This window comes from Arachis hypogaea, chromosome 13, assembly GCF_003086295.3.
Source record: "Arachis hypogaea cultivar Tifrunner chromosome 13, arahy.Tifrunner.gnm2.J5K5, whole genome shotgun sequence".
Taxonomy (NCBI): Eukaryota; Viridiplantae; Streptophyta; class Magnoliopsida; order Fabales; family Fabaceae; genus Arachis; species Arachis hypogaea.
The window spans coordinates 26347512-26419600 of record NC_092048.1 but is presented as its reverse complement, the minus strand read 5'-3'; the positions used below and the strand labels follow the sequence as shown (position 1 = coordinate 26419600).

General features: G+C 34.0%; 2 protein-coding genes, 1 long non-coding RNA gene and 1 other non-coding gene across 5 annotated transcripts; 1 reads left to right on the top strand and 3 right to left on the bottom strand.

Annotated features, from left to right (window-relative positions):
• Positions 1 to 34708: 34708 nt before the first annotated feature.
• LOC112739037 (small nucleolar RNA R71) lies at positions 34709 to 34816 on the bottom strand. The gene has a single exon (XR_003169978.1). It is a non-coding gene; the product is annotated as a small nucleolar RNA R71 (small nucleolar RNA).
• A 7343-nt stretch (positions 34817 to 42159) lies between these two features.
• LOC112735833 (uncharacterized) lies at positions 42160 to 43873 on the bottom strand. The gene is made up of 2 exons (XR_003168561.3): positions 43551 to 43873; positions 42160 to 42367 (listed from the first exon to the last, which is right to left on the bottom strand). It is a non-coding gene; the product is annotated as an uncharacterized lncRNA (long non-coding RNA).
• A 15424-nt stretch (positions 43874 to 59297) lies between these two features.
• LOC112737793 (polyubiquitin) lies at positions 59298 to 61852 on the top strand. The gene is made up of 2 exons (XM_025787902.3): positions 59298 to 59622; positions 60321 to 61852. The coding sequence occupies exon 2, from the start codon at positions 60321 to 60323 to the stop codon at positions 61692 to 61694; it is 1374 nt and encodes a 457-aa protein (XP_025643687.1). The 5' UTR covers positions 59298 to 59622; the 3' UTR covers positions 61695 to 61852.
• LOC112737794 (uncharacterized) lies at positions 61816 to 65157 on the bottom strand. 2 transcript variants are annotated; one of them, XR_011869503.1, is made up of 4 exons: positions 64617 to 65067; positions 64212 to 64294; positions 62311 to 63022; positions 61816 to 62094 (listed from the first exon to the last, which is right to left on the bottom strand). XR_011869503.1 is itself a non-coding variant. In XM_025787903.3 (3 exons), the coding sequence occupies exons 1-3, from the start codon at positions 64767 to 64769 to the stop codon at positions 62431 to 62433; spliced, it is 828 nt and encodes a 275-aa protein (XP_025643688.1). In that variant the 5' UTR covers positions 64770 to 65157; the 3' UTR covers positions 62159 to 62430. The 2 variants fall into 2 exon arrangements, 1 of the variants encoding a protein (XP_025643688.1); XM_025787903.3 differs by lacking the exon at positions 61816 to 62094 and having other exon boundaries at positions 62159 to 63022; positions 64617 to 65157.
• Positions 65158 to 72089: the final 6932 nt, after the last annotated feature.

Here is a 72089-nt window from a genome sequence, read left to right as displayed (position 1 = left end):
GCAAAATTTGAGACAAAACATTTAGAGTCATGGCTAGGCTCAAGGTGCAAAGCACCCAATGAAAATAAACGGTGGAAGGAAGTTAAATAAGCTTGCTTCAAGGTGATGAATTGTGCATAAGTGAAACGGCTAACCAAACTCATTTGGATTGAAACAATTCACCCTTGTATTTTAAGGTTGAAAAGTTTGATGACTAAGCCATGATTTTTTGATTGCTTGCTTGAGGACAAGTAAGAGTTTAAGTTTGGTATTGTGATGCATGAGCATCTTAAGTACTTTTCTTTGATTTTCTTGGTTTCATGATTCTTGTATGGAAATGTTAGGAAAAGAGAACCAAAAGCACAGGGAGAAACCAAGAATTGAAGACAGGTGCAGAGAGAATTCGTGGATTCTGTCAACCTTGACCTCTTCACACTCCAATGAGCATAACTTGATCTATAGAGGTCCAAATGACACGTTTCTAGCAGCATTAGAAAGCCAACTTTTAGAACTTCCCAACGATATGAAATAGTTTATGATTACTCTCTGAACTCATGGCACTAAATGCCGTGAAAGTGGCGCTAAACGCTAGTCCACGTCCCAGCACCACTACCGTTCGGGTGTCTCGGCGCTAAACGCCAAGATACCGGCACTAAATGCTGGACTTGTAGTTAAGGTGATAAATTTGCATCAGAACTAGCGCCAAACACCACCCAAGTGGCGCTAAACGCCAGCAACCCAGCCCAAGCCAATTTCATGCTAATATAAAGGAAGCAACGCGCAACTCTCTTTCCCTTCTGTCTTTCATTCTTTTTAGTTTTAGGTTTAACACATTAGATTAAGATTTCAATATTTCTGCACTATGGGCAACTAAACTTCCATGATTAAGGTAAGGAGCTCTATTTATTTTTATGGATTAATATTATAATTTTTATTTAAGAATTGAGTTTCATTCTTCATCCTAAGGATTAGAGTGTATTGGAAAATAACTCTAATCTGAGTTGAATTCCTCTGAATCTTGGAAAGGTTAAAATCATTGGAATTAGGCTAGAAACTCTTTCTCATAATTCTTCAATTATCTAAAACTAATTTGATACGTGACATATAACTTGATTTTTTTGGGTTCTTAAGAATTGTGAGGCTTGTAAACCAGAGATTGTACTAAACCTTTTAGCATAATTAATTAATCAAGAAATTGACAGTTGATTAGACTAGAAGAAATTGAATTACCAAAGAATTGGAATTCAATTACTTAGGGTTTACCATGAATTATATCTTTGCATGATCAAAGTAGATAGCAATAATTGTTAATCCTGAAATTTAAATATCTTTGACACCTTAACTATCTTTATTATATTATTTTATTGATCACTTTTAGTTTGTTCTTGTTTAATTTTTCTACTTTCATGTTATTTACTATTGAAACCCTTATTTTTGATTGTCTGACTAGAATAATCAATTGACTATTAGTTGCTTAATTCGTTAATCCTCATGAGAATGATAACCCACTCCCGTGGTATTACTTGATATGATTTGGTGCACTTGCCTGTAGTTTATGATTTGTAAATTCCTCATCACCGGACTCTCTTTGGAAAGCAAAGACTCTTTTGCATTTTATATCTAGTATAGTTATTCTCTACTTTTGTATAAGTAACTGTGTATCCCTCTTAGAGGTTTTACTTTGAAGAAACAGGATTGTATTTTGAGTATACTTCTGGTTTGTAATACATTCTAGACGGTCTTTCTTCTATTTTCTGATATTGACGCCTTTATCGTTAACGTTTTCGAGTGTGATGCGATTCTTTTTTTTGTTATCCTCTTTTCACAGGCTCCTAATATATTATATCCCTTGGAAATATGCATAAGTACTTTTTTATTTTAGAGGTCGTAATACCTCACCACTTCTGATTTACGACTATAACGTAAGGCTTTGTGTGGTAGGGTGTTATAGCAACAACTCCGCTGATTCAGTCATCGATCATGACTATTTGGCACAAGATCGCATCTGAGCCGTACAAGAATTAACGATTCAGATCATTCTTCACCAACAACCTCTGCACCTCCACATTGAATGCTTCAACCGCCTCTGTCACTAGCCCTGTCGAAGCAAATGATAGCGTCGATTTGAGAGAGCAGGTGCATAATCTCACCTAGAGCCTTCACTAACAGGCTCAGCAGCTCCAACAGTTTGAGAAAGCTATAACAAGATCCTCGTACATGTGTCAGACACAAATTCCCTCAGGCAAGAGCTAGAGTGAATTCAACGCATGGAGCAATAGATGACAGTGTACCACGAGCGGATGCGCACTGATGGCAGCGGTGCTGCTGGTGGTAGTAGTGTTGATTGAGGGGCACTGAATCACAGTCTAGTCTGACGTCTGAGCAGGACTAGGTGGGATGATGATGACGGTGACTATTAGGATCCTGGTGACTAGGGTTTTGTTCTAGACTATTTGATTGTATTTTATTTATTTGACTTTTTATTCTGTACATATACTTGGATTTTAATAAAATCATTATTTGGTTTCTATTATTTAGAATTTTACTACTAATTATACTAAAAAAATAATTAAAAATATAAGATGAATGCTATCCTACCCTCTCTAAAGTAACATGTAAGTTACCCTCTCTGATGTGTCACATTTTAATTGAGTGTTTATTTTAACCTGAGTTACCTTCTCCACTCTTTTGTCGTCGTTGCGCCTCCCAAGCATCACCGTTTTATTGGTGTTTTGTTTTCTCTTCCGAAATCATTCTTCTAGAAAAGGTACTCCAACTCTCTCTAATTGCGTTTACTCCTCCCCACTCCTTGGTCGTCCTCATTACGCCTCCCAAGCATCACTGTCTCATTGGGTGTCTTATTTTCTCTTCCCAAATCATTCTTCCAGAAAAGGTACTCCAAATCTCTCTCTAATTGCGTTTACTCCTCCCCATTGTATTCCCTCATCGTCGTCGTTACGCCTCCAAGCATCACCGTCTCATTGGGTGTCTTGTTTTCTCTTCCTAAATCATTCTTCTAGAAAAGGTACTCCAACTCTCTCTAATTGCTTTTACTCCTCTCCACTCCTTTGTCGTCGTTGTGCCTCTAAGTATCACCGTTTTATTGGATGTTCCATTTTCTTTTTCTGTCAGGCCGTCACCGTTTTCCAAGATATTATTAACTCTCATGAGATTAAAGTAACTCAGGTTAAAATAAACACCTAATTAAAATATGAGAGGGTAACTTACATATTATTTTAGAGAGGGTAGGGTAGCATTCACCTTAATATAAATTTACCGTCAGATGTACTGAAAAAAAAAAACTCCAAAGATAAGTAAGCGCGAAACAATATAATGTGGTGCTAAAATTACCGACGGAAACTTTCTGCTGGTAGCCTAATAATTTTTTGTCAACGAATCCGCTGCAAAATCCGACGGTAACTAAAAAATCTAACAATAATTAATTATTGGAGAGGCTTATGCCGTCAAAATTTTTTTGACAAAAAATCTGATAGTAATCTCTTCACCGACAAATTATTTTCGTTATTTTGTTGATAAATCCGACATTATTAAGCAATTTTCTTGTAGTATCCGTAACGACAAGAGAAAAAGAAAATGTTGAAAGGAGAGAGTAAGAACCGCAAAGTTGGCCCAGTTGCCGCCACCGGTACATTCAATTTTGAACTTCAGAGATAAAAAAAAGTGAAAGACCGAGACAGAAAGGGACAAAACCTAGGATTTCGACCTTCTTTAACACAAATTAGACTTCTGTTCGGATCAAATTTATATAAAGCAATTTCGTAATTTTGAAAAAACTGTAATTTTTCCTAGTGTTTTTATGTAATCAACTCAAAAAAAAAAAATTGGGACATAGAAAATAAGGGAATAAAAATGTAAAATCGTGTATTTCTACGAGTAAAAACACAATTCAGTCTATCTTACATATATGACAAAATCTAATATATTGTATCTATAATTAAATTATTACATAATTTGTTATTCTTATCTCATGCATATTTCAAAAATACGATTCTCTACTAAATATATACTTTAATTTAAATTGTCATATCTCAATGTTTTCTTTATATATGTTGATGATCAAAATTCTCCTTTTATTTATGTCTATTATGGTACGGTCATTTTAATTTTTTATATATATTTTATCAAACATAATTTTGTTACTTTTTCTTATTGAAAATTACTTTTAACTTAATTTAGTAAGTATAAATGCTATAATTTTTTAAAAATTATATTTCAAAAGTTAATATATATTGATAAGTTACTTGTGAAAAATATTTTTGGATCATTATTATGTTCTATGAAGCACGGACATTTCGTTGAGTTGTCGTGTCTGCGTGTTGGACACATTTCGGACACGATACTCACTGACACTTGTCCGATACGCGTGTCTGCTGTATCCAACTGTGTCTTAATAAAAAATAAAAAATTCTTTTCCGGACACACTTGGACACACATAAATACCATTACATGTCAGCATGTCCAGTCTTATTCTTAACATATATTCTTGAAATAAATTTATATATACTATATATTATTATTTATTAAAACAAAAAATATTTTAAATACTTGATATAATTAAAATAAGACATTAAAAATAAGGTTTAATTACTCTGTTGGTCCCTATAGTTTTGCGAAATTTTTAATTAGGTCCCTGTACCTTTTTTCTTTTTAATCAAGTCCTTGCACCAAAATTTTTTTTAATTGGGTCTTTACACTTTTATTTCCTTTTATTTGGGTTTCTGCACCAATTTTTTTTCTTAGTTCGGTCCCTATAAAATTAAGTCAATTACTATTAAGAGGGATCTAATTGAAAAAAAATTTAGTGGGAGAGACCCAATTAAAAGGAAAAAAAGTATAGGGACCTAATTGAAATTTTCACAAAACTATAGGGACCAACAGAGTAATTAAACCTAAAAATAATTAAAAAAATTAATTTATATTTTAATATCAATAAAATATCAAAATACTAGTACGATTTATCTAAAAAAATACTTTATATGTTATATGTATGCGTGTCCCCATTTATAAAATTTTAAAATTTGCGTGTCGGCGTGTCCCATGTCCATGTCAGTGTTCCGTGCATCGTAGTAATGATGTTAGATTTTTTTAATATGTGTATTTATTAGTTAAAGTGATCAGATACTCTAGAGTTGATTTTTTTTGTTTAAAAGTTATTTATCGATTTCAACCAAATAGAAAATACATTGTGATTTTTATATTATGGTAAATTATCAAAATTACTTTCGATTTTTGAAAATTCGGTAAAAAATATCTCGCATTTTTATGATGTTAAACATATATTTTAAAAAAGTGGTTTAGAGATTAAATTTTAATATAATTTTTTAGAAATATGATTAGAAAATGAGATTTTTTTTTAATTTTGTAATTTTATGTTAAGTATTTTTTTAATTGTTAAAAATACTATTAAAAAATAAAAAAATTAGATATGGAATTTTGGTTTATTTTTGTATGTATTTTATAAATAATTATCCAAATATTTTTATAAAATTTTGGATCAAATATATAAATATTTTGTTAAATACAAAAATAAAAAATGTTTTTGTCGATGTTTTTCAAAATTAGATACGGTTTTGGTGGTTTATCCTCTAAATTAATATACGGAAAATAATTTAACAAAACATAATAAAGGCCGTCAATTGTTGTTGAGAAATCAAAATCACGTGTAGTCACCCAAAAAAAAAAAAAAAAATCAAAATCACGTGTGCAATAAAGAAAGTTAATTATTAGTGGAAGTATCCGATATTACGACGGTCTTTAATTACTTCCCAAAAGTATCAAAACCTCCAAAGGCTGGGGTTCTTGTTTAGTTGTTTAGCCATATTTTCGCGAATGATTTCATTCTACTATTGTACTCGTTTGAAATCTCATTCACTTTTCCACGCCTCCAAAAGTAGAGCTGCATTAAGAAATTCTATAACTTTTATATAAAATTGTGTATCTAATTTATTTTAATTTATGTAGTGAAAATATTATTATATATCAATTAAGAAAAGTGATGCTTATATTAGCTTTTTACACTGAATAGTTTTTCTACACACACACACACACATATATATATATATATATATATATATATATATATATATATATATATATATATATATATATATATATAAAAGACAAACGTTTCTTACTCTATCTTAATTATTTTTACTTTAACCTAGTATATGTAACTGTGTTTCGTACGGAATAATATATAAAAATATATAAAATAAATTAAATAATTGATATAATAAATTAACTATAATTGTTTGGTTTAATAAAATGAATTAAATAAATAAAAATTATTTTATAAATATGTCATATAAAAATTATAATATTTTTACAAATTATTAATTAAAAATAAAATTAAATTTGATAAAAAAATTAATAAAAAAATCAATTCATTTATTTCAGTCAACTCAAATAATTAATATAATTACTTAGTTATATAGACAAAACATTAATGTAAATTAAAAAAAATAAATTTATTTATTCAGTTAAATTAAATAATTAATGTAATTAATTAATTATAGTTAATATAGTCAAATAAAATATTAAATAATTTAATATTTATCTTAATCAAATTAAATAATTAATTAATTAATTAATACATTTGAAGGGTTCAAATAAAATAAATAAATAAAATACCTTCGGAATATGTCACGTTAGCTATAATATTAATTGAAAAAATTCCAATTTTAATGATGTATTTCAGTCATATCAAATAATTAATGTAATTGATTAATTATGAATAATGTAAATTAAAATAAACTCAATTTATTTATTTCAATCAAATCAAATAATTATTATAATTAATTAATTATAATTAATATAGTAAAACAAAACATAAAAAGTTTAGCTAACAATAACATGTCTTAAAAGACACATAATAAAATTATTATTAGTAAAAAAATTAAATTTTTTAATAATTACAAAGAAAATATATTAAAAATTTAAAAATTTTATATTTTTAATAAAAAAATTTCAATTAATAATTTTAACATATATTCCTAAACACAAAATAATTAAATTTAATATTAAATAATTTAATATTTATCTCAATACTCATTATCACCAAAGGGGTAAGGAGGGACAGCCACATGAGAAATTCATTCACAACCGCAAGAAGCAACAAACTTGCTGTATATATTTTGACTTTCAAGGTGTCCAGTTAGTTAGCATAGCAGATCTCCTAATTATTTTTTGTTTCAACTCAACTACTCTTGCCATGGGTCCATCTCCATGGCACATACCATATCCGTGAGGTTTTAATTTCCGATAAATTTTTAAGCTCTCTTAATTTTTTATTTTTATATAGGTTTTTTAATAATAAAATCATATTAATTTAATCAATTATGTTACGTGTATACTAAAAATAATCATTAAATTAATTATTAATATAAAATATATATTAAAAATAAGGACAATTCACCTCAATAAACCAAATGCACACCAATATTACTTGGATGTCCCACGCTAGAAAATGCAACATCAAAGTCCCAAAGCACATTTCTATATAAATCGAATTGAATAAATTCGATTTATTGAAACACGAAGTAAATCGAATCCATTGGATTCAAATTATTGAAACACGAAGTAAATCGAATCCATTGGATTCAAATTAGGTGAAAAAGTTCTTGATGAAAATCGAATCAAATAGATTCGAATTACGTACATGGTTAACATGATAGTAAATCGAATGGATTTGCTTCGATTTATATACCAGGTATATCGAATTTAATAGATTCGATTTAGCCAACTGGAAAAACGTCCAAGGTAATTCGAAACCAATGGATTCAATTTGATGGTTTTGTAAATCGATACCCATTATTTCGATTTACTAGTTGTTTCCGTCTCTCATAATTCGAATCTAATGGATTCGATTTGCATGGGCCTTCGCTATATATACAAATCGAATTCATTTCATTCGAAGTAGAAAACCCACATACCCCACACTCAACCCCACAACCCAGATCCGAAAATCTCTGAAAGCAACCCGGAAATAACCGGATCTGCACACATGGAGGACGATTCGAATCGTCTATATCGACTAGATGGAGTCGCACACATTGCTGGTGTCGTCCACCTCGAGGTTAGTGAAATCCTTTTTTTTTTTTTGAAAAAAATTAGTCATTGTAGTTGGTTAGAATCATTAGTTACGGATTATTAAAAAAAAGTAGATATTTGAATTTAGTTCATGTTAGAATTAGTGAGTTATTAACTATGAGTAGGGTTAAGTATATATTTATGAATAGGATTAACTATAGATTTTTTGAGTGTGTTAATAAAAAAACAGATTTTTTTTTTCGACTTGTGAGGCACTTAGGCAGTTGTTGTGTACTCGTGGAGGAGTATATGCCGTATTAATTTTTTTTTTTACCTTCAAGAATTGGATCATGAATTATGTAGTGATTTGTGTTTTTATCTACGAAAAATCAGTAGGGCGTTATTATAAACATGTTTTTAAAGATAGCACATGCAATGTCTATGGTGGTTAGAGTTTTTTATGCATTGAACACTTTTTTGTAGATATTGTGAGAAGGAATTTTCTATCGTTATGCAGTCCCATCGATGCATCAACAGCATGAGACGGTAACATAGTATGATGTTGGATGATAGGATCGTTCCGTATTTGCAGATAGCCGGTTTGTAACATCTTGCAAGACTGAACAAGAGTTGATTTCTATTGGACGAGCCACTGGTGAGCGCCTTCATAGAGAGATGGCGGCTTGAGACGAATACGTTCCACATGCTGTTTGGGGAGTTTACGATTACCCTCCAAGATGTAGAATACCAGCTCGGGCTCCCGATTGACGGCCAGTATGTTAGCGGATGCCTGACAGACTTTCCACGATATATAGAGGGTGGCCAGCCAGCGTGGGTGTGATTTGAGGAGCTGCTGGGGTATTGCCTCCTGTGAACTGCATCAACAAGTTCATAGTGAAGTGCACATGGTTTTAAGAGACGTTTAGTGAGCTTCCACAGGGGGCAAACAAGGAGACGGTTAGGAGGTATACCCGTGCGTATATCATGATGCTCCTATCTACGCAGCTGTTCGGGGACAAGTCAGATACCCAACTCCATATCCATTGGCTACCTTATGTCGCCAGGCTAGAGGACATGGGTCAGTACAGTTGGGGTTCTGCTGCACTGTCATGGCTATACAGGTGCATGTGTCGTGTGGCAAACAAAAGCGTCGTCAAGTTGGCTAGTCCAACACAGCTCCTCCAGTCGTGGATCTTCTGGAGGTTCCCTGGATTCCGCGGGACGGGTTTGATGTTTTTCATTGGCGTCGAGGTACTCTCCCTTTAGTTATGTAGACTCTTTTTCATTATTTAGCAGTTCACTTTATTATTAACTAAATGTTGTGATTATCAGATGGTCAGGTTATCAGCCGAGCTTGAGCGACAAGGGGTCTCGTGTCGCGAATTGGAGGCTGAGGATTGATTTACTCCAGCCCGGGGATGTGAGTATTTGTGGCTAATTGTTTTTTCATTTCCATGTATATGTCGTGTTGCATCTTTTACTATTTATGGTGACTAACAATAAGTACTTGTCTGCATAGTTCCCGTGGATGCCATATAATCTGGCGGAGGTTGTCAAGGTGGTGCACCTCGAGATATTAGAGCCACGACATCTGGTACTGTGCAAGGCTGCGACAACGTTGATCTATTTCGCTGTCATTGAGTGGCATCCAGTCGATCAGGTGCTTCCTCAGTTTGGTGGGGTTTAGGGTAGACCTCGTGCTGCCCTGAATATAGATTTTCTGATGTCGAAGGATGAGAGGGACAGAGATCGTTGATTTCCATTGATGCTACAGAGTTGGTACATTCATTGGGACAACAGGACGCAACATGTGCTATAGCTTAACATTGTTGCGGATTTAGGTCCTTCTCATGAGTACCTTGATTGGTGGTACCAGCATAGCAGGAGGTTCTTATCGCCCGAGCTCATCCTTGGTGATCCTAAGGTAGCTGCGATACCAGCTCAAGTGATAGAGAAAGGTATCGAATAAGTCCCTGACATGGATCAGTTGCCTGATGTCCCAAACAACCGTAGGGTTGCTCGGAGGCAGCATGTTGGGACACGATCTAGCCAACGTGAGTGGATTTGGCTGGAGAAGGCCATTGATGTGATGGAGGGGAGGGGTTGTGGTAGGCGAGGTGGGAGGGGTCGTGGACTGCGTGGAGGTGGAGGTCGTGGTGGAGGTCGAGCCTGACGTGGCGGTGGAGGAGGGGATGATGAGAGCAGTGGTGGGGATGACAGTCAAGGTGGAGGTGGTGACGAGGATGACGAAGGATCGGATGATGGTCAGGGAGGTGGAGGTGGGGTTGGGGGGTTCAGGTCGTCACGGAGGTGGAGGTGGAGCATAAAATGAAGCATACATCGGAATTAAAACTCTTAATTGAAATACAACATAACACAATAAAAAGCGGTGACACTGCACATTACTGGCAGATGCGGAACCAATCGTCACTCCTCTCTGGGGACAACTCCGACGGGTGTGACTGGGCTGTCTGCAAAGTCCACACCTCTTTGGCCTGTTTGGGTCAACCTCGTCCATGATAGTCCGTATCCTGGTGGTCTTGGGACGCCCCTCAGACGCACGTCTCTTTGCCGGATCAGGTTTGACGGTCGGACCATCATACGGCAACCAAAATCCCTCTGAAATTGGAGGTATGAATCTCATTTGATATACATCAAACACGGATCTAAAACGATACACATCATGGACATAGGTGGACCAGGTCAAGCGTGCATATGCACAGCATACCAAGGCATGCCGACATGAATAATGAAGTGCCTGGAAATTTTCAAAAGAATATGTTCGATTAGCAAACACAAAAAGAGTCGTAAAATCATCGCTAATCTGACGCAGAATATAATTTGTGACGGATTAGCTACCGCCTAGCAACTAATGCTTTCCTCGCTAATTACAAGTCGCAGATCAGTGTGGCAAACACAACAATCGCTAATTTATCGAAAAGTTTTTTAGCTACCGATTAGATAGTCGCAAATCAGTCACTAAAGTAAAAGCTAATTCCATAGAAGAAATGGACTAAACGGTAGTCGCTAATTAGCGACAAACTCTACTATAGCAGACTCATCGCTAAATGCAAGCTAACTTCGTAGACAAAATAAAAATATTAGTTGACGCTAATTAGCGAGAAATTTTTCCGAACCTAACTCGTCGCAAGTTGTCCACTAATATGGTCGCAAATCTGTCACATTTTATAGCAAATCTATAGCTAATCTTTGAAAATCCTTATTCAAATTTGTAGGAATTTTGTCACTAAACCAAAGCTATTCGAAATGATAAAGTAGAGTTATGAAATAGTCGCTAATTTGCTAGGAAATAATATATCGTCAATTAGTTGCAATACTATCGCAAAATGTCATCGCAAATTCCTTTTAAAATAGTAACAAATCGATAGGTATCTCACAAATGTTTCAGTCGCAACAGAGTCTATAATTTGCCACCATCATCAATAGCGAGTATGTCGCTATACTAAAATAAACCTCATTTTTTTATTATAGTCATTGAACTAAAAAAATTATATCACATACATAATAAATGAGTTTATCAAAATTATACATGTTTAAAAAAGTTCAAACCATGTTTCAAGAATTATGTATTGAAGCTTAACCTGATAATAACGAAGCCTTTGGACTTGATCAAATGCCTACTCTATCTTTTCAATAGCTCTCAATAACATGACTTAATTAGTAAACTAACAAAGAAAAAAACTCACTTATAATATAATGTAAAAGTAAGTATTCACTCACTTTTTTAGAGATGTTTCAATCTGGCTACACAAATGTGTTTCTGCTTCTATAAAATTCATTATACATTACACATCTCAGTTCTTCATTGCACATTGAAAATAAAAAAAGAAATAAAAAATACAAACAACACCTAAGACTTAGCATATCAATTACACAAAGAACATGTCCACTAATTTCACCTTCAGTTTCACTAATATTGTCATTTAAACTGGGATCAAACTACAAAATATCAAAGAAAAATAACATCGGTAAATAATAGCACATCAGTTAATCAAAATCAAAAATAGAATAATAATAAATTAAACGCAAAAAATAGTAGCTATCAAAACAAAAATGAAGATAAAAAAAATTAAAATCAAGAACAAAAAATAATAGAACTAATAAATTAAAATAAAAAACTAACAAATTCAAAAAAATAAAAAAAAACAGTAAAAGCAGCCAATAGTGAAGAACAACAAATTAAAAATTAACAAATAAAATGTTAGCAATAACGAAGAACAACAAATTAAGAACAAAAAATCAAGAACAAACAAACAATAGCAAGAAGCCAAGAACAATAAATAAATAGTAGTAAAGAACAACAAACTATAGCAAGAACAGAGAAAATCAAGAATAGAATAAAATCAATTGTCTTGAATTAATTAATTAATTAATTGATTAATCAATAAAGACCCAATAATCAAGCTAAAGTCAAAATCAAATGAAATCACTATACCCCTAATAATAATCAAGCTAAGTAATGTAAAAAAAAAAGTAGCTAATTTAATTTCCATTTGAAATTACAGTCCTTGCTACATCGCATGCAGGCAAGTAGAACTTCTGGAGTCTGCCTTGTCTCTAGAGTCATCTTAGCGAGATTAAGGAATAGCTCTGCAGGTTAAACCTATGATAACTTACTTATTTTCTTAGGTTTTTCTATTGGCAATGAAACATTAAAGATATGAGCACAACAAGGATAACTTACTTTATAACCACGATGCTTATCCAATTTAAGGAGAGCATAATAGCCTCGAAACTCTTTTTCGGTAGGAACAAGTATTCCTTTCTTTCTGTGAATCATCATACATCTGAAACAATTCAACCGAAGTTATGTTCATATGTTTAATATTGAAGTGAGCATCAAAGCCTGCAGAAAATCCTTCTCCTTTTGTGTATTCACATAATTCATGCATTGCAATGATGTGTAATTGGATCTTAAACCACAAAATTCAATAGCCTCATGAGTTTTAAACTTTTAACCATCACTAGATATTGTTCTTACAAACATCACCAAGCAGATGCAGATTCTTGATAAAAGGCATCAGAACCTTTAGAAAAATTTTACCAACAAATAAATATGAAACTACTGTATCTGTAAGTAGCCACAATATATATTTGTATTGAGTCTTAATCAATATAGCATATAAGGAACTTATAGAAAAATAGATAATTATTTCCACTTCAATAAGAAAAAAAATCAGATTTTATTATACTTTTGTTAAAAAAAAAGTACCATCTGTTCAAGCATAGAATAGCCTCTTCATAGAAAATGTGCTGCATTCTCAGGTCCATTCTAATTGCTCTCATCCTATTCCACAAGAATTTATATGCACTAAGAAACCTCTCAACATAGGGCTGATCTAGCAGAAAAAGTAGATAATCAATTGTCTTCTGCATTATGGGCATTGGTAGAATCAAGCTTGCTTCCCTCTCTGCTGTCCTAGTATATTGCCGTGAAACATGATAAGTGTTACTAATGAGAAGTGATAATAGTATTTATGAAAAAAAAAGGTATAGTTTACTATTAGTAATATGACAATCACCTTAACTGCAAGAAGTCTGCTGGCTATATTTCTATCCCCATCCATAAGAGTTCATACTGGTCAAGATCACCTTTCCTTTCACGCTCTCACTACTCAGACTCTAAAATATAGAAATCTCAAGTATTTTTATGCAAAGATCAAGTTCTTTATGCAATAAATTTGTTTAGACTTTAGACATATCTTTGAGTGTATATATATACAAGACAAGGAAGGGAATTGAATTTGTGTCAAGCATACCTGCAGTACACGCAGAATTCACAGAACCAGCCAAATAAATAAATAAAACCAATTTGAATTGAATCATCTGATTGTTGTGATTTCTTTGTATTTTACAGAACATTGACAAACAATCTGAAAATTATGCACAGACCTTCCATAACCACCAAATCCCCAGCTACACAAATGGATAATCTTAAGTTATAACTTATTTTACAAAGCTAAGATACCGAACTAAGAAAGTAAAGAATTACTCACAAGTAGACAAAGCCATTCTTATCCACCGCTACTAAACATTCAAAAAGAAATAATGAGTAGATGAAAGAAAAGATTAAATAATTGAGATCAAGAATGGTAAAAACAAGCACTTGTGTGATTTGTCCCACATGCCACTTTGACAATTGTTTTCCAAGACAGAGAAGCAATTGCCCGAGGATGTGGCTGGGGTACATACACCAAATTCACAGAGCTATCCTTGAAATTATACTGCAAGCAAATGCAAAATATGTGAAGCTTTCTGTTCTTTATTGAACCTTTCATGCAAATATTTACTAGGATTACACAATAAAACAGAGCAGAGCCACAACACGAACAATTAAAACACAATAAAAAATTACGCAGCAGCAACAACAAACTTTTCTGAAGATTAACAAGGATTATCAAAATTTCAGGCTTTGAGGACAATTTCAGTCTCAATTTTTTTCAGCACAGCACAGTACAGCAGCAGTGAGCAAAGCTAATCATTCAAAGCAAGAATACAGAACAATACAAAGAACAAAACAGGACTAAAATGAATCAACTAATCAGTAATCATTCAATCCAAAAATTAGATAATCATTTAATGATTCAAATTTCAATTAGTAGCACTAGGAGAATCCCTAAAAAAATCAATGTTCCGATCAGAACAAAGAACGAATATTCATTACGGTGTCCAAATCCTCATATCAAGTCTTCTACCACTAGTAAAACCCTTAACTCAAAAACACAATAAACAAAACTTTTGATTCTAAAAACTAATAAATCTCCAAAAAAAAATCTGGACCGATTTAAATACTCACTATTTTCAACAAAAACTAAGGCATATCAACCCTCAAATTCACATAAGTTCAACATTTTAGAAACAAGTTTACATTTTGGTACTTGTAATCACAAGAATGAGGAGACGGTGACAGAGGCACGGTGACGATGACAGAGGCACGATGAACACAGAGAGCGCGCTGGAACAGAGGAGACGATGTCAAGCTCCTGCAACGTCGCCGAGCTTCCACAGGAGACAGGGCTGCGGGATTGAGCTTCCACAGGCGATGATTCCTAATGCCACCACGGTCAGTTCCGCCCGGAGGCGACAGCACCGTCCACCCATTCGGCGATGAGACCTAGCGACACGAGGAAATGGGATCCAGGAGAAGAGGATCGGCGACGACGAGGCTAGACGCTAGCTGAGGAGACGAGTTTGTCGGCAACGACGGCGCTGGCACTGGGCGGTGGCTCCTGGCCTCCTGCTGCTGTTGGCTGGGAGAGAGAAAAAAAATGGGGCTAGGGTTCCGTGGTGTGCAGAGAGAGAGGGGGGCTGGGTTCTGTGGACTTGTGTGTGAGTAAGGGGAGGGTTTATAGTATATATATATAAATTAAAAAATCGGAAAAAAACCGTTCGGTTCAAATGGTTCACCGGTTAATTACCAGTTCAACCGGTTTTTTACCGATTTTTTGCCACGGTTTTGTGCTTCAACCGAACCGGCTAGATGACCGGTTCCCGGTTGAACCTATCGGTCTGGTTCGATTTTTCAGAACAATGGCTTATACACAATTTTTATTTGAAGTAATGGAAAGGACGCTTATTCGTGCGTTTTTAATTTTGAAATTATACGTTTTTTAAATTAATATAACTTGTTTTATTTTTTGAGTTACTAATTTTTTTTGTTTTTTAATTTTTATTTTGATTTTTTGAAAAAATAATTAAAAAAAATTATAAGATAGATAAATTTTTTTTAATAAACATGAAAAATCTTAATTCGTTATTTTTTTGTTGATTGAGTTAAGACTATAGTTATCAGAATCGAACCAGCAATTAATCCGATCAAATTACTGAATCATTGGGTTAGTGTGGTTCAATTGATAGGTTATTGGTCGAACTGTTTAACCTGGTAATAATTTAATAAATATTTAAAATTACAATAAAATCAAAATTTAAATATTAAAAGTAAAAATTAAATGATAATAACATTTTATATTATTTAAATTTGATTTAATTAAATTATATGTAAATTATGATATAATCGATACTTTTATATAATACATAAAATAATGAGCAAATATAATAAAAAATCTACTAGTGGCACATATAAAATAATATGGTATATATAAATTATAAGCATTACATCTATTGAAGATTCACTTGTCACAGTGAGATGGGGACTTTTACTCACTCTCAGGTTCAAGGATTGAACCTTAAAAAGTCACTTTTTGAATAGGATTCAAATAGATATTTTTACAGTGATCCACACCCTACTAGTCTACGTTTGGAGTGTGCGGATCAAGGAGGAAGTGCGGGTCAACTGCCTAAACTGAGTCCGGTTCATAACAAAATTGTCCGATTTCAACTTTTGACCGCCATTGATTGAGTTAATTGCAAGTCCGATCTTAATAATGAACTGAACCAGATAGGACATCAATTCACTATTTTTTCAGTCGAACCGATCGGTCCGATCTGATTCGGTTCTGATAACTATGGCAAAGTCGTTTAGACTTGTATTTTTTACGAGTTTGATTTTAGAGTCAAATATCCATCTTTTACTCACTCTTAGGTTCAAGGATCGAACCTTAGAGATGCCACTTTTGAAGGGGATTCAAATAAATGTTCCTACAGTGACCCACACCCCACTGGTCTACGTGTGGAGCACGTGGGTCAAGGAGGAACTGCGGGCCATCAACTGCCTAAACTGAGTCTGGTTCGTGATAAAATCATCTGGTTTTTAACTATTTGACCGCTTTTGACCGAGTCAATTGCAGGTCTAGTCTTAATAATGAATCGAACCAGATAGGACATCGGTTCACTAGTTTTCTGGTCGAACTGGCCGGCCGGTCCGGTTCTGATAACTATGGCTAAGTTGTTTAGACTTGCATTTTTACAAGTTTGATTTTAGAGTTAAATATCCATCTATTTAAGTCAAGTAAACAAGCTAGTCCGATAGATTTGGCTCATTTTGACAATCCTAATTAATTCAAGAGCCAGCTCAAATTAATCTTTATTGAATGAATTTCAAAATAATTTTAATTAATAATAAAACTTGAACGATCATATAAAAATAAATTCTCATATATAATAATTTAATTATCTTATTTATTATATATTTTTCTAGTATATTTTGGGGGTAAAATACTTAAATAAACCAAATGCATGCAAATATTACAAAAATCATCCAAACCAAGAAATGGTATATGAATCTCCCAAAGGCATTTTATATACACATCGAATTAGGATAATTAGATTTACAAATTTTAGTAGTAAATCGAATTAGACTAAATAGATTGACTAGATGAGCTTTAATTACTAATAAATTGAAACAGGTAATATCCATTTACACATTCATATGTTTTCAAGTAAATCTAACCAGCCTAATTCGATTTATATAGGATGGAGGACTTTATATAAATCTAGCTGCCCTGTTTCGATTTACATGTCAATGATTTATTAGGGTGATTTGTCTTAATAATAATAATAATAATAATAATAAGAATAATAATAATAATAATAATAATAATATGTATTCAGGATCACAAAAATTATTTTCTATAATATTTTTTAAGAAAAAATAATAAATATTTAAAGAATAATTGAATACGTGTTCACATTGAAATAGCATTGAATATTATACTAATATAATTTTGTTTTAATTATTTAAATATTAAATTTTATAATTTTACATTTTTATTCTACTTAATTTATCATCATTAAGTTATGGACAAAAATAAATATTTAAATATAAAATTAAAATTAATATAAAAAGCCAATAATAAAAAGTACAACCAGCTAAAAAAATATTTATAAATCTCATAAAAAATTTTATACTTATTCGATGGAATTATTATTATTGTTATTATTATTATTAAATACTATAAAAACTGCTAGATGGTAATGTTTACTTCTAGGTAAATATGAGATTAGGGTTAAAGATTCATTTGAATTTTACTATCTCAAATTTATATAAATAATTGAGTACATGTTCAAATAATTCAAACTCCAAATATTTAATATATAAATAATTGAGTATATGCTAAAAAAATTGAATACTAGTACATTAATTTTAAATCTATTTATAAAATACATATTTGGTATTTATAAATAATAATAATAATAATAATAATAATAATAAAAAAATTATTATTATTTAATATTTAAGTAGAAGTAAACATCACCATCCAACAGTCTCTATAGTATTTAATAATAATAATAATAATAATAATAATAATAATAATAATAATAATAATTTTATCGGATAAGTATAAAATTTTTTATGAGATTTTTAAGTATTTTTTTTAACTGGTTGTACTCTTTACTATTGGTTTTTGGATATTAATTTTAATTTTATATTTAAATATTTATTTTTGTCCATAGCTTAATGATAATTTAAGTAGAATAAAAATGTTAAATTATAAAATTTAATATTTAAATAATGAAAACAAAACTATAATAATATAATATTTAATATTATTTTAATGCGAGCACGTATTCAATTATTCTTTAAATATTTATTATTTTTCCTCAAAAAATATTATAGAAAATAATTTTTTGTGATCGTGAATACGTAGTATTATTATTATTATTAGGGCAAATCACCCTAATAAATCAATGGCATGTGAATGAGCTATAACTCAAATGGCATAGTCTCTTCATACTCGTCTAAGATTTATATAAAGCCCTTCGTCCTATATAAATCGAATTAGGCTAGTTAGATTTATTTGAAAACATTTCACCCATGCCCATACATAAATCTGGCTAGCCTAATTCGATTTATGTGTAGTTAAAGCTCACCTAATAAATCTATTTAGTCTAATTCGATTTACTACTAAAATTTGTAAATATAATTACCCTAATTCGATTGGTATAAAAAATACTTTGGGAGATTCAAGTATCATTTCTTGCTTTGGGTGATATTAGTAATATTTGCATGCATTTGGTTTATTTAAGTATTTTACCCTATATTTTGTGATTGAAAATATCAACATTATGCTCTCATTTTCTAAAAATATTGAATTTTTTTAATTTGTCTTTAAAATATATTAATTTTAAACTTCAATTTAAATTAACAGCAAACTTTCTATTAAAAATAACGACAAATTTGTGATCTAATAGAGAAAAAATATTTTTTAAGAAAAAGATTTTGATTTGAGTTGTTTGTAAAATTTTTGAGAATTGAGTTCTTGCTAGAATATTGTAAATTATTAGTTATTAAAAATTAGCTAGCTAATTATTAGTCACGACTTTGAGACTTTAATTATTGTCTCATTTAAAAGAGCTTTATATTAGTGACAAAATTGTGACAAATTACATTAGCGTGCTTAGCAAATTTGCTTTAAACTTTTCATGAATTTTCTATGGATTTATATAGAGGTTAGTGATTAGTAGCAACATGAAATAAGGATAGAATAAGGACTAACATTTTTTCTGACAAATTAGTAGCAACATGAAATAAGCGAGAAAAGTCTATCAGTTGTTAAACGGTCGCTAATTCCTCACTAAATAAGCTTTTGATTAGTGACTCAATTGCGACTAGTTACTTCTAAAATTTTCTCGATTAGCTTTAGATTTGTTATAAATTTGCGACTGATTTCCAACGAGGTTAGCGAGTAATTTGCTACAAAATAGGTAGGATATAGCTTTTGCTTTGCGACAAGATTGCAGTTGTCAAGTCGCTCGCTAAATTAAACTTGCGATAACTTAGCGACAAATGTATTTCGCCCGCTAATCAGCGACTTGAAATCAGCGAACGAAGTGTGTCAGTTGTTAAACGGTCACAAATTTCTCGCTACTTAGGTCATAGGCGCTCAATATCCGTATTTCCACTTTAGCGAGTAATTAGCAAGGAACATTTTTCTAGCTGAATGATATATCCGTTACGACGAGTTAGCGACGACTGTTTTTTGTCGCTACCCTAATTTTGAATTTTACAATATTATGCGACAAATTAGCGAGAAACGAATTGCTCGCTAAAAATAAAAACTATGGCGACAAATTAGCTAGGAATTTGTCCATCGCAGAATGCATTTCAAGTCTTTGTGATGGATTAGCTAGGGACATTGTTCCTCACTAATTAGCCTTTTCACACAAAGTTTATTTAGCGACGAACTAGTGTGTGAATTGTTTCTTGCTAATTGTATATCAAACACTTGCGATGAAATAGTGACAATAATATCCCTCGCTACTTTACTTTTATGCATTGAACCCCTAAGTAACTAATTTGCTAGAACATTGTCATTCGCTAATTAGTTTGTGAGAAATTAGCGAGAAAATTTTCCTCGCTCTTTTTTTAGCTACAAAAGTCAATCTGCGAGAAACAAACTTACTCGTAAATCTTTCGCTAATCAGTAGTTTTTCTCAAGTTTGGGTATTTTGTGACCGCTCATTTATTTTGTCGTTAGTGCGTCACTAATTCCTCGCAAGTTAGTGACGGATTAGTGACAAAAAATATTTCTCGCAAAAATTCGTCGCTAATTTGTCAAATTCTTGTAGTGAAATAGTTGCAATCACAAGTCTAGTCCGTGAGGGATACTCTGTATGAGCCGAGTGAAAAGCTTCCTGTCGGAGTGGTCTCAGCCACTGTAAACTCTGAGCTATCCCTATCATACCAAGTCATGGTGAAGCACCTTGATGCCTTTAGATTTGCCTTGATTGCCTTCAGCAGATACTGACTAAACTGCTGCCCGGTGCCTAACTGTGCCTTGGCCTCTCTCCTGATGTGCCCGAATCTTTGCCCTTCGTCCCGATGCTGAGTCCAATGTGCGTAGTCAATTCGATTAGCCCAGTCGCACATAGCAAGATCAAAGGCTCGGAGGATGTCAAATCAGTAATGAAACTCGACCTCGGTCTTCGTATACACAGCATTCACTAATAGCCTCCTTGCATCCTTGCCCTTGAAAGTCAGGGTGAAATTAGCCGCCACGTGACGGATGCAGAATTTCCTATATGCAGTAGGCAGAAGCCACCCGCCATCAAGAGCTTCCAACACAACATTTATCCCGTTGTGCTTATCTGATATGACTAGTATACCCGGTTGAGGCGTCACATGTTGCCGAAGGTAAGATAGAAAGAATGACCACGAATCTGCATTCTCACCTTTCACAAGTGCAAAAGCAATAGGAATGATGTTGGAAGTGCCGTCCTGTGCAATCGCTACAAGCAGTGTACCACCGTATTTGCCGTACAGGTGGGTACCGTCCATACTAACCAATGGCTTGTAATGTCAAAATGCCTCAACACACTGTGAGAATGTCCAAAACAGACGATGGAAATAAGCTGCAGAGTCATCCACTTGCCCACCAACTCGAACAGGACTCGTCTTCAACACAGCTACACTACCTGGCATAGTGATCTGCACACCCAATACCCATTGTGGCAAGTCATTGTACGACTCTTTCCAATCTCCATAAATTTGTAACACAACTTTCTGTTTGGCCATCCAAACCCTCCTGTACGTTGGCTTGAAGCTGAAGTGTGCCTCTGTAGCATTCTGTAGTACCTTGATCGTCGTGGCAGTATCAGCTCTAATCATGGGTAGTATGAAGGCCGATATAACATGATAATCAAACTTTCTGTAATCACTAGATATCGATGTGGCTAGACAAGTATGAGAACCATTGTACCGTTTTACCTCCCAAATACCTTTGTGCTGGCGGAGGCTAACCCATATGAGCCATGTGCACCCGCTGCCGAACACCTTGCACTTGCCTTAGTACTTCCAATGATCGGATTTTAATACCTTGTACTCAACCCTACGGCGAATGCTATAGGTCTTCATGCTAAACATGACTTTCTCTTTATTCTAAAACTGCTGACCAACCTGAAATTCAGATACAACTCCTACATTTTCTGTGTCTTTTTCCCTAAAGCCAACAGGTACACTCCGATCCCCCTGAGGTGCCATGGCATCCAAGTCCAGAGCAGAGAAGTGTAGGAGATACTGATTAGTGCCTGAACTAGATGCTCCCCCACCCACAGCTGGAGTTGTCCGTGGTGTCTTATCGTCACTATCATTAGCTATCGTGGCGGGCTCCACATCATCATCATCATCATCATCATCATCATGCAATGCATCCTCAACCCTGTATGTATATATGTGGTTATATTCTCCGTCTGTATGATTTGTATTTCGTCCCTCCTAAAGATTGACTTGGAGAAAGAGGTCTTTTATCTTGTTATATATATATATATGTTTTTAGCCTTCTTTTTTTATTTTGTTTATCCGTTTTACACTTACCCGGACTTGAGTGATGCGATCTTTTGTTAAGCTTTTGCTTAACTTCTTCTTCAAGGATCCTAGTTACAATTTCTTTCAATTATATTTACATGCGTATTTTTGTTTTAGAGGTTGTAATACCACGACACCTCTGATTTACGACTTAAGCGTAAAGCTCTATATGGTAGGGTGTTACATAAAGCGTGGCATGGTGACGATAGTGAGGCTCCATGGTGGCAGCAGCAGTGGTGGAAGTAATGGCAATGGTAACAACGACGATGGCAACAATGACAAAAGGAGGAAGAAGACAATGTTATCTCACACAACATCCACAATGGCAGAGAAGGGGACAGGGATAGCAACCATGACAACGGCAAATTTTAGTGGCGGTGACAATGGAGGTTGGTGGTGATAGAAGAGAGAAGAGAGAAAAGAGAGTGATGATGCAAAAAATAAAGGAGTTCAAATTTAAATTTAGGTAATATTTACTATTGGAGAATCCGATAATAACATTGATTTTATTTATTAAAACAATGTATTTTGAAATTTTGGTTATCATCAGATTTATCCAACTATAAATCTGACATTTTCAGTGCATATTTGGTAGTATCTATATAAGTGCGGGGTGGGTAATTATCCGACTCTGTGCAGAGCGAGTTTTTGGCAATACGAAGTCTTTAACGAAGCGGAGTCAAATTTAAAAAATACTTGTCCTATTTAACTAGTATATATATATATATATATTAATAAAATAATTAATAATATTATTTAATATCGTATCATTTTTATGTTTTTGTAGTTTAATTTATATTATGTATATAATCATAATTTTAAAAAATTTTAAAATTTAGTTTTATTTGTTAGAATTTAATAATTATAGAGACAAAGTGATACATGCACAAATTGACGTATTCTATGCTGGTTATTGGTTATTGGTTATTGGTTATTTTAAGAAAGAGCCGAATAGGACAAAAGTTCTCTCTACTGGCCCATTACCACCCCGACCTTTATTTGCTTAAATTTTGACTTTTTTTTTCTTTATCTGCAAATGAGTTCCGTGTGTTAGGAGTTTTGCCACGCACAACCCTTCAATCTGCCCTGGTAGTTTTATGGCAATTCGATAAAAGGTGTTACTGTCAAAATTGTATGTCCACACGAATGATCATGTTAATTCTTTTGGCGTTGTGGTGGTGTTAGTGTTGTGGCAGCTGATACAATCTTTGACTCTAGAGTTGGGAAGATTTAAGCCGGAGACGTAGAAAAATGTTGCACGTTACACGGTTGCCCATATTCAGCCTCCCATTGTGTGGTTCGACGAGCATAATTGTTGTTTATGGAAAGCTTTATCTTGCTGGAAACATGCATATGTAAACCCCCCTTTGTCTATTTTGTTTTTTTATTGTGTTTAATCTTTTTTTCCGAAGCAAAAGATTTGCTGGACAAAGAAATTTTGAGTCACATTCTTATGCTATTTTGAATATACAAATTTGCGGAGATGGGAAGGTGAAGACAGAAATCACTCTTTGGCTTGTACACAGTATTTACCCAATACCACACTACTTCATAAGCCAAAATCTAAATGAGCCATTAACCTGTCCTTTTTAACCTTTTTTAGCTGATGTTTTGGGTAATTTACTATCAATTAAAGAAGCAAAAATGGTCATTTATTGCCTCACTTCAAGACAATGAGATGCTAATTACCTATACGTACATAGAACAGTGGAGTTTCACATAAGTACAGTGGCATAGGTAGTGGAAGGTTTCCTAGTATAATATAAATGGGAAGGTTCTGGTACCTCTACATAAGGCCATGGCAGTAGTATAAAATGTAGTGTTATGGGAACAAACTTAACCTTGCCGGTTCAATTAGGAGCAGTCGGTTATCTGATCGATCCCATTTATACTAAAACAAATAAATTAGTTGTGTGAACCGGTTGAAAATGATATAAAATAAAATCAATAAAAAGAAGTTAAACTATAAAAATACTAGGTACACGTTAGAAATTAATTACCATGTATTTATATATAAATGGACACTTACATAAAGATTCTATAATTAATTACTTATTTAAAATGTGGTAAAATAAATATTTTTATAAAAAGATATATTTTATATTTATATAAAAATATTTTTTTGGCATTTTTATTAGAGTAGGTATTTTGTGTATAAATATATATATTATTTAATTTATTTTTAGGACAAATCACTTCGTTAAACCAAATGCAAACCAATATTATCAGGATGTCCCAAACCAGCAAATGCAATGTCAAAGTTTCAAAGCACATTTTTATATAAATTGAACTGAATAAATTCGATTTATTGAAACACGAAGTAAATCGAATCCATTGGATTCGAATTAGGTGAAAAAGTTCTTGAATAAAAATCGAATCAAATACATTCGAATTAAGATGTTCCTACTAAATTGAAACAGATGGATTCGATTTGTTAGTGATCGTAAATCGAATCTAATGAATTCGATTTATTCAGGCACGTACGTTGTGGTAAATCAAAACTAATAGCTTTGATTTACTATGTTTGGTACTATATAAATAATTCGAAGACATTTAATTCGATTTATAGAGCACCGAAGTATATAAAAACGAGCTCAGCACAAAATTTTGTAGAAGAGTGAGATTCACAATGGCTAGTGATGAGAGTTTTGTAGCTCTTGTGCATTATAGAGGGTCCATTAAGAAAAAAACGCGATCAGGAAATAAGTTTACTGACAAGGATTCGCTGAGTATTTTTCTAAAACCTTTGACGAGTTTTGCTGAGTTTAAGAATACTATACTCCAGAGACTAGGACTGCAAGGCGTAAAACGGGTAGAGAAGTTGTTCTATAGAATCCCGATTTCTGTGTTACGCGATGATGTCAAGTATGATTCATTCGTAATAAGCAGTGACGAAGATTTCCAGGTGTTGTTCCATTGTGCCGTCAATTTCCCGAGGTGAGGACTCTGGAGCTGTTGGCAAAACTTGTGGATGTGGTATCTAGTTCTGGAGGTTTAATAGGAATCCGCACTCCAGAGGACATCCAGCTACTCTAGTTCCATGCCTGTTGGTTCCTCGTCAGTTGCACCGGTGATTGCACCTGAGCCAGATTTAGTAGCTTTACCGTCCTTTGCAGTTAATCTGAACTGCAGTGGTGATGCAGTAGTTGGTGAGGCTGGACCGTTGGGGGAGGTTACTTTTGCGACGCCTGGTTCTCCTACGATGGTCCCGGTTTTCGGAGAGATTGGAGTACCCGATATAGCCTAATCACAAAATATCACAGCCCAAAATGAAATCTTCGCTTGCACAGAAAGTCTCCAAACACTTAACGAGGTGTCTCTCGATCTGCATCTGAAAAACAACAATATATGTATCTGGCTCTCATTAATTATTATTCAAAGAAATTAAGAAATTAAATTTTATAATTTAAAGAAGTAAGAATATTTAAGATACGAATTTTAACACTAATTTTAAAGATTTTGGCCCAAAACCGGGCTAACAAGCCAAACTGATTGGACCGGGCCTAAACCGGGCCCAAAGTCCAACATATGTAACATATAACTCAGCCCTCTTCCCCTTCAAACACATGAGACACGCTGAGGAAGAGAAGCTTTGCTTCAAACCCTAACTTCCCTTCCAACTATATTTTCAATTTCACATATCTCTCAATCCAGAGCTCCGATCATCATACCGTTTGTGGCCACGTGATTGTCTCACCGAGCTCTTCAAAACCATTCAAATGAAATGGTAAAAAAGTTGTATTTTCTCACCCAGCCTTCCTCTCTTCATTTTCAAAATTTTGGAATTTTAGTATTGAGGAATTGAATGATTTTGATGGTTTAGGTGAACTCTAGCAACGCGTAATCACTGAGTTTCGTTTAAAACAATCGTGGGTACAGTAAGAAATTATTAAACTTTTATGAATTCTTGGATTAGTGAACCCTATATTGATTATAGTGATATTGTATGAATTAGATTGAGTTTCATGTTGAATTGGAGTCCAATTGGTAGTTTGGAACGAAATTCTTGTGGTTGAGCTTGCGGAGTTGATTTTTGGAGACTTGGAGCATGTGAATGAGAGGTTTTTGAGGTGTTTCAGGCTAAGGAAGGAATCCGCCAATGTATAATTTTAGTTTTTCGTAGTGAATGTATAATGTTATGTGAAAACTTAGGCTAGTTGACCATAGGATAAGTTGAATTATATGAATTATCGAGGATTAGTGATTATTGTTATAAATTGTTGAATGGATTGGATGAATTTGTATGTTGACATGTTGTGGCATGAATGGAAAGTCTGTGAATATGGTTAGGGACATGTGATGCTGTTTTGGGTTGTAAAATAATGGATTTTGAATTGAAGATTTTGGAAAACTTGAGGTTCGCATTTTTGGATAAAAACTTATTTTTGCCAACTTCGGCGGGCCATAACTTGCTTATGGACTCTCAAATTTCACAAAAATTTTCTTGAATGAAAATTGGGTCCGTGAAGTTTACAACGTTTGAATAACGGACTAAAAATGATTTTTAAGGAAAAAGTTATGCGCGTTTGAAGTTGGGTGTGTAAAACTAATTTCTACAGACTTAACAGCTTTTCTGAAAAACACAAGGCATACGTATGCGGAAACATGCATGCGTACACGAGAATTCTCTCTATCCAACACACTCGCATACACATGAGGTGGATGCATACGCAACTTTGTCAATTTTTCACACTCATGTGTACGCATGAGGCATGCGTATGCGAGAATGTCCAGGATTTGAACGTGTGCGTACGAGGTGGTCTTTATGCGTACGTGAGCCACCCCCTCTGTTTGAAAATCCACGTACGTGGAAGGAGCTTGCGTACATGGAATTGCCAAAATTTGCAATCATGCTTACGCGGGTAGCATGCATACGCATGATCACCCTGTTTTTAAAAAGTTGCATTTTTGAAGTTTAAACTTATTTTCTAACTTTCCAAACCTCTTTAACACTTGTTTAGGGTCCGTTAGCAAGTTTTTAAGCGTTGGAACAAGGGTGAATGTATTAAATGAGTTAAGGGGATATTGAGAAGGATTTGCAAAGTGATAACTAAGTAACGAGGTGTTGGTAATGCTGAATAAGAAGTGATTGATAAAGACGATGATAATAATAATGAATTGTGATTGAATGAGATATGAATTGATGGTGATAATGACATTGATAAATGATGAATTAAAATCTATTTGGCATGAGCATTTGAAATTATCTGAGACACGAGTTTTCCTGGGTAGACGCAGTGGCTTGCCACAACTTACTTCAGGTTGAGATTCGATACTCTGTTGACCCTCTGTCGTAAGATGTGACCAGACACTTTAACTCCCCAGATTCTCCCATGGGCATACATACATACATACATACATACATACATACATACATACATACATACAAATTTGAGCTTGGGATTTTCCAATGGATATTTTTTAGCTTGGGGATGCGCTCACAGAGGGACTGTCCAAGGTTAGCTACCAGACATGTCAAATTTGGCTATATAACCGACATATGATACTCATCAGCCATAGGACATGAATACATCATATGCATTTGTATGTTTTGCTTGAGCGTGCATTGTTTTGGTTTGTCTAACTGCTTACTTTACTTATCTGCTACTTGCTCTATCTGTTGTATCTGTAACCTATCTATGCTTTCTTTATTTGATTTGTATGTGTACGTATCTGAGAGACCCTCTTTTGGCAGAAGCGTGGCGAGAGATGTTCCATCCGGTGATTAGGAGGTTTGGAGGAAACATAAAAAGAAGAGTTAGATTAGAGCTAGGATCCTTTAGACAGATTACCAAACTTTCTGATTTAGTATAAATTTTAAGTTTAATTTGAGTGTCCGAGTTCTAGGAATGCCTTTGCCCTGTATAATTTATATTTATCCCCCTTAGAGGTTGACTTGGAAAAACAGGTGCTTTTATCTTGTCTTTTGGGATGATTGTGGGTTATATATATGTACATATGTATACTCTGGTCGGTCTTAGCTTCGCAGGTCGAGTTCGGAGAGCTTGATATCTGTATCTTTTGGAATTATGATCTGTATATATACATTTTTAGCCTTCTTTTTTATTTTGTTTACCCGTTTTACGCTTATCCAGACGTGAGTAATGCGATATTCTGTTACGCTTTTGCTTAACTTCTTCTTCAAGCCTCCTAGTTACAATTTTTTTCAATTATATTTACATACGTATTTTTGTCACATTTTTTTTTTATTTTTTTTTAAATCCTAACCTCTCATCCTCCTCCACATCTTCCATATGGTAGCGGTTTTGTATCATCTGCAACCTGTGGCTGCCGCTTCTTCTACCACCAGGTAACTTAATTTGTTAGTTTAATTTGTTATTTAATTTGTATATTTGGTTAATATGTTAGTTTAATATAGGTTAATTAAATTAGTATAGAATAATTAGAAGTTAAAATTTTTTTTATCAAAGTTTGATTTAGGTTAATATATTAAGTTTTTTAAATATGCCAATTTTTTTATAGGATTTATGGTTTAAATTAGTTGATAGTAACTAGGATTTAATTAGGGTTGATTTATGGTTTATTGTTGAAATAATTTAGAGTGATTAGTATTTAGTTAGGATTTATTCAAGGTTTAGAGTAATTTAGAGTGATTAGTATTTAGTTAGTGTTTAGAGTAATTAGTGTTTAGTTTAATTTATTAGTTTAATTTGTATATGTTAGAGTAATATATTAGTTTAAAATAACTTAATTAAATTCATATAGAGTAATTCAAGGTTTGATAGAGGTTATAATATATTAATTTTATTAATTATAGTTTAATTTAGTAAGAATTTATTTAGGGTTTAGAGTAATTAGAGTAATTAGTGTTTAGTTAGAGTGTTTTATAATGTTATTAATGTTGTTTATTAATTTTTAATTTTTACTACTTTTATTTCTGTTCTAGGATTTTCTTTTATGTTTGAATATCATGTAGTTTTTATCGTGGGTTGTTCATGCTGCTTATATACATGGGTTGTTTGTGTAGTACCGAAGTTGATCTTCTATCTGTAAACATGTTAAATTGTTTAAATTTTATACCGGACTTACTTTTTCTAGGATAGAGTTTTAGGATGGGACTGGGAGAAGGTTGTCTAGTCGCGCCTTTTTGAAACCCTTGTTTGCTAAAAAATTGCAGAGTAATAAAGGAATACGCACTAGAATGGCTAGGATTTCATGTTTTCTTGAATGCTTGTTTGTTTTAATATATGCTTGTAACTGTTTTGTCTGAGAAAATGGAAAAATTTTTTAGGTGAAGGTCTCTGAATTAAGTAACACTCTACTGAGTTTTCGTTAAAATTGTTTAAAGAAATATTTTGTTTGTAAAAGTTAAAAATTACATTTGGTAGAAGTCACTAATATTAGCCAAAATTCTGCAAAATTTCTAAAACAAATTTAAAAAGATGCATTGGTTGTTTATTTTAATATATAGTTGCAATTATTTAAACTGTGAAAACTGAGAAATATTTTTGGTGGAAGCTTCTGAATTAAGAGAAAATTCTGCCAAATTTTTGTTAAAATTGTTTAAAGACATATTTGGTATGTAAAAGTTGAAATTTACATTTGGTAGAGGTTGCTAAAGATAGCCAAAATTCTGTCAAAATTTCTAAAAACTTTAATAATTAAGTTGTATTGTTTGTTGGGTTATAGGTTGTTTGTGGCAAAATGATTCTAAGTCATCGTTTTGTGGATGAATGATAGGGATAACGAGAAATAGAGGGGATAAAACCCATAATTTTGAAAATCGAATGGACTGGTCAATTCAATCGGGTTAACAAAAAATCAGTCTCCTGGCCAATTCAGTTGAAGTGAAAAACTACCTAGCAAAAAGCTGGTAAAAAACAGATCAAATCGACAATTAACCAGTGAATCGCTTGAACCGGGTGATTTTTTTAAGATTTCTGATTTTCAATTAAAAAAAAACATAAATCCTCCCCTCCCCCCCCTCTCTCTCTCTCTCTCTCTCTCTCTCTCTCTCTCTCTCTCTCTCAAACGAAACCCTAACAACCACTAACCCTGAATACCCCCCACTCTCTCTGAGCTTTATCCCAGCCAATAGCAGTAGCTAGTGCCTAGCCCTGGCGTCGTCAATCTTCTTCTCCTGGATTCCTTCTCCTCACATCGCTAGAAGCTCTGCTCGGAGCTGTTGTTGGTGTCACCATCTATGTTCTTGTCATCATCAAGCCCACCTTTGTCTTCATCGTCGTCGAGTCCATTTCTGTCTTCGAGCTTTGTTCTCTCTCTCTCTCTCTCTCTCTCTCTCTCTCTCTCTCTCTCTCTCGTCAAGCCTTTGTCTTCAATCCCTCTCTCTCTGTTTGAACTCACTTTCCTTCCTCCCTCACTGTCACTTTCTGATGAGCGGATAATTTATACGCTTTTTGACATTGTTTTTACATAGTTTTTAGTATGATTTAGTTAGTTTTTAGTATATTTTTATTAGTTTTTAATAAAAAAATCACATTTCTGGACTTTACTATGAGTTTGTGTGTTTTTCTGTGATTTCAGGTATTTTCTGGCTGAAATTGAGGGACTTGAGCAAAAATCAGATTCAGATGTTGAAGAAGGACTGCAGATGCTGCTGGATTCTGACCTCCCTGCACTCAAAGTGGATTTTCTGGAGCTACAGAACTCCAAATGAGGTGCTCTAAATTGCGTTGAAAAGTAGACATCCAGGGCTTTTCAGCAATATATAATAGTTCATATTTTGTCCGAGTTTAGATAACTCAAACTGGCGTTCAACGCCAGCTCTCTGCCCTATTCTGGAGTTAAACGCCAGAAACAGGTTGCAAAGCAGAGTTAAATGACAGAAACAGGTTACAAACTGGCATTTAATTCCAATAAAGACCTCTGCACGTGAAAGCTTCAATGCTCAGCCCAAGCACACACCAAGTGGGCTCGGAAATGGATTTCTACATCATTTACTTATCTCTGTAAACCCTAGTAACTAGTTTAGCATAAATAGAACTTTTTACTATTGTCTTTACATCTTCGGATCATCTTTGATCAGTTTTATGCTATCTTAGACCTTTATGGGGGCTGGCCATTCGGCCATGCCTGGACCATTATCACTTATGTATTTTCAACAGTAGAGTTTCTACACACCATAGATTAAGGTGTGGAGCTCTGCTGTTCCTCATGAATTAATGCAAAGTACTATTATTTTTCTATTCAATTCAAGCTTATTCCTATTCTAAGATATTCATTCGCACCCAAGAACATGATGAATGTGATGATTATGTGACGCTCATCACCATTCTCACCTATGAACGCGTGCCTGACAACCACTTCCGTTCTACATGAAGATGAGATAGAATGAGTATCTCTTAGGTATCTAATACAGGGGACCGAGTCTCAGATATCAGAATCTTCGTGGTATAAGTTAGAATACATGGACGGCCATTCCTGAGATCCGGAAAGTCTAAACCTTGTCTGTGGTATTCCGAGTAGGATCTGGGAAGGGATGGCTGTGACGAGCTTCAAACTCGCGATTGCTGGGCGTAGTGACAGACGCAAAAGGATCACTGAATCCTATTCCAGTATGATCGAGAACCGACAGATGATTAGCCATGCAGTGACAGCGCATTGGACCATTTTCACTGAGAGGACGGGATGTAGCCATTGACAACGGTGATGCCAATATACAGCTTGCCATGGAAAGGAGTATGAAGGATTGGATGAAGACAGCAGGAAAGCAGAGGTTCAGGCGGAACAAAAGCATCTCTATACGCTTATCTAAAATTCTCACCAATGAATTACATAAGTATCTCTATCTTTATTTTACGTTTTATTTATCTTTTAATTATCAAATCTCTAAAACCATTTGAATCTGCCTGACTGAGATTTACAAGGTGACCATAGCTTGCTTCAGGCCGACAATCTTTGTGGGATCGACCCTTACTCACGTAAGGTTTATTACTTGGACGACCCATTGCACTTGCTGGTTAGTTGTGCGAAGTTGTGACAAAGTGTGATTCACGTTTGAGAGCACCAAGTCTTTGGCGCCATTGTTGATGATCATAATTTCGTGCACCAAGTTTTTGGCGTCGTCACCGGAAATTGTTCGAGTTTGGACAACTGACAGTTCATCTTGTTGCTCAGATTAGGTAAATTTTATTTTAATTTTAAGCTTTTTGTTTTTATTATTTTTATTTTTATTTTCGAAAAAAATCTTCAATATATTTATATATATCTTCAAAAAAATAAATAAATAGTTTTTTCAAAAAAAAATTTAATTATGTTCTTCAAAATTTTTAAGAAGGAATTCTAGAATTTCATGGGATATGTTGAATCCTGGCTGGCTGTAAAGCCATGTCTAAATTCTTTTGGACTGAGGCTTCTTCTTCACATGCTTGAACTATGTATGTTGAAGCTTGGCTGGCCATTGGCCATGTCTAGTGTTTTGGACCGGAGCTTTCACTGAAAGCTTGGCTGGCTAGTAAGCAATGTCTAATTCCTAGACTGGAGCTTTAGACTAACATTGCAAGATTCCTAGAATTCCTATTAAAAATTTTGAAATCCTTATTTTCCTTTTCAAAAAAATTTTCGAAAAATTCAAAAAATTAATTAATAAAATCATAAAAACCAAAAATCTGATGTTTCTTGCTTGAATCTAGTGTCAAGTCATAAGTTTCGTGTCAATTGCATGCTTATCTCATTCTTGTATTTTTCGAAAATTCATGCATTGCATTCTTCATGATCTTCAAGTTGTTCTTGGTAAGTCTTCTTGTTTGATCTTTGCATTTTCATGTTTTATGTCTTTTCTTGTTTTTCACATGCATTCTTGCATTCATAGTGTCTAAAAATTAAAAATTTCTAAGTTTGGTGTCTTACATGTTTTTCTTTTCTTAAAAATTTTCAAAAATATGTTCTTGATGTTCATCTTGACATTCAAAGTGTTCTTGGTGTTCATCTTGACATTCATAGTGTTCTTGCATGCATCATGTGTTTTGATTCAAAATTTTCATGCATCGAGTCTTTTTGATGTTTTTCTCTCTCATCATTAAAATTCAAAAATAAAAAAAATATATCTTTTCCTTATTTCACTCATAATTTTCGAAAATTTGATTTGATTTAGTCAAAAGTTTTAAAAATTTAGTTGTTTTTATGAGTCAAATCAAATTTTCAATTTAAAAATTCTATCTTTTTCAAAAATCAAATCTTTTTCACTTTTTCTTTCATAATTTCAAAATTTTTAAAATTTATTTTTAAAATCTTTTTCTTATTTCTATTTCATATTTTCAAAATTAATGATTAATGTGATTGATTCAAAAATTTTAAGTTGTTACTCGCCTAGTAAGAAAGGTTCAATCTTTAAATTTTAAAATCATATCTTTTTGTTTCTTGTTAGTCAAGTAATCAACTTTAATTTTCAAAATCAAATCTTTTTAAATTTCTTTTTCAAATCTTTTTCAAAATAAGTTTCAATCACATCTTTTTCAAAAGTAATTTCAAAATCTTTTCTAACTTCTTATCTTTTAAAAATTAATTTTCAAATCTTTTTCAAACTAATCCTATCTTTTTGTTTGATTCTTATCTTTTTCAAAACCACCCAACTAATTCTCTCTCTATTTTTCGAAAATCACCTTCCTCTTTTTCAAAATTCTTTTAATTAACTAATTATTTCAAATTTTAATTTTAATTTTATTTCTTCTCTCTTTTTTTGAATTCTAACTTTAATTTTAAAATAAAAACAAAAATATTTTTCTTTTCTTTTCAATTATTTTCGAAAATTCCTCCCTCTCACTTCCTTCTAATTATTTATTTATTTACTAACACTTCTCTTCATCTCAAAATTCGAACCCTCTTTTCCTTTTGGTGTTCGAATTTCTCTTCTTCTATTCTTTTCTTCTTCTACTCACATAAAGGAATCTCTATACTGTGACATAGAGGATTCCATATTTTCTTTTCTGTTTTCTTCTTTTTCATATGAGCAGGAACAAGGATAAGAACATTCTTGTTGAAGCTGATCCTGAACCTGAAAGGACTCTGAAAAGAAAGCAAAGGGAAGCTAAAGCACAACTCTCTGGAGAAAATCTGACTGAAAATTTCGAAAAAGAAGGAGACATGGCCGAAAATAATAACAATGCAAGGAAGATGCTTGGTGACTTTACTGCACCAAATTCCAATTTACATGGAAGAAGCATCTCAATCCCTGCCATTGGAGCAAACAATTTTGAGCTAAAACCTCAATTAGTTTCTCTGATGCAACAGAACTGCAAGTTTCATGAACTTCCATCAGAAGATCCTTTTCAGTTCTTAACTGAATTCTTGCAGATCTGTGATACTGTTAAGACCAATGGGGTTGACTCCGAGGTCTACAGGCTTATGCTTTTCCCATTTGCTGTAAGAGACAGAGCTAGAATATGGTTGAACTATCAACCTAAAGATAGCCTGAACTCTTGGGATAACCTGGTCACAGCTTTCTTAGCCAAGTTCTTTCCTCCTCAAAAGCTTAGTAAGCTTAGAGTGGATGTTCAAACCTTCAGACAGAAGGACGGTGAATCCCTCTATGAAGCTTGGGAGAGATATAAGCAACTGACCAAAAAGTGTCCTTCTAACATGCTTTCATAATAGACCATCCTGGATATATTCTATGATGGTCTGTCTGAGTTATCAAAGATGTCATTGGACCATTCTGCAGGTGGATCCATTCACCTAAAGAAAACACCTGCAGAAGCTCAGGAACTCATTGATATGGTTGCTAATAACCAGTTCATGTACACTTCTGAGAGGAATCCTGTAAGTAATGGGACGCCTCAGAGGAAGGGAGTTCTTGAAATTGATGCTATGAATGCCATATTGGCTCAGAACAAAATATTGACTCAGCAAGTCAATATGATTTCTCAGAGTCTGAATGGATTGCAAGTTGCATCCAACAGTACTCAAGAGGCATCTTCTGAAGAAGAAGCTTATGATCCTGAGAATCCTACAATAGCAGAGGTGAATTACATGGGAAAACCCTATGGAAACACCTATAATCCCTCATGGAGAAATCATCCAAATTTCTCATGGAAGGATCAACAAAAGCCTCAACAAGGCTTTAATAATGGTGGAAGAAACAGGTTTAGCAATAGCAAGCCTTTTCCATCATCCACTCAGCAACAGACAGAGAATTCTGAGCAGAATCCATCTAGCTTAGCAAATATAGTCTCTGATCTATCTAAGGCCACTTTCAGTTTCATGAATGAAACAAGGTCCTCCATTAGAAATTTGGAGGCACAAGTGGGCCAGCTGAGTAAAAGGGTCACTGAAACTCTCCCTAATACTCTCCCAAGCAATACAGAAGAAAATCCAAAGAGAGAGTGCAAGGCCATTGATTTGACCATCATGGCCGAACCTACAAGGGAGGAGAAGGACGTGAATCCTAGTGAGGAAGACCTCCTGAGACGTTCAGTGACCAATAAGGAGTTTCCCTTTGAACAATCAAAGGAATCTGAGGCTCATCTAGAGACCATAGAGATTCCATTGAACCTCCTTCTGTCCTTCATGAGCTCTGATGAGTATTTATTCTCTGAAGAGGATGAAGACATTACTGAAGAGCAAGTTGCTAAGTACCTTGGTACAATCATGAAGCTGAATGCCAAATTATTTGGTAATGAGACTTGGGAAGATGAACCTCCCTTGCTCACCAATGAACTAAATGCATTGGATAGGCAGAAATTACCTCAAAAGAAACAGGATCCTGGTAAATTCCTAATACCCTGTAACATATGCACCATGACCTTTGAGAAGGCTCTGTGTGACCTGGGGTCAGGCATAAACTTAATGCCACTCTCTGTAATGGAGAAACTAGGAATCTTTGAGGTGAAAGCTGCCAAAATCTCATTAGAGATGGCAGACAACTCAAGAAAATAGGCTTATGGACTGGTAGAGGACGTGTTAGTAAAGGTCAAAGGCCTTTACATCCTTGCTGATTTCATAATCCTAGACACTGGGAAGGATGAGGATAAATCCATCATCCTTGGAAGACCCTTCCTAGCCACAGCAAAAGCTGTGATTGATGTGGACAGAGGAGAATTGGTCCTTCAACTGAATGAGGACTACCTTGTATTTAAGACTCAAGGTTCTCCTTCTGCAACCATGGAGAGGAAGCATGAAAAGCTTCTCTCACTACAGAGTCAACCAAAGCCCCCACAGTCAAACTCTAAGTTTGGTGTTGGGAGGCCACAACCAAACTCTAAGTTTGGTGTTGAACCCCCACATCCAAACTCTAAGTTTGGTGTTGGGAGGTCCCAACAATGCTCTGAACATCTGTGAGGCTCCATGAGACCTCACTGTCAAGCTATTGACATTAAAGAAGCACTTGTTGGGAGGCAACCCAATGTTATTTAATTTTATTTTTATTGTTATTTCGTGTTTTATTAGGTTTATGATCATGTGGAGTCACAAAAACTATTGAAAAATTAAAAACAGAATGAAAAACAGTATTAAAAATAGCACACCCTGGAGGAGGAGCATTCTGGCGTTTAAACGCCAGAAACAAGCATCTGTCTGGCGTTTAACGCCAGAAACAAGCACCAAGCTGGCGTTTAACGCTAGAAACAAGCATCTACCTGGCGTTAAACACCAGAAACAGGCTACATTTGGGCGTTTAACGCCAGAAACAAGCAGCAGTCTGGTGTTAAACGCCAGGATTGCACAGCAAGGGCGTTTTACATGCCTCATTGGAGCAGGGATGCTAAGTCCTTGACCCCTCAGGATCTGTGGACCCCACAGGATCCCCACATTTTCTTCTCTCCTCCTCATACCTTTTCATAACTCTCTTCCACAAATACCCCTCACCAATCACCTCAATCACTCTTGCCCATCACCTTTTCACCACTCACATCCATCCTCTCTTCCCCATAAACCCCACCTACCTCCAAAATTCAAATTCTTTTCCCTCCCAAACCTAACTCTAATGGCCGAACTCTAAACCTCCTCCCACTCCTATATAAACCCCTCATTCCTTCTTCATTTTCACAAAACACAACCCTCTCTTCTCCCCCTTGGCCGAAAACACCTTCTACCTCCATCTCTTCCATTTTCTTCTTCTTCTCCTTCTTTCCTTCTTCTTTTGCTCGGAGACGAGCAAACATTTTAAGTTTGGTGTGGTAAAAGCATTGCTTTTTATTTTTCCATAACCATCAATGGCACCTAAGACCAGAGAAACCTCAAGAAAGAGGAAAGGGAAGGCAATTGCTTCCACCTCTGAGTCATGGGAGATGGAGAGATTCATCTCAAAAGTCCATCAAGACCACTTCTATGAAGTTGTGGCCAAGAAGAAAGTGATCTCTGAGGTTCCTTTCAAGCTAAAAAAGAATGAGTATCCGAAGATCCGACATGAGATCCAAAGAAGTGGTTGGGAAGTTCTCACCAACCCCATTCAACAAGTCGGGATCTTAATGGTTCAAAAGTTCTATGCAAACGCATGGATCACTAGAAACCATGATCAAAGTGTGAACCCGAATCCAAAGCATTGGCTTACCATGGTTCGGGGGAAATACTTAGATTTCAGTCCGGAAAAATGTAAGGTTGGCGTTCAACTTGCCAATGATGCAAGAAAACGCACGCCCCTACACTAGAAGGGTCAACTTTGATCAAAGGTTGGACCAAGTCCTCATGGACATATGTGTGGAAGGAGCTCAATGGAAGGTTGACTCAAGAGGCAAGCCAGTTCAATTAAGAATATTGGACCTTAAGCCTGTAGCTAGAGGATGGTTGGAGTTCATTCAGCGCTCAATCCTTCCTACTAGCAATCGGTCTGAAGTTACTGTAGACCAGGCCATCATGATCCATAGTATCATGATTGGGGAGGAAGTAGAGGTTCATGAGATTATACCTCAAGAACTCTACAAGGTGGCTGACAAGTCATCCACTTTGGCAAGGTTAGCCTTTCCTCACCTCATTTGCCACCTCTGCAATTCGGCTGGGATTGACATAGAGAGAGACATCCTCATTGATGAGGATAAGCCCATCACTAAGAAAAGGATGGAGCAAACAAGAGATCATGGACCTCAACAAGAGTATGAGAAAATTCCTCACCATGAAATCTCTGAGATGCCTTAGGGGATGCACTTTTCTCCACAGAATTATTGGGAGCAAATCAACACCTCCCTGGGAGAATTACGTTCCAACATGGAACAACTAAGGATGGAGCACCAAGAGCACTCCATCATCCTCCATGAGATTAGAGAAGATCAAAGAGCTATGAGGGAGGAGCAACAAAGACAAGGAAGAGACATAGAGGAGCTCAAGAGCACCATTGGTTCTTCAAGAAAAGGAAGACGCCACCCTCACTAAGGTGGACCCGTTCCTTAATCTCCTTGTTTTTATTTTCCTGTTTTTCGTTTAATATGCTTTATGTTTTATTTATGTTTGTGTCTTATTACATGATCATTAGTATTTAAATGTCTATGTCTTAAAGCTATGAATGTCCTATGAATCCATCACCTCTCTTAAATGAAAAATTTTTTAATTACAAAAGAACAAGAAGTACATGGTTTCGAATTCATCCTTGAAACTAGTTTAATTATTTTGATGTGGTGACAATACTTTTTGTTTTCTGAATGAATGCTTGAACAGTGCATATGTCTTTTGAATTTGTGGTTTATGAATGTTAAATATGTTGGCTCTTGAAAGAATGATGAAAAAGGAGAAATGTTATTGATAATCTGAAAAATCATAAAATTGATTCTTGAAGCAATAAAAAGCAGTGAATACAAAAGCTTGCAGAAAAAATGCGAAAAAAAAAAGAAAAATGGCAAAAAGAAGAAAGAAAGAAAAAGAAAAAGCAAGCAAAAAAAAGCCAATAGCCCTTAAAACCAAAAGGTAAGGGTAATAAAAAGGATCCAAGGCTTTGAGCATCAGTGGATAGGAGGGCCTAAAGGAATAAAATCCTGGCCTAAGCGGCTAAACCAAGCTGTCCCTAACCATGTGCTTGTGGCGTGAAGGTGTCAAGTGAAAACTTGAGACTGAGCAGTTAAAGTCAAGGTCCAAAGCAAAAAAAGAGTGTGCTTAAGAACCCTGGACACCTCTAATTAAGGACTTTAGCAAAGCTGAGTCACAATCTAAAAAGGTTCACCCAGTTATGTGTCTGTGGCATTTATGTATGTGGTAATACTAGAAAACAAAGTGCTTAGGGCCACGGCCAAGACTCATAAAGTAGCTGTGTTCAAGAATCAACATACTAAACTAGGAGAATCAATAACACTATCTAAATTCTAAGTTCCTATAGATGCCAATCATTCTGAACTTCAATGGATAAAGTGAGATGCCAAAACTATTCAAGAGGCAAAAAAGCTACTAGTCCCGCTCATCTGATTGGAGATAAGTTTCATTGATATTTTGGAATTCACAGTACATTCTCTTCTTTTTATCCTATTTGATTTTCAGTTGCTTGGGGACAAGCAACAATTTAAGTTTGGTGTTGTGATGAGCGGATAATTTATACGCTTTTTGGTATTGTTTTTACATAGTTTTTAGTATAATTTAGTTAGTTTTTAGTATATTTTTATTAGTTTTTAATAAAAAATCACATTTCTGGACTTTACTATGAGTTTGTGTGTTTTTCTGTGATTTCAAGTATTTTCTAGCTGAAATTGAGGGACTTGAGCAAAAATCAGATTCAGAGGTTGAAGAAGGACTGCAGATGCTGCTGGATTCTGACCTTCCTGCACTCAAAGTGGATTTTCTGGAGCTACAGAACTCCAAATGATGCGCTCTCAATTGCGTTGGAAAGTAGACATTCAGGGATTTCCAGAAATATATAATAGTCCATACTTTTCTCGAGTTTAGATGACGTAAACTGGCGTTCAACGCCAACTCTCTGCCCTATTCTGGAGTTAAACGCCAGAAACAAGTTGCAAAGCAGAGTTAAACGCCAGAAACAGGTTACAAACTGGCGTTTAACTCCAAGAAAGATCTCTGCACATGAAAGCTTCAATGTTCAGCCCAAGCACACACCAAGTGGGCCCGAAAATGGATTTCTGCATCATTTACTTATCTCTGTAAATCCTAGTAACTAGTTTAGTATAAATAGAACTTTTTACTATTGTCTTTACATCTTCGGATCATCTTTGATTAGTTTTATGCTATCTTAGACCTTTATGGAGGCTGGCCATTCGGCCATGCCTGGACCATTATCACTTATGTATTTTCAACGGTAGAGTTTCTACACACCATAGATTAAAGTGTGGAGCTCTGCTGTTCCTCATGAATTAATGCAAAGTACTATTATTTTTCTATTCAATTCAAACTTATTCCTATTCTAAGATATTAATTCGCACCCAAGAACATGATGAATGTGATGATTATGTGACGCTCATCACCATTCTCACCTATGAACGCGTGCCTGACAACCACTTCCGTTCTACATGAAGATAAGATAGAATGAGTATCTCTTAGGTATCTAATATAGGGGACCGAGTCCGAGATATTAGAATCTTCGTGGTATAAGTTAGAATCCATGGACGGCCATTCTTGAGATCCAGAAAGTCTAAACCTTGTCTGTGGTATTCCGAGTAGGATCTGGGAAGGGATGGCTGTGACGAGCTTCAAACTCGCGATTGCTGGGCGTAGTGATAGACGCAAAATGATCACTGAATCCTATTCCAGTATGATCGAGAACCGACAGATGATTAGCCATGCAGTGACAGCACATTGGACCATTTTCACTGAGAGGACGGGATGTAGCCATTGACAACGGTGATACCCAACATACAGCTTGCCATGGAAAGGAGTATGAAGGATTGGATGAAGACAATAGGAAAGCAGAGGTTCAAGCGGAACAAAAGCATCTCTATACGCTTATCTAAAATTCTCACCAATGAATTACATAAGTATCTCTATCTTTATTTTACGTTTTATTTATCTTTTAATGATCAAATCTCTAAAACCATTTGAATCCGTCTGACTGAGATTTATAAGGTGACCATAGCTTGCTTCAGGCCGACAATATCCATGGGATCGACCCTTACTCACGTAAGGTTTATTACTTGGACGACCCAGTGCACTTGCTGGTTAGTTGTGCGAAGTTGTGACAAAGTGTGATTCACGTTTGAGAGCACCAAGTCTTTGGCGCCATTGTTGATGATCACAATTTCGTGCACCACTTTCATTCCTCTCTCGTCGCTGTAAGCAAAGCTGCTTCAATTTATGTTTGCATATTTTGTTCATTTTACTGATTCTAAGTTGCTGAAATCTGATTTAGAGTTGCTATTTTTTCTATTTTTGTTATTTTTGCTTATTTTTTTAAAATTTTATGGATGATGGTATTTTATTAAATTTTTTAAAATAATTTTGTTATTCTGAGTTGCTGATTTTTTAAAACAATGTTGTTGCTGATTTTCTGGAATGGTGGTTGTTGCTAATTTTCTAGAATAATGTTGTTGCTATTTTGTTAAATTTTGTTATTTGTGATGATTCTGATTTGTTTCTATTTTTCAAATAATATTGAAACACTTATTGATGATTATTATTTGAGATGATAAGTGTCTTTGTTTAGTTGAAAACTTATTTGATAATATTGTTTCTTTTAGTGGTAGAATATTATGTATTGTCATTTACGTGTGTTTTAATTTTCTTCAGTTATAAACTTTGACATTTGAACTTGTTTGTGAACATTTAATAATAGATGATAAACAATTTATTGTGAAAATTTGAATTTTTTTAGTTTATGAATCATTGAATTTAAATGGTTGAAATTATATATTAATTTTTTAATGATTTTATTTTATATTTAATTAAACCGGTTGTGTAACACCCAAACTTTTAGCACGTCATGATCGTACCAAAAATAAGGCGTTACGGACCTGATTTCCTTTATTCTAAATTTACTATTGAGCCTTTACGTCGATATCGCGTTTCCGTTTTTAAGAAAATTTCAGAAAAAAATTGATTTTAGTATTAAAATCACATAACAAAAGATCTTCAAATAATAAAAATCACATAATTACTAATAATAATAGAGGTTATACGATTAAATTCAATGTAAAACTCAAATACAATACCTATCCCTCTGGATAAAATAAAAACCCTAAAGCAACAAGGACGAGGGAACTCTATAAAAACAACAGGAATCACAAGTAAATCTACGAATCGTCTGCAGCTTCTTACTGAATCTCCGAACCTGTGTCACTAAAAGGGTGGAAGATTTGGGGTGAGAACAAACCACACGTTCTCAGTAGGGAATGGGAATGCCGTAAAAGTAATGAATTTAATGCAAATAATTAACTTACTTAGTAAAACTATTTTGTTAAACTTTTGAAAATACTTTTATTTCTACTTTAGATAAATAATTACTTTTCTTTAAATTTCTAAACTCAAAACAAATTTTAAATATAAAACTGGTCACATTTTCTGTCTCTCAGCCACATAGTTAATCCTCAGTCAAATGTCAACTCGTAATCACTTTAATACACTCACAAACAAATAGCGCAAGCAAGAGATTCAATTCAATGTACAAGCAAGTCACAACAAGACAAACAATACAATCACAAAGTAGTAAGACAAGCAAGCGCAATCAAATGCAAATGTGCAAACAACATGATGCATGTCTATCCCTAACGCAGGCCATGAGCTCATGTGTCGGTGCCTACCCGCTCCCGACATTACCCGGGCACAAGTCCCAGATATGGCTTTCCAGATGCATCAGTGTGCTTATAAGTCGTACGGCTAGGCCGCATCAGTGTGACTTTCCAAATCAATAAGCGTACATCTGGAAAACAGTTCTCAGTGTGTGGGCGTCCCCACTTTACATTTGGCACTAAGGCCCAAACAATGTCACATCTACTCTCTTGTGGCAGACACTTCATTAATTAATATATTCTTTAAATCCTTGTTCTCTGCTCTCCTGTGGCAGAGATTCCTTTTCTTAAAAAAACCAAGCTCAAAACAACACTTAGAACAAAATCTCTCCTTACAAAACTGGATTTAAAACATTATGTTTTTCTTAATAAATCTAGTTTTAAAAATAGAATAAACCTTTTTCTCAACTAAATAAATCTCAAATAATTTAATTTTCCAAAACCAAATCTTTTTAAAATAACTTTTTAAATAAAACCTCAGATTTTTATAAAATTTCGACAGCACTTCCCCTAAAACTCGGTGTTAGCCACCCTTTTTCGGGTCCCAACTAAACCATTTTCAACCTCTTTTCAATCAAGAAATCAAATACATATTCATCAAAATTCAGTCACAAACACAACTCAAACTCATCATTCAGTCATTTCAAACAATCATAAATTATTTACAAAAATCCACTAGACTTCTATGGCATTCATAGTTTAAAAACAGTTAATTTCAAAATAAAATTCCCTACCTCCGTATGAAATCAAAATCCACAAAAGTTTTGGAGAAACTTTTGACCGAGCTGCTGAAAAGGAAAATGTCAGAAATCATCTGTGTCTCCTAGAACTCCAGTTGGCCGAACTCAAGGGGAAGAGGAGCTACGTCACCGTCAACTTCTACCAGACAAAAATAACGCCAACGTGTAGAAGAGAAGGATACGGACACTTTTATCGGATTAGATTTTTTATTGGAGTTACGGATCGCAAGTAATCGAAGTTGAAAACTCACGGTTCCATGGTTTCGTTCTCTTCTCTCTCTTACGGTGTTTCTCTCTTTTTTTTTTTTCTTTCGTTCATTCGGTGATATGAAAGAGATGAATGTGCTTAAAGGCTAAGGGTATTGAATGAGAATTTTGTGATACTAAAACTCATTAGGTGTCAAAATGTTATATATATACAAGCCACGTTTCCTTTCTTTTTGTTTCTTAATTGACTTGTTCATAATTTAAAAGAAAGAATGGATTAGTGCTGAAACTTTTATTAAGAAAAGGGTTAGGTGTCATGAAAAAGGACATACCTCATTGGTTTTATATATATATATATATATATATATATATATATATATATATATATATATATATATTAGTAAGTATAGTAAGCATAGTAAGTATAATATGCATAGTAAATCACATTTTATTTCTTTTTTTGTTCTCTTAATGGCTTCGGCCATTCTTTTTTTTTTCTTAAACTTTAATAAAATAATAATAATAATAATATAATAATAACAATTATAAAAGTTAATTTAAATATTTTATCTATTAAAATAGTTTCTAATAAATATTTTAAACTAATAGAATAAGTCATAATTGAATTAAACTTTAATAATCATAAAATTCTATTTAATTATTTTTGTTAGAAATAATTTTCTTAAAAAACAAAACTCAACAAATATAATAACTCATAAATAGCTAATTATTTAATTTTCAAAAATCTGGGGTCTTACATCCTACTCCGTTTATAAAAATTTTCGTCCTCGAAAATTGATATAAGATAGAAAAGGTTTGCATCAACTTCACTTTCAAAACGTCAAAGAAAGAAAAAGGTTTGGCATGTCCAGTTCATGTGAAGGAAATCATATCTTATAAATGATAAGATATGGTCGGGAGTTATTCAAAACATATCTCAAGAAAGAAGTTCGAAACAAAAATTTCTCTGCAAGCAATCAAGGAAGAGATGACTTCAAACTACTTTAGCACAAGTAAGGATTATACGTTGAAACGAAGCTTACCCCTAAAACTTAACCTCTAACGTTCCCAAATCCCGTGATTCGCATTACCTATTACTTCTATTTCGCCCATGATAACCCATTAGTATTTCCGTAAACACAAATCATCAGTATTAAGTTGGCCAAACTTAATATCATGAGGTATGCAACGGTAAACTAATAGCGTTAATCATCATACAGTCATGCATATAAAACATAAACTCTTGTTATCAGAACAAGTTATAAAGCATGACAGACACTCAGAGTATGCAATGAAGCATAGTCAATCCATTCCCAAGGCTCTAACAGGAACGAACTGCTCTGATACCATAATGTAACACCCTAACTTTTAGCACGTCATGATCGTACCAAAAGTAAGGCGTTACGGACCTGATTTCCTTTATTATAAATTTACTATTGAGCCTTTACGTCGATATCGCGTTTCCATTTTTAAGAAAATTTCAGAAAAAAATAGATTTTAGTATTAAAATCACATAACAAAAGATCTTCAAATAATAACAATCACATAATTACTAATAATAATAGAGGTTATACGATTAAATTCAATGTAAAACTCAAATACAATACCTATCCCTCTGGATAAAATAAAAACTCTAAAGCAACAAGGACGAGGGAACTCTATAAAAACAACAGGAATCACAAGTAAATCTACGAATCGTCTGCAGCTTCTTACTAAATCTCCGAACCTGTGTCACTGAAAGGGTGGAAGATTTGGGGTGAGAACAAACCACACGTTCTCAGTAGGAAATGGGAATGCCGTAAAAGTAATGAATTTAATGCAAATAATTAACTTACTTAGTAAAACTATTTTGTTAAATTTTTGAAAATACTTTTATTTCTACTTTAGATAAATAATTAATTTTCTTTAAATTTCTAAACTCAAAACAAATTTTAAATATAAAACTGGTCACATTTTCTGTCTCTCAGCCACATAGTTAATCCTCAGTCAAATGTCAACTCGTAATCACTTTAATACACTCACAAACAAGTAGCACAAGCAAGAGATTCAATTCAATGTACAAGCAAGTCACAACAAGACAAACAATACAATCACAAAGTAGTAAGACAAGCAAGCGCAATCAAATGCAAATGTGCAAACAACATGATGCATGTCTATCCCTAACGCAGGCCATGAGCTCATGTGTCGGTGCCTACCCGCTCCCGACATTACCCGGGCACAAGTCCCAGATATGGCTTTCCAGATGCATCAGTGTGCTTATAAGTCGTACGGCTAGGCCGCATCAGTGTGACTTTCCAAATCAATAAGCGTACATCTGAAAAACAGTTCTCAGTGTGTGGGCGTCTCCACTTTACATTTGGCACTAAGGCCCAAACAATGTCACATCTGCTCTCCTGTGGCAAACACTTCATTAATTAATATATTCTTTAAATCCTTATTCTCTGCTCTCCTGTAGCAGAGATTCCTTTTCTTAAAAAAACCAAGCTCAAAACAACACTTAGAACAAAATCTCTCCTTACAAACTGGATTTAAAACATTATGTTTTTCTTAATAAATCTAGTTTTAAAAATAGAATACACCTTTTTCTCAACTAAATAAATCTCAAATAATTTAATTTTCCAAAACCAAATCTTTTTAAAATAACTTTTCAAATAAAACCTCAGATTTTTTTAAAATTTCGACAGCACTTCCCCTAAAACTCGGGGTTAGCCACCCTTTTTTGGGTCCCAACTGAACCATTTTCAACCTCTTTTCAATCAAGAAATCAAATACATATTCATCAAAATTCAGTCACAAACACAACTCAAACTCATCATTCAGTCATTTCAAACAATCATAAATTATTTACAAAAATTCACTAGACTTCTATGGCATTCATAGTTTAAAAACAGTTAATTTCAAAATAAAATCCCCTACTTCCGTATGAAATCAAAATCCACAAAAATTTTGGAGAAACTTTTGACCGAGCTGCTGAAAAGGAAAATGTCAGAAATCATCTGTGTCTCCTAGAACTCCAGTTGGCTGAACTCAAGAGGAAGAGGAGCTATGTCACCGTCAACTTCTATCAGACAAAAATAACGCCAACGTATAGAAGAGAAGGATACGGACACTTTTATCGAATTATATTTTTTATTGAAGTTACGGATCGCAAGTAATCGAAGTTGAAAACTCACGGTTCCATGGTTTCGTTCTCTTCTCTCTCTCACGGTGTTTCTCTCTTTTTTTTTTTCTTTCGTTCATTCGGTGATATGAAAGAGATGAATGTGATTAAAGGCTAAGGGTATTGAATGAGAATTTTGTGATACTAAAACTCATTAGGTGTCAAAATGTTATATATATACAAGCCACGTTTCCTTTCTTTTTGTTTCTTAATTGACTTGTTCATGATTTAAAAGAAAGAATGGATTAGTGCTGAAGCTTTTATTAAGAAAAGGGTTAGGTGTCATGAAAAAGGACATACCTCATTGGTTTTATATATATATATATATATATATATATATATATATATATATATATATATATATATTAGTAAGTATAGTAAGCATAGTAAGTATAATAAGCATAGTAAATCACATTTTATTTCTTTCTTTGTTCTCTTAATGGCTTCGGCCATTCTTTTTTTTTTTTTCTTAAACTTTAATAAAATAATAATAATAATAACAATTATAAAAGTTAATTTAAATATTTTGTCTATTAAAATAGCTTCTAATAAATATTTTAAACTAATAGAATAAGTCATAATTGAATTAAATTTTAATAATCATAAAATTCTATTTAATTATTTTTGTTAGAAATAATTTTCTTAAAAAACAAAACTCAACAAATATAATAACTCATAAATAGTTAATTATTTAGTTTTCAAAAACCTAGGGTCTTACAGGTTGAACCCCGATTAAACCATTAATATTAAAAATTCTTGATTTTTTTTACTTCAAGATAATCCATGTTAAATCATGAAGAAAGAAATACTTAAATGCGAAAGCGTGTCTGAATTCATAAGTATGATTGAAAGAGTTTGGTTTATTGATCTTTCTCAACCAAAGCTTTTTGTATCCCTAATAGGGCCTAATCAAAGCTCTTCTAATGAAAAAAGCGCTGCGAAGGCAGCTTTGATGTGTTGAGATTGAAACCTTAGAGTCACTATTTATCAAGGTTCTAAAAACCGGACCGGACCAGCCGGTTCGACCGGGTTAACCGAGAATCGATCAGTTGGCCGGTCCGGTTAATGTCCAAAACCTGTCTGCAAAAAATCGGTGAAAAAACTGGTCAAACCGGTGGTTAACCGGCAAACCGGATGAACTGTCTGGTTTTTTTGAAGATCCAGTTCTTCCATTCAACATAAAAAATGGTGTCATTTTGTTAAAAAAAAAACGCGTGAAGACCCCCAAATGCCCCAATTCCTTCTCCCTTCTCACTCGCTCTCATCATTCTCACTTACCAAAATGCCATAAAATCCCTAACCCACTACGGCGCTACTCCCCTTTCTCTCTTAGCCAGCAGCCCCCCTCTCTCTCTCAGCCAACAGCAATCACCGCCTCTGCCATCGCCGAACTCTTCTCGTCAGCCAGAGGGTGCCTCGCCGCCGGCAGTGACAGATAGAGGGTGCTTCGAGCTCTTGGCCGTCCATCCTCGTCTCCTCCACGTCGTTGCCTTTGGCCATCCATACTCGTCTTCTCTACATCGTTTTCATCTTCGTCGTGTGACTTGCAGATCGAAGCGCGGTCGGCTGAATTCATCCATTGTTAGTGAGTTTGCTCGATCCCGTCTGTCTCACCGTTCCTCCCTTACCGGTAGTCTTGCGCCTGTTTTGTCAGTTTGGTTCCTCTGTCGTCGATAGCTCTGCTTTAGTTTTTTCTTTTTGTTAATTTCTATGATTTTGAGGTTCTATTTTTTAAATATTCAACTCTATTTGCTTCAATTTATGGTAGTATATTTTGTTAATTTTACTCAGTTACTGAAATCTGATATCTGATTCTTGAGTTGCTTTTCTTTTTCTGTTTATTGTGTTCTGAATCTGAATTGGGGTGAGTTGATATTTTTTCTGTTTGTTGTGTTCTGAGTTCTGACTTTTGAATTAGAGTTGGTGGTGGTATGATTAATTTTGTCATGGTGTTTTATATTGATCTGCATATGAGGACATACATGTGTTACAGCTTCTTTATACAAATTTGTTAGACCCATCAGAAAGGTTGCAAAAGACATGCCTAGAAACAGAATAAAATCTTCACCTTCATGCCCTCATCTTTATTCCCTTCCATTTCAGCATTGTTAATTCTACAATGATTTCTTTCTTTAATTTCTCCTTTTACCCTAAATTTAGGAAATTAAACGTTGGTTTAGATTTTTCTTATTTTAATTTTGAAAAGAATAAGAAAAGATCAGATTTTAGTTTACTTACCAGATATTGTTATGGTAACAAAAAAGGTCATGCTACATGTTTCATTGTATGTTTAATTTTTAATAATTTTATTTAATATTTAATTAAACCGGTTCACCCCGGTCGAACCTTTGAACCAGTGAACCAGTCACTCTATCGGTTCATTGACCGGTCCGATTCTCGTAACCTTGCCATTTATATTTGAGTGTGACACCCATTAAACTCTAAGACCCAAATAAAATAATATTGTTGATTTTATTCTTATTTAATTCCAAATCAAAAGTAATAATGATTTATTTAATTTAATATTTATGGTAATAAATGAGATCACCGTTATATAAGTCATTTAATGTGAAATAGCTTAATTTGCGATTATAATTAATATATGTATTGCCCATAAATAGATTAGAAATGAATAATTTTCTAATAATCTCTCACTTGGGCTAGCTATACATATATATTTTCTTGAGATAATCACATCTTATGAACTTTACGCGTGTATCTGAATGCTATTTTCTTTATTATTACTTTAATAATCCGGTTTGTCTCATATATCAGTTATGGAATTGCCGCAGCTTTTATCACATTAGTGTCACGACGAAACTACGATGATCACCATACTAATATACTCAACAACATAAATCAAATTTGAATAAAAAAATTCGGAAATTACATGTAAAAATCATGCATGTCTATTTCTAACTAGTCCAACTTTAATACATTTATGAGATCATGAGTCAGAGTGAAAAAAAATTAAATACTTTATTTCTACAAAATATTTATAGTCGTAAATTTGTCTAAACTATATGAGCATCCAAATGCACACTCCCACTGAAATAATATAACATAAAATGATATGATACCCATATTAATAGTATACATACGAAATACCTTGGGTGTTTGTTTCTTATAAACTAAATATGCATGCATTTATAGAGTTTGTGCTAATTTGCTCATAAAATACTTAAACACTCTGATCTCTCTTATTTAATAACAATTTAAAATATTAGACTACTAACACATTATCACAAATAACTTAAGTGGTCTTTTAAATATATATCCATAATTTGTGACACGTGTTTATAGTCACCTAGTTGGATGCCTTTAAAAAGTTGTTTTATATTCAAGTGCTTCAGTGAAAAGAATAATAAATGTCTTCTCAATACTTTTCCAAAGAACTCTTCCAATGAGCATATAAATATATCTGTAATGGATCAAAATTACTTTGACATCCAACAAAGTCAGAATCTGAATACCAAATGATCTCTAACTTTAATTTCTAACTTCATATGTGTGAACATGTAACATTTTACTATAACAAAATTTGTTTGTCTTTTATTTAGTTATCTATTTTTAACTGACTCAAATATCTGCCAAAAATACCAATAAAGTATACAAAATACCTGTAAGTGTATAAATTTGTTATCCATTAGATTATTGCTGAAGCATAATAAACCTGATACACTTTTGAGTTTTATAACTTTCTTGAGGTACCTAATGAGACTATACTTGTCTTCTTTAGAGTTGAGTATTAACCTTATTTACAATTATGCATGTTGCTGATATACAAGAACAGTGAAAATATACTTACTCCCACTAAACTAATATAAGTCATCAACCACATTTATCTTAAAAGGTCATATGAAATAATAATTTGATAAAATATAAGTTACTAATTTTAAAAGGCCATATGTTAGTCTATTTTATATTTTAAAATAGACTAACATTGATAGATATAACTTTAAAGCAAAATAATATATTCGCATAAGCTACATATCATATGAATAAAATTCATATAATGATGGGACCATCACAAATACCTAGCACAGCATTAATATTTAGTTTTTGGACAAAAATATTAATTTATAAGCGGTACTTTAATACAGTAATTAAACATTGATAATAAATCCTGCCAAACAATAGGTCTATCTTTGGACAAACTTATTATTCATGGAGCCAAATAAGTATCACATGTTTATCACCACAAATGCGCATATAATTTGGCCAAGTACAAAACTTCCTTTGGGCCGATCTGTACTCACATAAACTACGTACGCATAAATTTATTTAGTGCAGCTTACTAAATATTCTCAACAAAATTATGTCAAACAATAAGCCTATCTTTGGATCGACTCATTGTTCACATGAGAATTTGATAATTATACCTATTTATTACCGCATATATTTTTGTTAATTGGTCAAATACCAACTTTTTATTAAGTAGATTAGTGGTTGGATAATTAAATAGAAAATAAACACAAGCAATAAACTTCCTTTGGGCTGATTATTGTATGTATAAATAATAAGGATCGATTTAAGTTTAACTAGTTACCCAAGCATATAGTTACCATTAATATGTGTATGTAATTCGGCCAGAATAGACCTTCCTTTGGATTGACCTATATTCGCATGAATTACATATCACCATATTCCTAATGTTTCAAAAGAAATCAGTTTTCACAAAAGATGCTACTTTGATAGCATAATATTCAATTAATTTATTTTAAAACTAAATTTTATAAAATAGATAGGTGCAATAATTCAAATTGTTATTTATTACCTTACGTAACAAATCCAAGATACTTACATAACACAAAAATTAATAAGTAAACAATAAGCCACGCTATATAAGAACCACGTAATATTGTGTGACTTTTTTAGTTATACATATATTTGCATACGAAAAATGTAAATTTTTTTATTTAATTCAAAATTGAATCCATGACAAAAAAGATTCAAATAACAAAGAAGACAAAAAATTCTCAATGACTCAATTATGGATTTCTAATAACACTTGTTGAAAAGTGTAAGATTTTCTTAACTCTAAAACCATCCATATTAAATCATTAAGAAAGAATTACTTAAATGCGAAAGCATACCTGAATTCATAAGCATGATTGAAAGAGTTTGATTTTTTTATCTTCCTCAACCAAAGTATTCTGTATCCCTAATAGAGTTGAATCACAACTCCTCTAATAAGAAAAAGGGATACGGAGGCGGCTTTGATGTGTTGAGGACCAAAATCCTGGAGTCATTATTTATATTTGAGTGTGGCACCCACTAAATCCTAAAATCCAAATAAAATAGTATCTTTGATTTTATTCTCATTTAATTCTAAATAAAAATAATAATAACTTATTTAATTCAATATTTATGACAATAAATGAGATCACCGTTATATAGGTCATTTAATATGAAATAGCTTAATTTGTGATTATAATTAATATATGTATTGCTCATAAATAAAGATTAGAAAATTAATAATTTTTTAACAATTACCATTAAACCAGTCACTCTATCAGTTCATTGACCAGTTTAATTCTTGCAACCTTGATAAAACCTGAGTTTCTTTGAGGGGGTTGATCAATTTGTTGCGTGTATGTTCAATATAGAACTTTATAGGTCTCACGAGGTATCTAGGTGTCCATACTATAAGTGTCGGATGACTAAGTGGTTAGGGGCTTCGGATATAACCCTGCACTTTTATCATAATAGTTTAAAGAATGGGTATTGAGTGTGGATTAAACACGAAAAAATTGATAAGCAAGGAATCAATCGGTTTGCACCTATTGCCAATAGGGCTAAGAGTCAATCAAGGAGGGTTGACTTGGTTAGAGAAGCAAATATGAAAGACATCAATTGGGAGGGTAACCAGGAGAGATATAGTGAGATAATCTTTGATGTAGTTGGGGTTCAAACTACAAAAAATATCGAGAATGATCCTAATCTGGATGCGGTTAGATTTTATCATCTGTTAGAGTTTGCTACACAACTGCTATTTAAGGGTTGGTTCACTCTAAGTTATATTCCTGTGTCCGAATGATGAGTATTAAGTTCGAGTCAAACCACACCCAAGAGTCCTTTGATAAGTAGACCACCCTTTGTAATGAACTAGTACTAGTCGAAACTACTAGGATCCTGATAAACCACTATTTTATGGTTTATCTTGTGTTTAATTGAGAGATTTTTATCAAGCCTTTACCCACTTATTCATATGATTTGCATGATTTTATAATCCCTTCCTAGTATTGTTTTATGATTGAAAACTTACTTCCTAGAGATCTTTAATTAGTATATTTTAATCCTCCTTTATACCATTCGATGCCGTGATCCGTGTGTTAAGTGTTTCAGGCTTCATAGGGCAGGAATGGCTTAGAAAATGGAGAGGAAGCTTGCAAAAATAGAAGGAACACAAGAAACTAAGGAGATGACCAGTGAGCACCGACGCGCACGCATGGCTCACGCGAACGCGCGGAATGGATAAATTTACAACTACGCGTGCGTGTGCCTGACGCGTACGCATGGATTGGAGTCTGCATAAAAGACGCGCACGCGTGGACGACGCATACGCGTGACAAGGAAAAACGCCAAATGACGCGCACGCGTGACTGACGCGTACGCGTGACTGACGCGTACGCGTGACCTACGCGATCTGCAAAATTAACAGAAAATGCTGGGGGCGATTTCGGGCCGCGTTTTGACCCAGTTTTTGGCCTAGAAACACAGAATAAAGCCAGGGAACAAGCAGAGACTCGACACACAGAGACATACACATTCACATATTCTCACTAGGATAGTTTTTAGGTTTTTAGATCTGAATCTAGAGAGGAATTACTATTCCTCTAGGTTCTCTTTACATTCCTAGTTTATTGCTTTTGCTTTCAGATATTGAAGAGTCATCACCTCCGTTGAAGATACTATTCTAGTTTGTTTCCTTACTTACTCTTTTATTTATTCCATATTCTTAATTCTTGTTTAGAGTGGTAATTGGATTATTTTCATGGATTGTTAATGCAAAGGATTACTTTTATCTTTAATTAATTTTCAAAGCTTTATTTTATTTAATTTATCATGTCTTCTTCTTATATTCTTATGAGCGTTACATTCATGTCAATGGAGTAAACTCTTCACTTAACATGGGGGTTGATTAAAAGGAGACACTTGAGTTGGAATGCTCAAGTGCTTAGTTAATTTGGAAGTTGTTGGCTAGTTCTGTATTTACTAATGCTAGACCTTCCCAAGGGAGAGGACTAGGATTTGCGAATAAGAGTTAGCTCAATCACTTGACTTTCCTTTATTTAGTAAGGGTTAACTAAGTGAAAATAACAATCTCTTTATACTACACTTGAGAGAATTCCAACAAGGATAGAACTTCCGATTAATCATTCCCACAATCAAGGCTTTTTATTTTGAATAATATAAATTCCTTTTAATTTTTATTGTACTAATTCACAATTATTTATTTTCTGTTAATCAATTCTCAAAACTCTCGGAAAACTCCTGATTAATAAATTAGCACCCTTTCTAGCAACTCGTTGGGAGACGACCTGGGACTCATACTCCCAGTATTTTTATTCTAAACTTTTTTGTGACAACCTTTCTAAATTGATGAGGCAAATTTTTGCTGGTTAAGAGCTATACTCGCAACGCTATTCTATTATATTATAATCTCTTAATTGGTCTAACCTCCGCTGCTCGTCAGATCCCTCATAACCATTGAGGCAAAGAAGCTAGCTTTGAAACTAGGACTAAATTTGGTGAAAATTAATTGTTGCATGAATGGTTACATACTTTATTACAAGGGAATCTAAAACTCACCGCTTGCAAATTTTGCGAGGCACTGAGACATCAACTAGAAAGAGAGAGGATTGGTAGACGTAGCCGGAAGAGAATTTCATTAAAAAGAATGCATTACTTGCCCCTAATCCCTAGGCTGAAAAATTGTATATATTTCTGAGTCCGGCCCCTCAAATGACATGACATTGTAACAATAGGAGAAATGATGATTTTATTACATATCCGACATACAAAGAGGCTTGAAAATACTTTGATCGGGTTCACCTCTTTTGATAGATTCACACCAAACTCTAACTTTGGTAACCCGTATTCTTGTTGGCCTGTTGTAGTGACTCCCTATAATCTACTTCCCGAAATGTGCATGAAGGATCTATACATGTTCCTAAATTGTATAATACCTGGTCCAAGTAACCCTAAAGCCAAAATTGATGTGTTCCTGTAACCCTTGATAGATGAGATAAATGAATTGTGGAGTGTTGGAGTATATAGATCTATGACATTTCAACTAAAACAAACTTTCAAATGCATGCTATGTTGATGTGGACCATCAATGACTTTCTTGCATATAGGATATCGGTAGGATGTCGTGTTCTATTTGTATGGAAGATACAAAGTCATTTTGGCTAAATAATAGGGGTGAGAATTTGTGGTTAATTGTCATCGTAGATTCCTTGAGTTCGACCATCATTTTCTGCATAATAAGGACTCGTTTAGGAAGAATAAAATTGAACAGGAAGAGGCCTCATCTGTTGAGTGGTTTAGAGGTTTTGCATCATGTTAGTCATATCTCGAGAATCATCGATAATGGAAGAGGATTGCAAACTCCGAGTTACGACTGAGAGCATAACTGAACGAAGCAAAGTATCTTTTGGAAATAGCCTTACTGAAAGGATAACTTAGTTTGCCATTGCCTAGACGTGAGGCATATTGAGAAAAATGTGTTTGGTGACATGATGCACATAGTCATAAACGGTGATTGAACTAAGGATAACGATAAGGTTAGGTTAGATTTTGTTGAAATTTGCAGGCAACCTGATCTGAACTCAATGAGGCTTGAGAACCAGACGGTGGTCTAAGCCAAAGACTGACTATGCTTTAACAAAGGAACAGAGACAAAATATTTGTAGGTGGATTAGGGGGTTTGAGATTTCCTAATTGTTATGCCTCTAATTCGGGTAGATGTGCAAATGTCACTCAAGGTAAGCTCGATGGGCTGAAAAGTCATGACTGTCACTTTTTTTGGAGTCGTTGCTTTGTGTTTCCTTTTGAGAACTTTCTACTAACATCTAGAAATCTCTCACAGAAATAAGTGACTTCTTTAGGGAGTTGTATGCTACCAAACTAAGGGTTGATGGTCTTTTGGTCATGGAGAAGAACATCCCCGTCATATTGTGTAAGCTAGAGATGATATTTCTCCTTGATTTTTTATGTGATGGAACACTTACCAATTCACCTGTCTTAGGAAGCATTTATAGCCAAAGAAACTTTTGTATTTTGTTCATTCTATTTTAAGCCTCATCTTAAAACCCAAATGATAAAGAAGATTTCCACCACTACATGGCAAAGCGTCTTCAACAAATGTTAGAGGACGTGTGGATGTGGAAGAACCACCTGACGCAATGGCTTCAAAATCAACATTAATAAGACGTATTTGTACTGGGAGACGAATGAGGATTTCAGATATCGTCAGGCCACAAATAGGACCAACAAGGCGTCGGCTAGGGCGTCAAATTATACAAGGGGTTCGGCCACGATTATGAAGAAAATGGCCAAAATGGTATAACTTCTTTAAATATGCTAAGCTAATTTTATCTTTGTTTCTTTAATTAATTGTCACCTTTTTAAATATGCTTATCCAATATGTGCGGACAAAGTCGCTGGACCATCCTATTTTCATGGCAGAGGTCTTCAAGCAAACCCACATGTTCAAGGAGAATAAAGAGAAGTTTGTTAATCAGTGGTCTACGAAAATTTATGTAAGTAATCGACTTTTTATAGAATTTAATAAAATACTATCATATCTATAGTTATGTTAAAATTCACATTGTATATGTTAGGATTTATACAACCAGAACTTCGAGGCCAGGCATAGCAATCTTAGTAAACGGGGGACGATGGTAACGCTTCGAGCACATCCGTGATGGATCCTAATATCGTATAGCACTAGACCGCATCCGAGCCACAAAAGAACCGCATCTTGAAATGGGGTCTTTTCTACCAGCAACCTGCGTGCGTTTACCTTCAGGATTTCCTCAAATTTGGTCACCAACCTTAAAGATCCGCCAGACTTAGATTTGTGTGAGTAGGTCCATAGTCTGATCTAAAGCCTGCATGATCAAGTTCACTAACTATATTTGACTGAGGAGAGGTATAATGAAAAGATGCTCGGAATGTGGAGATAGAATCTCTAAAACAGGAACCGGAGTAGATACAGCACATGCGGCAGCAAATGACTATCTACTATGAACAAATGTGCATGAGAATAACGGTGTTGAAGACGATTCTTTTTCATTTTTACTTGTACCAGCATAAACACTAGCACCCACCGTGCTGCCGCATCAGAATCATCGACGAGGTCATCAGATAGAGGACGATGACGATTTTAGATGATAAATAATGGTGGTTGATTTTAATAACTGATTTTAATATATATGTAATATATAGTTATTATATTTATACCAGGTGACTAGGTCGTTAGCATTTATAATGGTTCCTTATCTTATGATGATTAAGTCGTGTTCCTTCAAATCAGCATTTAAGAGATACGACCAATGCATTAATATGACAAATACAAAACGTGTCCTTTTGATAAACCAATTTGTTTGAAATTAGATAGGAAATGTGGGCTCTGGACTAGCGTTAGCATGGCATGTCCCGTTCTTAAACCTACAACTGTGGCACTGGGCAAAGAGTTGGTTGAATTAATTGAAATGGTTGATGCCGATGGCAGGCAAAACTCAAATGGTGCTAGAAAAATCCATATGACAGTTCGTTATTATAAATAGGGGTGTGCATGGATCGGGTGAAATCAGGTTTGATGTGATCCAGACTCGACTCGAAATATATATCGGGCTTATTTATTAGACTCGAACCCGACCCTAGACTCGATGAAACCTATACACTTTCGGGCCACGATTATATCGGGTAAAAACTGGGCCATTAACATTACATAACCTTAATGCCTTCTTATAAACTAGCATGTGAAAATATCCAAATTTTTAAGACTCCAACCATTATTTGACATGGTAAAATTCACTTAGAAAAATATAACAAGAACCAACTCTTCTCTGAAATTAAAGCATAACCATAATCAATACTAATATTGTCTAATAACACCAAATATTTAAATCAATACAAATAACACAATATTATGTATTAGTCTAAAATTTTATGCATTTTAAACATAAAACATTAACTTATAGTCTTATAATAACTAATAACAAAATATATATATATATATTAAGATTTACAATACTTAAATTTCACATAAGAATAGCCATCATCCATTACTAATAACACAAAATATTAATTGTTTATGATGACCGGGTCACCAGATCGAGTTTGGACGACTCAAGCTATGGCAGGACCCGACCCAAAATAATGATCGGGTCTATTTTTGAGGCCCTTATTCAGTCCTAAACCCAATAAAATTATACAAAATTAACCCCTAAAATATTTAGAGTCGGATTGAGCCTTTGGGTCGGATCGGACCATGCACGCTCTTAAAATTGTAAATAGGGAATAGGGGTAGCGGATGAAAATTTACCTATTTTAGTGTATATATATATATGAAACTTTCCTTTTGTAACTAAGTTTTTCTTCCCCCAACTTTTTATTGTTATTTAAGTCTACAATTGGGTGTAAGCAAATCGGCTCCATTCAGTCGATTATCATGAATTTATAATTTTAAATTAATTGGTATAAATGATAATATTCGAATATTGAGTATGTGATTATATAAAATACTAATATTATTTAAGGTTTGTTTATTTTGCAAATTAAATAAATAAAAGAATTAGTTATTAGAATTCTTTGAATTACTGAACCTAGCTAGGACGATCTATATTAAATTATCAAAAAATATTTCAAAATAAAAGCATATCTCGATCCATGAATATAAATGAAAAATAATTAATAATTTTAATATATTTCTTGATCTTAATATATATGTAGTTTATTGATCTTTTTAATTAACTATTAGATTCTTATTAGACTGAATCTAAAATTTACTATTCGAGTTTATTTATTTGTAGATCAAATTTAATTCGATAAACTTATTTTATATATCTACAAATTTTATATCAAATACAAACAAATACAGTAGATGTTATTCAGATTTGTCCAACCTTATATAGAAGATGACTCCTCTAAAATCAATTGGTGATGTAATAAGAATTCTCCTTTTCATTTTGCCCATTGAATTATGTATCACCATTTGGGAATCAGATTTTAATTTTTTATATCTTAAACCATATAGCAGCAATTCCCCAATGTACTCATCCTAATGGGTCACTAGTTTTCAGGGCTGGCCCGTTAATTGCTAAAACAAAAAGAAAATGAGGATGGAAGATCGAAGATTTGAACCAAACAAAAAATAAAAGTAAAGAAAAAGAAGCTCCGAGATTACTCTGGAACCATAGATGATTAACGGACTCTGTTATTAATTCTGTTAAAAGTCATTCTAATCTTTGCTTATCGTCCAGGTTAACATTAACACGTGGCACATTTTTATTCGTTGCTTCAGCGATATTTTCGTCATTAAGTCGGCACCTCAAAGCCATAAAATTCGACCCTTTCTTTCAACCCTCGTTATCGTACGCAACTCGCAATTGGAAATACGAAAAAGTTCTTTGATCGCAAAAACCTAATCTTCTTGATTCTGTTAATCGCGATCTTTGTTTCAAGGTATGTCTTCGGATTCTGGCTACCTGCTTTAATTGGTTGCTATTATCTGATTATAGAGGGCGTAGTTTGATGATTGCTTTAGGTTATTGATGATTATTGCTTTTGCATTTGCTTATTATTTTTTTGCTTTGATTTGTTTCCGATTTAGGAGAAGTGTGTTAGTTCTTATTGATTTTCTTTCTTTCATTTAACCTTGTTTCCGATCCGATCATTTTTTAATACGAACTCGGAAATTTTGATTAGGTTATGCTTCTCGATATATTTATGCTTTGTAATTTAATCTTTCTTAAATTTTCTTTCTTTCATTTAACCTTGTTTCCGATCCGATAATTTTTTAATACGAACTCGGAAATTTTGATTAGGTTATGCTTCTCGATATATTTATGCTTTGTGATTTAATCTTTCTTAAACAAGTCAAGTGTTTACTGTCTGTTGTTGGAAGATTGGTGCCAAGATATGTTTTTTATGTATTGAGGATCATGATTAGGGTTTCTGTATACATACTGTCATAGTACTGAATCGGTGAGTCTCATAATTGGTTTGCGGTTTTTGGTTGTTTTGTCAAAGCTGTAGAAAGTAATGGTTTCTGAACTGGTTGCGGTTATGATTTTGTTGAGATTAGGTTTGTGATTTAATTTTCAGTTTGATGTCTAAGTACTCTCGGTGGTTGAAAATTTTGTGGCTTTTGTGTTGAACAGATGCAAATCTTCGTGAAAACCTTGACGGGCAAGACCATCACCCTTGAGGTGGAAAGTTCCGATACAATTGATAATGTCAAGGCCAAAATTCAGGATAAAGAAGGAATCCCTCCTGACCAGCAAAGGCTTATTTTCGCCGGAAAACAACTTGAAGATGGTAGAACCCTTGCCGATTACAACATTCAGAAGGAATCCACACTCCACTTGGTGCTTCGTTTAAGAGGTGGCATGCAAATTTTCGTGAAGACCTTGACTGGGAAAACCATCACCTTAGAGGTCGAATCCTCAGACACCATTGACAATGTCAAAGCTAAAATCCAAGACAAAGAGGGTATCCCACCTGACCAGCAGAGGTTGATTTTTGCTGGGAAGCAGCTTGAGGATGGAAGGACACTAGCAGATTACAACATTCAGAAGGAGTCAACGCTTCACTTGGTTCTCCGTTTGAGAGGTGGCATGCAGATTTTTGTCAAGACTTTGACAGGGAAGACCATAACACTGGAGGTGGAATCCTCAGATACCATTGACAATGTGAAAGCTAAGATTCAGGACAAAGAGGGCATTCCACCAGATCAACAGAGGCTCATCTTCGCCGGTAAGCAGCTTGAAGATGGAAGGACGCTTGCAGATTACAATATTCAGAAGGAGTCCACTTTACATTTGGTGTTGCGGCTCCGTGGTGGCATGCAAATCTTTGTCAAGACACTAACCGGAAAGACAATAACCCTGGAGGTCGAGTCTTCAGACACCATTGACAATGTCAAAGCAAAAATCCAAGACAAAGAGGGTATCCCACCTGACCAGCAGAGACTTATCTTTGCTGGTAAGCAGTTGGAGGATGGAAGGACCCTTGCTGATTACAACATTCAGAAGGAGTCCACCTTGCATCTTGTTTTGCGACTCCGAGGTGGAATGCAAATCTTTGTCAAGACCTTGACCGGAAAGACAATCACTTTGGAGGTTGAAAGTTCTGATACAATTGATAATGTGAAGGCGAAGATTCAGGACAAAGAGGGTATCCCTCCGGATCAGCAGAGGCTCATCTTTGCAGGGAAGCAGCTTGAAGATGGCCGTACTCTTGCTGATTACAACATCCAAAAGGAATCTACTTTGCATTTGGTTCTGAGGCTCCGTGGTGGTATGCAAATTTTTGTGAAGACCCTGACGGGGAAAACCATTACTTTGGAGGTCGAAAGCTCCGATACCATTGATAATGTGAAGGCGAAGATTCAGGACAAGGAGGGTATTCCCCCGGATCAGCAGAGGCTCATCTTTGCTGGCAAACAATTGGAGGATGGTCGTACATTGGCAGACTATAATATCCAAAAGGAATCGACCCTCCATCTTGTCCTTCGCCTTCGTGGTGGCTTTTAAACATGGTGTGTATGACTTTTATTGTGGCTTGGTATCCTTTTCAGGTCTTAATGGATGTTGCTTGTTTTTCTATGTTAATTGGAATTGTGTAATAGTTTGAACATTTGCTACAGATAAAAAGTACTACTCTGTTATATAAAATTGCACTATTTTACCTAGATAGTATTTTTTTTTAAAAAAATAGAAAGTACTTATTTAATTATTGCTATAACAACATAGTTAATAAACTTTTATAGAATTGTATATCCCCCACCCACATAACGAGGCGCATACCAAGCAGAATTTGTAAAGGAGTAGTAATGTATAAGTTGGTGATCAAAAGTTTCCGCACAAACTTTGCAAGTGTCTCCATTTTGAGTGAAACCAACCGACCTTATGCTGTTGTCAGGAATTGTTTGAGCTGCCAACACAATAAACAATACTTGATTAAGATTATTGCAAGAACATACCATCTCCTTCCATACTGAGCTGCAAATGGGTTTTATATTATTTAATCAAATTGTTTTTCAATTGAATAGAAGAAAGTAATAGACAAAACGCTCTATGGATTTAAGTAGGAAAAAAGAACATAGCATGGGATGATTATGTGCTTGGATGCACCATGGACTTGAATTACCAAACTCGCAAAGTCACAATTCAGCAGTACATATCCCATCAAATCTTATGTAGAATATGTTTGCGAAGTTAAGACAAAGCTTCTTGCCAACACGAGAATAACAAATTCTTGTGTGTCCTACTAGTACATTCCATTCCCCAACTGAAAAGCTTCTTCCATGGCGCTCAAAATTGACAAAAGCTCACCAGCAATTAGTTCACTTGGTTCCATATTTGCAATGTTACTGCTATTGAATGAAGAAGGGTAAAGGTTCCCTATAACTCTCTCAATTATCACAAACCTACAAACTGGGCACTGTCCTTTGCTTGTTACCCAAGGCACTATGCATTCCTCATGGAACATGTGGTTACATGGTGTGACCATAACTTCTTCTTTTGCCTCAAAATCTTCCAAGCAAACAGCACAACTCTTACCTTCTTCATCCTTGTCTTTCTCCCTTTCTCGCACACCATTCGACCCGTTGTTGTTGTCGCCTCTGTAGTATAGGCTGAGTCTCCGGGCTAGCCGCTTTGGCACGGGGTTGTAGACTTCTTTCTTGAGCTTGCTAAGAGCCATTGACTCAGAATTTTCTACTTGTGGGGGAATCTCTGTGGTTGTTGCGGTTCGCGGCGGTGATTGCCGGAAAATATCTCTGAACCTGGGGTTTGAGCCCCTTCCTATCTCGCCATTATTAAAATGAAATTGTTGCCTGTTATGTGGTTGTGCTTGAAAACTGCAAAATGGTCAAAGTTGGTCAATTAAATCAGCTAGGATTTTCTTGAGTCTTAACCCCTCAAGCTTATGTTTTAAAGCTCCTACTGAACAAAACGAGAGTGAATCGAATTGTGTTTATTAAGTGTGAAATTCACAGGGAAAATTTGGAGAGAAAATAGTCACTAGATTTGGGTTATTGGGTATGAAACACTTGATATTCATGATGCAGCTCATTGGTTTATGCAACTACTAAGATCAAATATAATAAACTCTACCCTGACTAACTACCAAAGTTATACGCACTGGTTAAAACGTTTGTGCACTGTAAATAATAACATTGTGCCAGAATTATGCTCCTGGTTTCTTCCTTTTACTTTCTTAATAATGGAAATTTGATATGATTTAATTCTTATTTAGGCTTTTTTATTATTTAATTCATATTTGAACAGATATTCAAATTGGTTCTAATGAATTTTTGATAGAATATTTTGGTTTCTAACAAATTTTTATTCTCTAGAAATCTTTAAAAATTATGTTTGTCGTACAGATTGATTCATCCATTATTTCGAAGAAAGGCTTAATTTGTCATATAATAATATTTTTGTGATCTAATAGCCTTATATAAAAAAATATGTGCACTACTACCGCAATTATTAGATACTCCCATGGGACAAAATTATTCCATCTATTATAAAACTTTTATAACAATTGGTGTTTAAATTTATGAAAGAATAAACATTTAAATTGGTGTCTAAAAAATTTATTATTCTAAATATTTGTTAGAATTTGTTCGAGACTAATTTTTGCATTTATATTTCTTAAAAAAATTTACACTAAAAAACTTGATTAAGAATTGAGTACAAATTTAAGATATAGGAACCTAGTTAAAGTTGGAGACTTGGAGTATAATTACAGGTAAATACCTAAAATTTACAGACTTAATGGTTAGGAAAAAAAAATTACTAAATCCTGATTCTTTAGCAAATCTGTTTAGCTGGTGTCCTCTGAAATTTACATAAAACAGAATACTTTAATTCCTATAATGTGTATACCATTTGGAATGAGCATCAATAAATACTCAACCAATATGAATATCAAACTAATCAAGAGCAATCATATTTATATTAAGGAATTGTTCAATGATAACCTATTACCTACTTAAACAATTAAATTAAATTAAGGCAAATTATATTTCAATTTGGTCTTACTTTGGAGCAGTGTGGCGTCCTGATGATGGAGTTCTGCTTTCCCACACCCTCCTTGGATCTATCACACCTGAACTCCTGTTACCCTGTTATTATAAACCAAAACCATATACAAAATTGTCACAAATTGAATTTTCTTTTTGATTAACTCACGTGTCGTGTAACAAATTGTTAGAGATATAATTATTCATGTGTCTAAATTTTTGGGAAAAGTAGTATCATAACAAGATATTAGAACTTCTATTATAGAAATGTATTGTGTTCAATCCTTGTCACATAAATCCAAAAAGAGGCTTTGCTTAAAGGGACGACGTATTAGAGATATAACCATTTACTGTCTCTTCCTATCAGCTTAAGCTTTTGGAAGAATGACGCAATAAAAATTGTATATATTATATGTATACTTACAGTGTTATGGTTAGAGCGAGATCTGTAATACACAGGCACGTCATTGGAATCACTATTATCAAAAGTGTAAACATTAAATGCTCTTCTATCACTACTTGTTCTGCGAGAGCCAGGCAAAGGCATGAAATAATTGTTCATATTATTGTTGCTCATGATGATTTCACCTTCCTCTTCAAACTGAACATGTAAATAATAATAAGTGTAATGGGTTCCTTACTTGGGTTGTAAATATAGCTTCCAAGAATTTGTAAACTTTGGAAATTAATGGTGCTGTTCATTTAATTAGTTGTCACAAAGAACATATACTAAGTAATGTTGTCACTTCTACTCTCTCTGCTTTTGAGTTCCTTTAGTTTCTATTCCGATTCAAATCCTTATTCTTACTCCATGTTGATGATGCTTTTCTCTAGTGGCTGCTGCTCAGAAATGAATAGAAAGAAATCAAAGAATCGTATTCTTTCATGTGCTAATGGATCCTTTTTATATATATTTATTTCTGTGTTTCTTGGAGCATTTGAGAATTAAGAGGATCGAAATGCGTAAATTAAATGAGGATCGAAGAGAATACATTTAAATTAATTTTAAGATGCTCATAATTAGAACAATTAATAATTAATTTTTTAAATACAAAAATATTTAAAAAACAATAAAAATAGCCTAAAGTTACTTTATTATCCATCAAGCTTTTTTATTTTATATTTTTTAGTTATAGCTGAAATAATTTGTTAATTTTAGAGGTAATAAACTCATAATTATAAATAGGTTTAATTATTTTGTTAGTCTCTATAGTTTTGCAAAATTTTCAATTAGGTCCTTATACTTTTTTTTCCTTTGAATTGGGTCCCTGTACCAAATTTTTTTTCAATTGAGTCCTTATACTTTTTTTCCTTTTATTTGAGTCCTTGCACCAATTTTTTTTAGTTGGGTCCTTATACAATGAAGCCAATTACTATTAAAAGGGACCTAATTGAAAAAAAAATTGATGTAGGACCCAATTAAAAAAAAAAAATATAGAGACCTAATTGAAAATTTTGCAAAACTATAAGGATTAACAGAATAATTAAACTTTATAAATATTAGATATATAAAATTATATATGTTAAGTTAAATAAAAATAATTTTGGGTTATTGTATTTCTTAGCATTATTATTTTAAATATATATTATGTATCAGACTAATATCAAGTGTTAAAATTGTATATGATGGGATTGGTAGATTTTTGTTGTCAGAGGTAATTACTATGACAAATTCAACTTTTTTGAAATTAATGTTATTTACATTTTTCATATTAAAATGAGAACTCATAATGCAAAATACATGGATAAAAGGATTCAGTTACAAGATGAGCCCTTTTTTATATATCTGCACCACCACCGATCCATCTCGCCATTCCAGTTGACGAGGCGGAGGAGGGCGACGAGGAGTCAGACGAAGAATACGTGGCAGATAGTACCGACAGTGATTCTTCTGAAGGGGGCGATGGGGAGGAGTTTGTACCCGAGACACCCGCTCAGACTGTGGCGCGCCATGTCTTGCCTCCACCTCACCCAATTCCGGCGTTATTGGCAGTGCCAAGTCACTATCATAGTCTGGATCTGAACGCCATGCATGAGAAGACTCCATTTTCTGACACGGGAGAAGAGGATTACAACCTAGATGGTGGGGTAGAGTTTCGGGTCGGCCACAGGTTCAAATGCTGAGATGCAGTGCCACAGGGTGTGAAGAATTACAGTATTGCAGGAGTGCTAAGTACCGGGTGATCGAATCAAACCGATTAAAGTACCATGTGTAGTGCCAGCAAGCTGCGAATGGGTGTCAATGGAGCCTCCGTGTGGCCCTTCGGCAGAATATAAACAGTTCGTTAAGTAACAGGTCGTAAGAAGTTACAAATTAATTTAACTAAATACAGAAATAAACATTTGTTACCTCGCAGTCATAGGATACTGGTAGATCCCTCTATCTGGTGGACACCACTAAGGAAATCTCTGGTAGATCCAGGACATCAACAATGGAGTGCAGTCGGCGATGTCCGTGACGCCCCACTGTGCCGCCGAACCAAGGTTCTGAAAACCGGACCGGACCGGCCGGTCGAACCGATTCAACTGGGAACCAACAGTGCAAGCGGTCCGGTCCTCCCTTTATAACTGTTCGACAGAAAACGGTGGAAAACTGGCAAACCGGCCAAGAACCGGTTGGTTGGACCGGACCGGTAACCAGCCGGTTCGGATAAAATGGCACCGTTTTTAAACTTGTAAAAAAAAAAAAAAGAAATGGATCCACCGATCCAGTGATCCCTCGTGACCCAAGCCCCCCTTCTTTCCCCAATCATTCCTTCATCCATATTCTGGAGAACTCTGAATGAAAGAAACCCTAGCCGCGTTGCCCTCCGCTAGCCCTCCATCGTCGCCGCCTAACCCAGCTCCTCAGCGTCGCCGTCTAACCCAGCTCCTCTTCGGCTCTTCATCTTTGCTGGCTTCTCGGCACGGACCCAGGTTAGTGGCTTCTCTTCTTCATCTTCACTTTGGTCGTCTTCTTCAATTTTTGCTCCATTTCTGATTTTTCTTCAAGTCTGCTTCAATTTTTGTTCAAGTCTGCTTCGGTCTTGGTTCAAGTCTTCTTCAATTTTTGAAGTTTTGTTCAAATCTGTCTTGTATTTGCAGATGGTTTGAATTTTTGTTCTGAATGTTTGAAGGTTGGTTCTGGATCTGTTGCTATTGCTGATGGTCCTTGAAGTTTGGTTCTGAGTGTTTTGTTACTCTGTTTTCTAATTGCTGTGAATATTTGAAATTTTGTTACTCTGAAAGTTTGGTTCTGGATCTGTTACTCTGATGGTTTGAAGTTTGCTGTGAATGTTTGAAGTTTTGTTACTCTGATGGTTCTTTTAATTTTTCTCTGGTTATTGATGGCTTTGTTTAGTTTCTGAATGCTCGGTTCTTCTTCTTACTTTTAATTTCTGAATTTTTTGTTCAAATAATATTGCTAATGTTCTTCTTCTTCTTCCTTGCTAATGCTCTGTTTAATTTAGTGTCATCACTGTTGAGTCTGTTTCAGTGTTTTGAATGTCTGATACTCTAATTTGTGATTTCTGAATCTGAAATTAATTAAATCATTGATTTTGTGTTGTTGAAATTGTTGATTAAAATGGATTTGTTATGCTGCTGTTGCCGTTTTTTAATTTTTAAGTATGATGTTTCTTAATTTTTGTTGAAATAGTTGTTGATTTCAGGGTTTAGAGTGATTATTTGTTGGTAGTATTTAACTTTTGTTGCTGCTTCTTTTTTCTTTCTTCTTTTGTTTCTTACTGATTTTCTGTATTGCATTTATGTTTGACATTGTTATTGCTTTAGCTGTTGAGCTTGTATCTTGATAATGTGCTTCTGTTGCTTTAACTCTTTCTAATGCTAACTTATAACAAAGTTTTCTTCTGGCAGGTTTATCTTAGACACTTTGAGTTGCATTGCGGAACACATCCATGCACAAAGATACTGGAGGTATTACAAGCAACCTGCTTGGAGGTTTATCCAACTGTCTTAGGAGATGCATATTTGGTATATTATCTATGGGTCCTATGCCACATCATATTGCTTTTATCATGGATGGGAATCGAAGGTTTGCAAAGAAGAGTAACTTGGCTGAAGGGATTGGTCATAAGGCTGGATTTCCATCACTCATTTCCATGCTTAGGTATTGTTATGAATTAGGAGTAAAGTATGTAACTGTCTATGCATTCAGCATCGATAACTTCAAAAGAAAGCCCAATGAGGTGCAATCCTTGATGGAATTGATGTGAGAAAAGATTGAGGAGTTGCTTCAAGATGAAAGCGTTATCAATGAATACGATGTTAAACTACATTTTATTGGAAACTTGCAGTTATTGGCTGAACCTGTGAGGATTTCAATGGAAAAGGCAATGAAGGTCACTGCTCACAACAAACAGAGAGTATTGTTAGTTTGTGTAGCCTTAACTACCTCATTTTTTGGTGTCATTCCTTTTATACTATTTAACTTGAGTTTGTATATTAATAAGATTATATGAATTTGATTGATGACGTTTAATGTAGTTTTTTAAATTTGAAAACTATTTTAATATTTATATTATACTATAATTATATTTTAGGATGTTTATTTATAATTTATTTATTATTTTATTTTAAAACGATTTTTCCAGTTGAATCATCGGTTAGATCGGTTGGACCAGTAAACCAGTGAACCAGTAGTTAGAACGGTTTGATGACCGGTCCAGTTTTCCGAACCTTGCGCCGAACACAATGACTGGTACGTCTAGGCCAGCACGGTTGAGCCCCAAGACAACGCCCGGCACTGCCCGAAGTCCCAGAGGAGAGGGAGCCAACGCACGTGAACCAAGTTGTTCGACTTGTCCGTCATCAGATATCCTCCGATCAGTAACAAAATGTAGCACCTGGCATACTATCAGAGGGTCTCCGGCTCGTCTGTAGGGGCATCTGGCGGACACGATCCTGCAGCCAAACAAGCTTGAGCGTGAACGACTCTTTCCTCTGCACCGCCTGCTGTGGAGCTACCGGAGGCTTGGCACCAAGCAGCTGCTCCACCAACGCCCACGTCACCACACCTACCAAAGTCACGGAGGCACCCCCAACTGGGGTCCCGTGTGTGCGTAGGCCAAGGTGGTACGCCATGTCCTGCTGGGTGATAGTGACATCACCCTACGGGAGATGAATCGTGTGCGTCTCCCGATGCCATCGCTCCACGAATACCGAAATCAGGGAATTGTTAAAAGTAAAATCCCTAAGGGACACTGTGGCGCCGAATCCAGCCTCAGCGAGATACGGGACGATGGCGTCCAGTGGAAGAAGGGTATGACTCACTCGGCGAGGCAGTAGAAGTCGAGGCCTCTGAAGAATAAAAAATAATTCAGCCTTATACGAAAATAATTTTAAATTTTTTGTTTATTGAATTCTTATACTATTTTTTAGTTTTGTAATTAGATCAATTTAATATGATTCACAAAAATATTAAAGTTAAATAAATATTTCTTTCTAACTTACATCTACTTCTACCTAAGAACATATTTCTATGTTTCTAACTTACAAATATTTCTAAATTACATATTACATACTAAACAAAACTTAACTACAATGTTATAAGTAGTAACAACCTAGAACAAGTAAAACAGAGTTTCAAACTAATAATTATGTCATAACAACCTTACACAAGCAAATAGAGTTCTAAATTTTTACTAGAGACCTAGTGCTAAAGCTACAAACTATGTTCTAGTTTTTAGCAATTACCCTAACCATGGCCACATACAAATAACATTTTCATATGGGATTGCACAGAATTAAATAGAACAAAACTAACCTCAAAGTCGGCTACTCTGGTGTAATGTGACGTCTTGTTCAACCTGTTGATATCTCCGTCGTTTCCCGCCTGGCGCGCCATCGCGGTATCAATCAATAATATGATCAGAAAGGGATAATAGAGAGGAGAAAGTGGTTGACAAGGTCAAACTGGGGCTAAAAACACGCATGTGAACGATATATACTTATAGGCGTCAACAGACCTTATCTCGTTTACACTGTAAACGAGATAAAAGAGGGATATTGATTTCGGTAAATATTTTTTAAATTATTTATTTCGGTAATTATTATAATTATTTTATTTATTAAAATAAAAAATCCATCTAGTGAATAAAGAAAAAAAAAGGCTCAAATATAAGAGAAAGGTAAGGAAATAATAATAATAATAATAAGGGCAAAAAACATAAATAAGCCAAGGGAGAAAATAATTTACGTGAATAAGCCAAAACGAAAATTGCTTCATGAATCCACCAATGCACGTTTATATGTAGTTCGAACCAGTTTGGTTCGAACTCCATTTCTACATAATTCGAACCAGCTTGGTTCGAATTATACACAAACACATGCACACACATAATTCGAACCAGCTTGGTTCGAATTACACACAAACACACGCACATACTAATTCGAACCAGCTTGGTTCGAATTACACACAATAATTCATGGTATAATTCGAATTATGCTGTTAAAAAATTAATAATTTATTAAAAAAATTTATTAAAAAAATTAATAATTTAAAAATTAAAAAAATATATATTTTTATTTCATACGTTAAAAAAAAGCTAACAAAATATTTAATTACGAGACTTCTTTAAAATATTAATGAGCTATCAATTCGAATTCCATACAATACTTTTCTGTCCATTTTTAATAGTTCATGAATATTTTTTAATAAATTTTTTTAATAAATTTTTTTAAATTATACTACAAAAAATATTTTATCCTATGCAAAACAATTTTAAAAAAATGGCTTAAAAAATGTTAGGAGTACTATAAAAATTTGTAATGTTATAATAACTTAGGTAAATACATGCATGTACTCAAATTTTAAATAAAATACTCTACGTAGTCAATAATAATTTAGAAATGAAAGAAAATATTTTATTCCATACAAAATAATTAAAAAATATATTTTATTCTATACAAAATAATTTTAAAAAATGGCTTAAAAGATTGTAATATTCTAGTGATTTAGGTAAATACATGATAAAAATATTTTTTCTTTAATTTCTAAATTATTAGTGACTATGTGGAGTATTTCTTTAATGTCTTAAGTCATTAGGACATTACAAATTTTTATAGTACTTCTAACATCTTTTAAGCCATTTTTTAAATTATTTTGCATAGAATAAAATATTTTTTTGTGGTATAATTTAAATAAATTTATTAAAAAATATTCATGAGCTATCAAGAATGGGCAGAAGAGTATTGTATAGAATTCGAATTGCTTACCATATAATTTGAATCAGAGTAATTCGAACTTCGCTATGCGTAATTCGAATCATGTAATATCTCACCATATAATTTAAATAATTTTATTAAAAAATTATCATGAATATTTTTTAATAAATTTATTTAAATTATACCATAAAAAATATTTTATTCTATACAAAATAATTTAAAAAATGGCTTAAAAGATGTTAGAAGTACTATAAAAATTTGTAATGTCCTAATAACTTAAGACATTAAAGAAATACTCCACATAGTTACTAATAATTTAAAAATTAAAGAAAAAATATTTTTATCATATATTTACCTAAATCACTAGAATATTACAAACTTTTATAGTACTCATAACATCTTTGAAGCCATTTTTTAAAATTATTTTGTATAAAATAAAATATATTTTTTAATTATTTTGTATGGAATAAAATATTTTCTTTCATTTCTAAATTATTATTGACTATATAGAGTATTTTATTTAAAATTTGAGTACATGCATGTATTTACCTAAGTTATTATAACATTACAAATTTTTATAGTACTCCTAACATTTTTTAAGCCATTTTTTTTAAAATTGTTTTGCATAGGATAAAATATTTTTTGTAGTATAATTTAAAAAAATTTATTAAAAAAATTTATTAAAAAATATTCATAAACTATTAAAAATGGACAGAAAAGTATTGTATGGAAT

What these genes read in the sequence shown, in the direction of transcription:
- LOC112737793 (XM_025787902.3), top strand. Translation starts at nt 60,321, where the DNA reads ATGCAAATCTTCGTGAAAACCTTGACGGGCAAGACCATCACCCTTGAG.
- LOC112737794 (XM_025787903.3), bottom strand. Translation starts at nt 64,769, where the DNA reads ATGAGCAACAATAATATGAACAATTATTTCATGCCTTTGCCTGGCTCT. An exon ending in CTCGCTCTAACCATAACACT is followed by an intron (nt 64,295 to 64,616) that starts GTAAGTATACAT and finishes TTATAATAACAG; the next exon opens with GGTAACAGGAGTTCAGGTGT. An exon ending in GGACGCCACACTGCTCCAAA is followed by an intron (nt 63,023 to 64,211) that starts GTAAGACCAAAT and finishes ACCATTTTGCAG; the next exon opens with TTTTCAAGCACAACCACATA.